This window comes from Lates calcarifer, linkage group LG11 (genome assembly GCF_001640805.2).
Source record: "Lates calcarifer isolate ASB-BC8 linkage group LG11, TLL_Latcal_v3, whole genome shotgun sequence".
Taxonomy (NCBI): domain Eukaryota; kingdom Metazoa; phylum Chordata; class Actinopteri; family Centropomidae; genus Lates; species Lates calcarifer.
The window spans coordinates 4,389,281-4,461,369 of NC_066843.1; the positions used below are offsets into that span (position 1 = coordinate 4,389,281).

The 72,089-nt window shown below is 41.2% G+C and overlaps 1 protein-coding gene and 1 long non-coding RNA gene across 2 annotated transcripts; one reads left to right on the forward strand and one right to left on the reverse strand.

The window, feature by feature from the left end:
* Positions 1-3,062: 3,062 nt before the first annotated feature.
* LOC108872762 (uncharacterized) lies at positions 3,063-5,097 on the reverse strand. Its single transcript, XR_007814197.1, has 4 exons — positions 4,362-5,097; positions 4,114-4,230; positions 3,771-3,827; positions 3,063-3,591 (listed from the first exon to the last, which is right to left on the reverse strand). It is a non-coding gene; the product is annotated as an uncharacterized LOC108872762 (long non-coding RNA).
* A 1,720-nt stretch (positions 5,098-6,817) lies between these two features.
* Positions 6,818-21,992, forward strand: LOC108872761 (G protein-activated inward rectifier potassium channel 1). The gene is made up of 3 exons (XM_018660612.2): positions 6,818-7,623; positions 17,639-17,855; positions 20,899-21,992. Exons 1-3 carry the CDS (start codon positions 6,958-6,960, stop codon positions 21,561-21,563), a joined length of 1,548 nt encoding a protein of 515 aa, XP_018516128.1. The 5' UTR covers positions 6,818-6,957; the 3' UTR covers positions 21,564-21,992.
* The last annotated feature ends 50,097 nt before the right edge of the window (positions 21,993-72,089 follow it).

Below are 72,089 nucleotides of genomic sequence, written 5' to 3' on the forward strand. Positions count from 1 at the left end.
AAAAAACCCCTCATATTATTAATACTCCATATTATTAGTGGTACTCTTTATCTTATATTTAAGTCACTCATTTTAAGTTTGACTGCAGCTTTAAAAGTCTTTTTGGCAATCCTGAAAAACACGTAATCATTTATTTATGAAAAATATATACATTTTGTACAAGTCTTCATAATTATCCAGTGGGCTTTAGTTTCTGCATTTTATGTAATTCCTGTCTTTTATCTGCAAAATTATAGCCCATCTGTCTGGTGGAGAGGCAGAGAGCAACTGCAAAAATCTGAACAGACCTTTTGTGTTTTATTAAAACTCTGTGGGATTTTCAGCATTGGCAGAGGTGGAACAAGCACTCACATCCTTTGTTTTAGGTCCTTCATTAAGTGCTGCAGTGTGAAAAGAGAGACATATTCAGTGTCCTATATCATGTTTTAGGACAGCAGCACTTTCTTCTCACTGACTTGCTTTTGTTTAGTAATGGCTACAGGATTGTTACCTTGTCTTTTTGCTGTTTGTTCACTTTCAGCCTGTAATGTAGTGTCATTTCAGGGAGAGAAAGGAGCAGAAAAAAATTCCCCAAAATTCAAATTGCCAAGTTTGATTGTTTGCAGCACCAGAACAACAGAGCGAGTCGTCTCAGACCAGTCACTCAGATGATCGTGACAGATGTATTTAGGAGTGAAGCTCTTAGATCTGCTGGATGAATGGCTATGTATACATCTAAAAGCACATCACAGTCAGGCCTCACGCCCCCACTCCTAATTGCCTTTGCTAATGAACCAATTAATTCAGAAAGCAGGGCATAATTGAAATGCAGACAGTAGAGCAATGCAAAAAAAGGCCAGTGAGTGCATTTTTGATGTCCCTGCTCCTTTCATATATCCATGAAGACAACCCACACAGCTGACAGTGATATCTTTGAAATTGCTCTCATCTTTGGGGTGTTTAAATATGTATGATGATGGCTGCTTGATAAAGGGAATCTGGTAGAAAATCAGTGATTAGAATTTGAGAATATGGATTTAGTTAAAGGCAGGTAACTAAAGTTCATTATGGTACAGCTTCAAGCAGGAAACAGATATTAATCAAGATAAATTTCAGATTCACTGCTAACTCATGTAATTTAAGACTATATTTACAGCCGAATAACTGTAAATCAACTTGTTTTATTTGTTTTATTTATTAAACTTAATAAAGAAAAGCAGAAAACATCTGTCTCCTGAGCTAGAATAACAGAGTATTTGATGATTTAAGATCTCACTGCTCACAGAACATTGAAGAAATAGTGCAACATTTTGAGAAATATGACTTTTTGTTTTCTTGCCCTGTAGTGAGATGAGATCAGCGTGTTAGCTTAGCTTAGCATAAAGACTGGGAACAGGGGGAAACAGCTAGCACAACTGTGCAAAGGTAACAACATTTAATTTACATGTCAAATCTTTGTTTTTTTTAATCCTTTAAAACTGTAAAATGACTACAGAGGTTTTGTGCATCCTCTGGCCAAGAAATAGTGTGACACACAACCTCACATAAAACTGTAAATTGTGGTTTGTATGCTTTTGTTTTTGTACAGATACACAAACAAGTGTAATGGTAGAGTGGTATTGATCAGAAAGTAAATGAGAGTATCCTCCAAAGTGTCTGCACAGACAATTTTGATGGGGGTGGCGTCACTTTCTCAGCTTGAGCACAAACACACAAAAACACATCTAACACACATAAAGTAAGAGAGGACACCCTGTAAGTGTCATCCTCTGAATGTTGTATGACTATTTAAACTGACGCTCAGAAATGTCAATGTATGGCTCAACTTTCCATCAGTCTCTACTGTCAACTGAGTGTTAAGGTCGTAGACATTATGACTCCTGCACTTTACATTATGTCATCTGCCACTGACTCCGCTCTGAATGGAGTAATCTGTGCTCATTGTGGAGGGTACAGAGGGGTGAGCATGTCTGTACCTGCACACAGACCACTATGTCACTATGAAAGAAGTTGAACTGGAAAAACAGTCAGATATTCTATGTATCACATGACGGAGATCAATTCTAATTCCTCATTAATAATTCAGTCTGTGCAGCATGTCTTTGTCCCCCCCCCCCCCCACATCCACCCCAACCTCACACTCCTTAAATTTGGATATTAGTTGAGTTTCCTTCCTCGTCTAATAATGCAAGCCAAGAAAACTGTGAACAGTGGAGAGCCAAGGTTCGGTGATTGTCTGTGTTGTGCTGATTTGGTTTCCTCTCGCTGGGAAAGCCTGATGCCTACACATAACAGATGGCGATCCTGGCCGTCGACTCTCTAATCCTCAGTTGTTGGGAGGATCACAGCCATATATGAGTTCCCTCGATCAAGACAGGAGTCTTTCGATAGCTTTAGTTAGCTTGATAGTTAATGTTAGATACTATATATATGGAGGGGCTGAATTTGGACTGGCTGCACTAAGTTGCACAAAATTACTATAAAGAGATGGAAAATGACCACAGAGACACAAAAATGACACAAAATAAATGTGAAACTACCACTGAGATGCTAAACGACCAAAAAGACACAAAGAAATGTATAATCCCACAGAAACACAAAATAACTGAAAAGTTATTCAGCAGTTTCTTAACCCACCCCTGAGTATATGTTTAAAAACTGATTCAATGTAGTGTCATGAGGAAGTTCACACACTGGTGACCTTCCTTTGTGGTTGCAGTTTTACCAACAGATCAAACACAGTCTGTCTGCACATACACCTTCACCTACTAGATTGCGATGGAAAAATAAACCAGCCTTTTCTGTGTGGATTTGCATGTTTTCCCTGGTTTCCTCCCACAGTCCAAAAACATGGAGTTTATGTTAATTGGTGACTCTAAATTGCCTGTAGGTGTGAATGTGAGTGTGAATGGTTGTTTTCTATATGTGTTGGCCCTGCGATGGACTGGTGATCTGTCCAGGGTTTACCCTGCCTCTTGCCCAATGACAGGCTCACTGGGATAGGCTGCAGCCCCCTGTTAGATAATGAATGAATGAATAAATAAAACACAATTACACCACCAGCAGCCTGGAATATTGTCGAAAGGTAAAAATTTTATTACCTCACAGTCGTTTCTCAATAAAAACAGCAAAACAGTAGCTGCTTTTAGTAACTGCTTCTACATTCAATAAACTGGACACAGTTTTGGTAACAGATACCACATCCAGTAGGCCCGACATCGAGAGCAACACATATGTATTGGTAATAGATAAAACATCCAGTAGGCCCAATATCAAGAACAATACATAGATTTTGGTAACAGATACCGCATCCAGTAGGCCCAACATCAAGAGCAACACATATGTATTGGTAATAGATTAAACATCCAGTAGGCCTGACATCGAGTACAACACATAGGTTTTGGTAACAGATACCACACCCTATAGGCCCAATATTGAGAACAATACATAGGTTTTGGTAACTGATACGGCATCCAGTAAGCCTGGCATGGAGCTCAGATAAGAAGATTTGAAGAAGAGTGTATTCAGTTAAAAAGTTTTCATTCTGGGCGTCCTCAGCAGTGGTAGCTCCAAGGTTGGTGTTTCCAACCAAGGTGTCTTCAGCAGTGGTACCTAGGTTAACATAAGATGTACTTTTATTGGTCCATCTTAGAAGAAATTCAGTTCATTTAAAATCAAAGTCAGAAATTTCCATAAATGCCTACACATCAGAAGTAATGAAAAAATAAAACTAGATAAAATAGCAATAACAGATGTGTGTTGTGTAATGTTCATGTGTACTATACATGTACCTTCAACAGGGGTGGTGTTTCCACACTGAGTGTCTTCAGTGGTGGTACCTCCTATATCTAAGGAACAGAAAACAGAGTTGTCAGTTAATAATGTGGCTGCAAGCAAAGCCCCAAAAGACCCCTCACACTCTGCACACAACCTGTTCCACCTCCTGCCTCTGGTAGGTGCTGCGTTAGCTTAGCTTAGTGTAAAACTTTGGAAACAGCCATTGCGAGTTTGCTAGGCAATGTGTGGAGACTTAAAAAAATTACTGCACACTGCTAAGAAACTCATAAAATAGGAATAGTAGCTATGATTAAAACCATCTGTGATGTGCAATGTTCCTGTGTAGTATACATGTACCTCTAGTGATGGTGTTTCCAGCCGGAGCCTCTGGAGCATTAGGGGTGGTGTTTCGAATCTGGGCACCTTCAGCCAGTGGTACCTAGGTTAACATAAGATGTACCTTTATTGATCCATCTTAGAGGAAAATCAATTTATTAAAATCAAATTCAGAAATATCCATAAATGCCTATAAGTAAGGAAAAATAAAATAAGATAATAGCAATGATAGTTGTGTTGTGAAATGTTCATGTGTACTAAAAATATACCTCTAGGAGCGGTGCTTCCAGCCGAAGCCTCTCCAGCATTAGGGGCGGTGCTTCCAGCCGGGGCGGTGCTTCCAGCCAGGGCGGTGTTCCGGCTGGAGCGTCTCCAGCATTAGGGGCGGTGCTTCCAGCCGGGGCGGTGCTTCCAGCCGGGGCGGTGTTTCCGGCTGGAGCCTCTCCAGCATTGTGGTTCACATCTGAGTGATTATACAAGGAAGTTTGAGTTCTTTCTCTTGAGGAAAATACAAGTGCTGTGGCTAGTCATGTTAGCGAGTGACTAGCAATTTGGGAAAATGTCACCCTACTTTCTAGATTGAACTTAAACTTCTACAGAGCCTAGAATTTTGCCATCAAACACATTGTTATCATATTTGTTACTGACACACAATGGAAATGATTTTGCTGCTGTGGACCTTTATCAGTGCTGACGTGCAATTTTTAATTACCCGAAACAGAAAAACCACAAAAGTTATGAACTACCACTACTTTCTGTATAATCGGTCAAAGAGCTAAACTACACATACATGTGACAAGAGCTGTTTAACTCATCTCCTTTCAACTTAAGTTTTTTAAACAAATAACTGTCATTTCTCTCTTCTCTTGGATTTACACAGTGCTCTCCCATCGATCAAAAAGAACAAAAAGAAAATGTGTAATAGACATTTTTCTCTTCCTGAATTTAGTTAGTAGCTACTTTAATTCTATCTGTATACATAGGATAGCACAAGAACTACTCACCAAGTGATGGCATGTCTCTTAAGTCCATCGTTGTTATGTGCCGTGGCCGTGCCTCCGCCACGTTCTTATATCCCTTCCTGTTCGAGCAAATTCTAGACTCGTCAGGTTTCGAGTATAATCGAGAAACATCATGGCATACGCCCAGTCAGATGACATTTCCAGAATGCAGTGAGGTTGTACTATCATTGGCATTACTTGTGAACTTGCTGATCCTGTTTTAAGCCACTGACTATCCACTCACCAAAGTTAAGTCTATGTGAGTTTTTAAAATTGTGTTCACAGTTACATTATATATCTGTTGCTTAATTAAATTTTTAGTCTGTTGCTTCCACAGTGGCCAGCACTCTTCAAAACCAAGACCCAAAATAAGTTTATTACAGTATGTATTGATGAAGTGCTTAAAATACCTTAAAAGAGTTTATCGTAGGAGCACTTCATCAGTAAATGATGCACTGGACTGATTTTGGATCTTGGTTTTTAAGAGTGTGGACCTCTGTCATATCAGAAACTCAACACAAATTAAAAGACTGGAAAAAAAAACACTTGAGACACTTGGGGGTCAGCTGAATGAGATCAGTCAAAGGCGTCTTTATGCAACCTGTGTGACTGAAACTGTAATTATGCATTACCCAATAATAGCAGTACTTACATATAATAGGTCCTGCGTTCTGTCTGTTCAAATCGAGGTCAACAGAGATCCAAGGGCGAACCGTCCATTTTACAACCGTCCTCTGGGAGAATACTCATCCTTCCTCCACTGTAGTAGCCATCCAATGTTTAAATCAATAAGAAGGCTTCACTGGAAAGAGGAGAAGCACAGATTTAATGTCTGACTTAAAAGGGACAAAGCCTCAAGACACTGAGTAGTAAATTTAACCTAGTTAAAGTCCTGAAAATGATACGATTTCTGGAAAATATTTAAAATACTAACGAGTACTTTATATTCTTCTGTCATTATTAATTTACTGGACATTATTACCTCAATTTAATAAGCTCTCAGTTTGATGCAGGTTAACAGACGCACAAAGACTCAAAGCTTATATAAAATTCAATTAGGCACCAGTGTCCCTCATGTTGCCCCCATTAAAGCAGGTATTAGACCAAGTGTGCACATGGGTTGTCCATCCAGTAGATGGCACAGTCTAACTTGAAAGCACAAAGATCCTCATCACTTACAGGATCTGTGTGTGACTCTGCTGTTAATCAGCCACAATGTAAAGGCAATGTAAGCACTTCTGGGAAATGAATGAATGAATACATTAATCAGCTACTTAATTAATATATCAATTAAGCCCCACACTGATTTAATTCACCAAATGAACCACACTGTGGAGTCAGATTGCCAACATAATCCACCCCCCCCCACCCCCTCTCTCTTTCCACACAAGCGCAGTCTTGTGTAACTCTCCCCTCCTCTCTCCCTGCCCCCTTCTCCTCACATCTCTCCCTCCTCTCGCACACATACTCACAATTCCCTCCTCATCCTTTACAGCCCACCAGAAGCTGTGAATGGTAGACAGCTCCTCGTATTTCGCTGCGCTGGTGAGCATCACACCGGTCAGAGCGAGTGGAGGCTGAGCAGAGCAGAGCGCACTGCTACGGTCACCGATCCTCTGGTGTCATGTAAAATAACTGGAAGAAGAACAGTGGATACTTTTTAAATTAAAGGATAACAACTGTGCTGTAAAAGTAGCGACACACACGTGTTTTCTTTCTTTTTTTATTCCTTGGATTTTTGTGCGCGCTAAAGTGGCCATGGCGCATTTTACGCACTGCAGGTAACCAGTGTTCTGGAGCTCAAACAAACAAGAAACATGGATTAAAATTTGAGTAAGTTCGCCTTTACTTCAGGAGAGCTCAAATGGCGGCACTTCGCAGAAAATTTGGCGAAGACTACCAGGTGGTAAACACAAACAGGGCCACCACTTTCTCTGCTCCGGTCAAGAAGAAACGCCAGCGCTTCGTGGACAAGAACGGTCGCTGCAACGTGCAGCACGGGAACCTGGGCGGAGAGACCAGCAGGTACCTCTCTGACCTCTTCACCACTTTGGTCGACCTGAAGTGGCGATGGAACCTGCTCATCTTCATCCTAACTTACACCATCGCCTGGCTGGTCATGGCATCTATGTGGTGGATCATAGCGTACATCAGGGGAGACTTAAACCACGGCCACGACTCGTCCTACACCCCCTGCGTGGCCAATGTTTACAACTTCCCCTCAGCTTTTCTGTTTTTCATCGAGACTGAGGCCACTATCGGCTACGGCTACCGGTACATTACCGAGAAGTGCCCCGAGGGCATCATCCTCTTCCTGTTCCAGTCGCTGCTCGGCTCCATAGTGGACGCTTTTCTCATCGGCTGCATGTTCATAAAAATGTCTCAACCTAAGAAACGCGCGGAGACGCTCATGTTCAGTCAGGACGCGGTGATTTCTCAGAGAGACGGCAAACTGTGCCTCATGTTCCGCGTGGGCAACCTGCGGAACAGCCACATGGTGTCCGCTCAGATCAGGTGCAAACTCATAAAGGTAAGCTCACATCTGGTGTCAATAACGCCCTGAAAACTGACTGCTGTAGGAGCTGAGTTAAAGTTAAGATAAATCACACCTTCTTTCACCATAAAGCACTGAAATAAAACAGTTACATTAAAGTAAACAAGCTGTAAAATGAACTTAATTTAAGTTAAGAGTCCCTGCTGCTGCTGCATTGGGCAGCACCATCTTATCTCAGCAGCACGGAGCACTTTCTTTGAAGTGTTACATATTGTAGGCCTATGCAAATAGTATTAGCTTAGGGAAAGTAAAAAAAGCAGCCATCTCTTTTTCTGCACAATGACTGCGCTCTTGACTGACAGTCTGCATCTCTTAAGAATCTTTTTTTCCATTTACTTTCTGTCTGATCTGAGTCCATGTGGAACAGAAACAGCTGCACACTGCATATTAATAATTAAAATTAACCTTCTTTCTCATTCAAAGTGTAATTGTGAGTGGGTCCCACTATACAACATATGCCTTGTTAAACAGAACAGGCTTAAGGTAGTATTACCATAATCCTTCAGCTGCAGGATGGTGAGGCTGAGTGGCAGCCAGGTGCATCCCAAACCACTGAGATAACAGAGCAGAGGGGGTTTCCTTTGTGAGGGCAGTCAACACTGTGTCCAGCAGCGGCTTCTTCTTTTCAGTCGACGACACCTGGACAGATGGGTGTGCATCAGTAAGTGAATGTGACAGAGATGCCCCCCACCCCCCAAGAGGGAAGTTAGGCTCAGTGAATCAGTGGTGAGAGGGAGCTTCACACACTACCACAGATCAGTGGAGTCAGTAAAACAGCACCCATGGGAGAGAGCACGGAGGCATAAAAGGTATTTACATCAACCATGAAGAAATGCAGCATTTTGCTTCTTTTTCATATGGTTTGTTATTTTCTTTCTCTTCCCTGAGATATAAAATGTGTAACAAAGCATCAATACGTCTGCAACGAAACCCCAGAGCATTAAAACCAGCCTGTATCCACTGGTTGTAATATTGTGGGCTTGGAAGCTCCTCACCAACTGTGCCACGTTGGTTATCCACTAATGAAGAGCTCAGCAGATTTTTTTTGGGGAGGAGGGGATATAGCTAATGAACCTCGCACTCTGAAAAACAAGCCAACAATGCAGAAAATTACAACAAACAGTAGCAGGGTCGACTGGCTCCTCTTTTAATTATCATAATAGAGCTCCTTTCAGCCACATCCATGTTCAGTGTGCAAAATGGGCCATAAAGAAGACAAACAGCATTAGTGAGGTGCTTGGAGCTTGTTTATGTCTGTGTTCTCCTCTGCACAGCCACATCGAGCACAGCGTTGGTCAGCTTAATGATGCATGCAGGCAGGCAGAGAGGGAGAGGAAGGCAGGCAGGGAGGGAGGACTGAGCTATTCCACAGTTACAAGCAGTGGAGGAAGTGAACAGCCCAATAGGCATAAAGTAAAACCACAGGTCTACGCTGATTTCCCAAGTCTCTCCTGCAAAACTCAGCATCGCAATCAGACTCTCTTCATCTGTGCAGCACACCTGTGATGCAGTGTATCACCACACTGGAACTCGTGGTAATAAATAGTCCATTTTAAGTGTCTTAAAACTGAAAGACTGATTTTTTTTATAGCAGAACTAGAACAGAAATAATCAGGATTTGTGTTACTCTCAACAAAAGAAGACAAGCAGGTCTGTAAAGGAAACGAGAACAGATGAGCGTCGCAAAATAACTGAAGCTTTTTTTTTTTACACTGTAGAGCCACAGTCTTTTTACCTTTCCTCCTGGACTGCAAGAAATACAATCAGTATAAATTCCAAGACCTTTCTGCCAACCCCACATCACTATTACACTCCCTCTCTCTGTGAAATACAATAAATACAGCATCCACTGTGTGCTCCTTAGTGTTTTTTTATTTTGCTCCAGGGCTTTGTGGTCTAACCTTATTCTTTCGCTTCAAAGACTCCCTTACTGAGACTGAGTTTTTGCAGCAGCTCTGCCAGAGTACAGAACAAAATAACAAAAACTAAAAATAAGTGACTCATCATGCATGAACAAAAGCATTGTTTAAGCTGAACATACCTTCAGATCTAACACATACAATGTTTAGAAGAACCTTGAATAAAAGGAATAAAAAAACCCACAGTAGTCATATTTTAGCCTGGATGCTTTCAGTGCAGTCCCTGTGTAGAGATGTTGGTGGTGCTGTTGAACTGCAGCCCTCTCTAAGTCATGCCTCATATAAAATACTCAGTGTGTGTGTGAGAGAGACAGTTTGAGAAAAGGTTTTTGTGATGACTTGTTCATCAAGCTGCATCTATAACAGAGTAAATGAACAACTCTCTCACATAAAATTGAACCAGAACTTTTCTTTTATAAATCAAAACAGTTTCTCTGACACCACCTCGAACTATGAGAATTTATTTTCAAGTATTCTCTGAAACTTTTGCTGGTTTTTATGATTTAAACTCCAAGCTGTCTGCATTTTAAGATTTGGTCCCTGTCCTTTAATGGGACTTTACAGAGCACTCACTTTTGCAGATATGAGTACAGAGGGTCTGAATGAGTGCCTAAAGAACGATTAAGGTGGACTAAACCCCATTCACTATAAGCTAAGCATTTAGCATGTACAGTGTTACCCCATATGGAGTCAAAGTAAAGTAGTTTCTTGCCTCTCAAGAACCTGAGGCTTGCGGACACGTTCACGTCTGGTTTTTCTTATTCAGCTTGTTAAAGTTAAATCATAAAGACTCAGTACGTACTGTGACGATCAGCTTTCTCTCCGCTCTGTCTGAAGCACTTTTCTGTCAGAGGGTAAAGAGAGTTGGAGCAGAAAACAAGTGTGATTGGTTGTCTTCATGTTGTTGCTCCAACACGTCGAGGGATATTTACTTAAAGCTGAACTTTAGTCAACTTACTCTTGTTTTACTATTTTTTGTTTTGCATTAGCTCACCAATCCAACTCCATATCAACTAAGTACTGAAATACTGAATCCGACATGAGGAAGGTGAAGGTGTGACCATCCACCAGGCACCTCTGACAGAGCACACTGGCCACTTTAGTCTCAGTCCCATTCTTGTGGTTGGGGATGTTGCGGACACAAAATTGCTCTTAGTGCAGTACAGTGTGAGATAAAAGTACCAGCCTCTCTCCTGGTGCAATAAACGAACTCACTGACCTTTGGTTAGAAGTGGGCCTCTGGCCATCCGCCAATGCCCAGATACAGAATTTTGGTTTTCCCTTTTTCTCTAGTGATGCCAATGAAGTGTGTTTTTTTTAGCCACTCAGCTCTGTTCTGGGGTCAGTTGGTCTGCAGGAGGAGGAGGAAGCTGGAGACATCTTCTGCTTGACTGTAGTGACAGAAAAAAGAAGGCATGCCATCCATATCTGCTCCAAAGAGCAATGTTATCAAAATAATCTTTGTCAGTAATGGCAGTGAAAGAAATTCCATCTTTTCTGGCACCTTACAGAAAACAGTGCCAAACAACCAAGACTGTCTGATGGGTCCTGGGTCCTGTAGCAACATGCCTCAGTGAGAATTGGCAGATGTAATATGGCTGGTGTGAATCAGAGAAGGTGACAAAGCTACTAGTGGTGCATAATTGAATCCTTGGATGAAGCCACAGCTCTCATTTCACCCAGTCTAAGTTGCAACATCATTATGTGTCCTTACAAAAAAGTGGACTTAGATACACGCAATCATCCAAGAAGATGAGACTTCAACCAAAAGAGTTCCTTTAGATGACAAGGCCTGTTTGAAAGTGAACCACTTGTTGGCGCTGCTGTGTTTGGACAGTGCACCAGAGCTCTGCTGAGCTGTCGTGGATGATTACCGGATGACAGCAGACAGCAGAAAGAAGGGAGCGACAGACCAATGGGAGCTGTCACCCAGAGTCCCACCATAAGCAGTTGAAGTGCAGCTTTGCGGGGCATCCATGACAGCCTCACGGGGCATCCTGGTGGAACATCCTAGCTGAAAATATATGACTCTGGTATTACTGGGAGGGTGGGAGGAGGGTGACAGAGAGAGAGAGAGAGAGAGAGAAAGAGAGAGTGTGAAGGAATTGATTGAAAGTGATGGAAAGTGGTGAAAGAGCTGGAGAGAGGCTCAGAGTGGAGACATAAAAAGAATTACAATTATTATTAACAGATTTTTCTTTCTTTCTTTAATATTTTCATTGTGTGAGCAGAGCCTTCTATTTCAGAGATATACAAGTGAGAGAAATCCTCTAGGCCGTATATCTCCTCAGAGGATTGCAGGGTGGACTACACATACTAGTCGCGAGAACTAGAATTGATTTCCATTTCTTTTCTAATAAGAATAGCGATGCAATTATACTATCAGGGTGTAGGAGGGTGGAGAAAGGCCTTGAAGACCCGCAGTCACTGATTAGTAAGCCCCTGAGTCAGAGGAAGAAAACTCTGGACTGCTCATGCTTTCCTTTGTATCCTATTTTTGAATAATTCAGGTGTATGGGATGTTCAAAAATGCACAGGCACACACACACACACACACACACACACACACACAGAAACTTTGAAATTTTCTGACCTTGGTTTCTCTTACTACAGTTTCTTTCTCAGGTGTGTTTTATTTGTAATTTCTGAGCCAGCAGAATGAAGTCAGGAATTCACAAGCACTAAGATACAGCATTATTATTCTTGAATGAACACTATATCTTCAGGCTTCTGACAATAATAATGTATGAGCCTTGTTACAGTATCTTCCACACGCGAGTAGAAATCAGAGGCAGCACAGTCACAACAAAACACATTTTTGGCCAAGAACATTATGACACCATTTCTGCCCACTCCCGCCAAAGTCACTACATGTCACACTGAGAATTACAACACTTTCCAAGCGAAAAAAACAAAACCAGAGCATCAGCACATCCCCGGACTTAGTATTTGCGAAGAACATCTAATGCTATTTTTATCCTGGTTTGCTGGCACCAACGTGTTTTTTTAATATCTAATTTTGACCTAGTCAGTGTGATTTCACATGCCTCCTCACCACAAGTCCACCCAAATCTTGTAGATTTTGGTGGATGAGCTTGTAGTTCATCTGAGTTCACGTCGCATCACAAACCAACAACTACATCAGCACTCAGTAGAGCACATATCTGTCTGTCTAGCTCTGATAATACAGAAATAAAAGCAAAAAGGAAGCAGCCTGATAACATGAACATGACTTATTTGTCGTATATCTTAATTCTCCTCAGTTTTAAGTTATACGACCATAAGTAATGTCTGATAGGCTGTAAAAAATGTATAAAATGAGCAAAAATGTATGTTGTTTGTTATGCTGTAGTCTTAAACCATGCTGAATTAACAGATCATCGTGATCGGTTGTCCAATATCAACCTAAAGTCGATCAAAAATGTGTATTTGCTGGACCATCTGGTGTCATCTTTGTCACTTTAGTGAGCGGGAACAATGAACAATAATTGGTCAAAGTGAATTGGGGTGGGCTGTGATGCAGACAGTTTTCCTCGCGGCAGAGAACAGCTGTTCCATTAGTGCATATAAACCTGAGAAAAACAGCTATCAGCCATTTCTTCATGTGCTTGCCCACATCGTTCTCTCAGTTATTAAATGTGTTAAAAGTACAAGAAACAACAACAAAAACAGCCAAATTAAAAGTAACTTAGAAAAGTGTTTTGTGCTTTTTAGTCTGGTTAAATCAGACTCATTTGGTGTGATTCATGTGGGCAGGTGCAGCCAAAACAACCGCACCGAGACCCCTGAGAGGATGTGGTCTCGGTTTGTTCCCGTTCGAAACTCTGAAGCGGTTTGTCTGTGGTGGAAACGTGATCCAATCTTGATCTGACCCAAACTACCAGGTGTACCCTGCAAGTTTGAGCTAAACGACTGTAGCGGCTGGTGTAGAAATAGTTGCCGCTGCACCATGTTAAAAACGTCCAGAACCCAGGACCTTCTCCCTGTATTTGATTTCTTGTTCCTGCCCCCCCAGAGTGATCAGTGAACTGAGCTTTTCAGAAATGTTGTGCAGAGCAGATAAATTTGGAAATACAGACGCAGCAGAAGCAGAAAACACAGTCAGCCTGGTCAGTCACATTTGGGAGCTGTGAGGAAGGCAACTTTCTGTCGCCTCTGAACCTCTTCATGACAACTCATTTTGAAAGCCTGCACAGCTGATTAAACAGCACATGTTCTGTCTTTAAGCTGTTCTAAAATAGTGAACTGCAGCAGCACAGAAAGGGAAAAAAGCGTAGGTGAATGTGGAGCAAATGAGAGGACACAACAGAGGTTTAACCAGTCTGTTCCTTTCCTGCTCCTTACCAGATGTTGACTGTGCAGCGTTGCATCACCAAACTGCGTATGAATAACACGCCAGTTTCCTTAAGTCAGTTTGTGTGTTATCACCACACAGTTTTTGCTTTTTGCGAGTCATTTCATGCCACGTCATTTCTCTACTGACTAACCCCTAACCCTGACTGTAACCTTCAACCAACACAGTGTTAAATGACATGAGAAAAGCATAAAATGTGTCGACACGACAAGTGAAATGTCCTTGAAAATCGCGTGTTATTTATACGCCATCCTATGAGAACACGTAGGACTGTGATGCACAATTAAAAAAATAAAATAAAATCAACTTGAAAACACTATCTCGGACACAGTTTTTTCATCTCAACAGCAGATTCAGCCAATTCACTGTGGATGTGGTGTTAGACCCAAGTACATGTTTACATTTTCCCAGTTTAGGACACTGGGAGAAAACAGTGAGCAGTTCATCTCATCCAGTCAAGGCTGGATTGGGTGAAATGAACTTGCCCAGCCATTCTAAATGTACTGAGTAGGGCAGACAGTATTTAAAAGCCTGCATGATTCAGTTGTCAGTCGACCTGGTTGCATACAAGCACCTCCAACACCCCCCCCCACCCCCCGCTCCTTTCTAGCTACTGATTGATGAAGGCCTGGCAGAGCGTGGAGTTGAGTGGGAAGATCAGGCCACTTTAGGTGTAATCAATTTTATTTATCACCTGTCTTCATCCATGAGCATCATTCACACCACGGGAACACGACTTTTGTGAGCATGAAACAAACCCACTTTGCCTTTCTAATGATAATGAGCAGCTGACATGTTGACTGGGGTCGGTGAATATTTAGACGTGATGGGTAGAATTTTGAACAGAAACAAGTCCACGTGTGCTCATCCAGCGACTCTGCTGCACCATCTCACCAAAAGGCATCATAGAAAATGAATAAAAACAGCCCCGTCTGGATTCGTCAGAGCTCAGGGGCAGAAATCTGTTTATTTGTTGGAACAAGAATGTCAGATTTACACTAGACAAGCTCAGCTATCTCTGAATCTTTGTGCACGAAGAAGAAGCGTAGGAGAGTGCCGACGGGGCCTGTGTAAGGAGCTTTGCCTGTCAATGTTTGCATACAGTCATCCATCTTTTTAATCTTAAACGACAAAGACAGAAAGTGAAAAGTAGAATTTCCCTAAGCTAGCATGAGATAACCCGCACGGTGGAACGATGCCAAGCCGTATTCAGCGGCCCGTAAACACCTGACAAGTGAACAATGCCCCCTCCCTCCGACATGAAAGTCGTTCTCCAACATAAATCCAGAAGAGCATCTCATTGATATTCACAGGAGATAGAAATAGAATGCAATGTTTTCTGGCAATGCAAAGCCTGTTTACTCACACTTCATTCACTGTTTGCGTCTCGGAGGGATAAACTATAGGGCAATGTCACCAGGAGGTCAGGATGAGATTAGGCTATGACTGGAAGCGGCAGTACAGGAGAGGTCTGGTTGAGAGAGAAAACAGAAGTAAGACCCACTGAAACCCAATTTATTCTGACTTTTTCCAATTTATTCTGAAATCATTTGCACGTGTTGTTATCCCTGATTTCCCCAAACTATTTAATAAAATAGCCAGCACCACTGTTAAAATCCCCTGTAAGTATGATGCCCAAAGCGTGCTACCGGCATTCTTTTGTGAAACGGGAGCATAAGGACACTCCGACACTGGTTCAAAACAGTTCTCAAAGTTGTTTTAATCTCATTACAGTCAATTTTCTGCTCAATAACATAAACTGTCTGGTCATGACTTAGCAACCGTAACTAGGGCACTGCAGATCTGTCAAGCTTTGGCTTTTTGTGCACAGACCTGGCAACCCTGAACCAGCCCTACTCAGAAATACAAGAACAATGCAGTTTCTTTATTTGCTCATCTTCTGCATTGATCTGAACTGATGAGGATGATGTTTGTCAGGAAAGTGAAGATTTAGCATCAATCTTTAGGCATGATATCATATGTTATCACCAAGAGTCTCTTTAACAAAATGAGTCAGCCGGAGCAGGAAACAGTAAAAACTCTGCTGGGGACAGAGGAGATGAGAAGCCTGCTTCTGCCTGCAATCAAGGATCTATTGTTTCAAAAATTACTACGGATTTTGATCAGTAAATCTGCAACTATTAATCTCTGTCAACAGTAAATGTGCCATGCAAGAACGGAAAGGCGTAGCAACAGTCAATTGCTAGGAAATACCAAAAATTATGTAACTATTGTAAGTTACAGTCAAAGATTATCAGTTTGTCCGTTTTATTTTCACCATATTTTGGAGCGGAACAAACACATCTACATGACACTGACTCAGTAATAAAAAGGCTGAGAGAGGAAACTGTCTTGGTAGGAATAATGTGTTGATTATTTTGGTTATATTCTTCATTTTACAACAAGAACAGAAGATCCAGAAATGGAAGAAAGGGTTTTAGAGAAGGGGGTGGGACTGTGTGTGTAAATCTGTGTGGGAGATCATTATGAAGCTGTGTGGTGGAGGAATAGTGTGTGTTTTGTGTGTGTGGGTGGCTGGTGGCTGACGCATCCCAATTATTAGTTGGAGGTGAAACAATGTAGAAAAAGAGAAAAGGGAATAAAAAATTTAGCATGGAATATTAAGGATTACAAGGGAAAATCAACTTTGCAGTGATCTTTTGTTTTTCAGAAGTTGATTGGGTTAAAAAGTATAGAGTTTTTGTCTCTGTTTTAAGTAAAGAGGATGATACTGTACATTAAAAACATAAAATGCGTGACTCTACCCGTTTTTTTTTTTTTTTTTTTCCTTTTTATCTCAAATGTGATGATTTGCAAAGATAATCTTAACCTTTGAAGGTCAAGATAAGCCTCTTTTTAAGCTTTGTTGGCCATTCCTTCAAGTTTTTATATGGAAATATTCTACATTATTAATAACTCAAAGCTGTTTAAAAGAGCTGCAGGCCTCTTTTCTGAGAGCAGGATGTAAGAAACTGTGCAGGAAAGGGTAAAACAGACCACTGAGTGAGGGAAGAGAAAAGGTGAACAGATTGATTAGACAGAATGAGACAGGAAAGGAGAAAATACACCAGGACCTTGGTTGCTGTGCTCCAACGTCATCTGGGCAATTAAATGCTTCCGCACCAGTTAACGCTCTGTGGGTAAGTCCTGTCCAAACACGGCTGTCTCAAACGTCCGCCTGCAAGTTCTTGTACAAATCAATGTGAAGTGCCAAGTCTGTAGACACTGCACCAATGGATGTTGAAGTAAGGGAAGAAATAGATGGAGAGAGAAAACATCCTCCATCATGTCTTCAGGAGGTTATATGTACTTTTTTTTTTTTTTAAATCACACCATCACATTTTAGACGTGTTGGAAAGCAATTTAGTGCATTTTACAACTTGAGTATTTCCATTTTCTGCTATTCTGTACTTTAAAAACATTCCTTATAAAACATATTTCCAACTGTTCCACCAACCAGTTCCACTAAAGAGACATTTCCCCTCTAAACTGAAACTGAAAGTTGCTATAAAACTCTATATCTGTAGTTTTCACATGGTCATTTGTAAAAATTTGAGTTGAAAGACTTTAATACTTCTTCCATTACTGGACTGAAGATGTGCTCGCTTTCATTAAACAAAAGGAGGACAAATGGCATGCATCTAATCCTTTCTTTCCTGTCTCTTCTTCACTTTCTGTCTCTGTCCATTTCTCTCCCTTGCCGTCGACTGTCTTTCAGTCTCGTCAGACGCCCGAGGGTGAGTTCCTGCCTCTGGACCAGTGTGAGTTGGATGTTGGTTTTGGGACAGGTGCAGACCAGCTCTTCCTGGTGTCCCCTCTCACCATCTGCCATGAAATCAATCCCAAGAGTCCCTTTTTCGACCTTTCCCAGCGCTCTCTCATGAACGAACAGTTTGAGATTGTCGTCATCCTCGAGGGCATCGTGGAGACCACTGGTGAGGAATATTTTCCCACTAAATTCTATCAAGCTCTGTTCGCTTTCCACTGTTTCTTTTCTTCCCTCCTCTCACTCCCAATCTAAATGTAAATCCCTATATTAATATCAACCCACATAACATTTCTTTCTAATAGATACTCATAATCTAGACTGTGAGATCTCATTTCCCCACCTTCCCAGTTTTGCATATTTGAAGAATGCAGGGGGAAAAAAGTGAGAATAAGAACAACACATGAGAATGACAACCTGATTGAATTATGAGGGATATTTTATTACTCCAGAATCGGTTTATGCTCACTCTATGCATAATAAAAGCCTGTGGTCATAGATGCCTGTGTCACTTTGATGAATGAGTGGGGGTTTTAGTAGAAGTTCCACTCCATTTTTCAGATGACAGCTGAGAGCAGAGGTAATTTTGAGCCTGTGAGACATTGGTATACAGCCACCACTGTCAACTACAGGCAGCCATGCTGGAGTACTCTCAGCGACAACACTGCTCTCTCTGTTGCATATTTAACAGAATGATTCTTCCCCAAAGTCCAATACAAATAAATCCATCTCCTTCTTTTCTTTTCAGCTCCACTTCTATCCATCCCTGATAACCCGCACTTTGCCTCTGCTGTAGGGGAAACCACAGAGCTGAATAGGCTTAGAGCAGGAGGGAGGGATCAGCAGGGAAGCGTAGAGGCAGGCAGGCAACACGGTCTGTGCTCTGTTGATAATACCATTAAATCAGGGTGCAGCCAGAAGTTTAGTGTCGCAGTGCTGTGGCACTCAGAGCTGAGGGGTAGAGGATGGAAGCTCTGGCAGTGTCACCTTCAATTGGCCACAATATCCCGTCATCTTCACACTAACGCACATCCCATTAGCATGAACTCATTCAGAGCTATCCCCTCACATCCAGCCATTGCTGACACAACAGTTCAGCTTGTTGATTGCCTCCCCAACTCATTATGTCTCAACCAGATTTGACAGATTACCACTCAGTCAAACTGATACTTGGCAGCTTTAGTTCACATCTTAGAGGCAGTATTAGTTTTAGTATTTTCTAATAACGGTTGGAGAAGGCACTAAAAACCTACCAAAACCCAATCTGAATGGGTACCGGCATTGACTTGGTCCTAAAGAGACCTAATCCAAAATGCAGTCACAGTTCACACTCCCATTCTTAACCAGAATTCACAGCAAGTGTGCTTAGATCCACTTGGATAGACCCAATTAGACTTGGGTCTTGGTTCCTAGGAACACTGAGGACCTCTATAAACAGAGGATTCCCTGGTTCAAACCTTTATAAACCATTGGATAATCAGAATGACTGTGATGCTGGCTGCTCTGACATGGCATTTCCATTGGTAGGTTACACTTTCGCTAATATGCAGATGACACACACCTCTATTTATGTGTTTGTGTTATGATTTAAATTCTTGCTCAGTAACAATGGTCAGATTTAAATAGAGTCTCACAGAAAAGGCAAAGCATCATAACGCACTCTCTTAACAGTGTCAGTGAAGGCTACTGCCAGGAATTTTACATAAAGTCTTCCTCAGGGACTGCTCGCTGTCTGCCAAGTGTTTGCATAGCAGTGCTGAGGGATTTTATTTTTATGCAAGATTCACTAAACATTAACCAGCTGGTTGAATACCCATATTACGCCTGAATGATGAAACAAAACTGGCATGCCTGTCAGACTCTAAACACACAAGCTTCCACTGCCCTGGTATTACTGCTGTCTTATGTACCTACAGTCAGCAGAAATACAGTCATTCTCAAAGTAGGAAAAGAGAATACAGCTAGGAAATTATCCTGGACTCACCCTCATTATTAAAGCCTTTGGGCTAATTAAGAATAAAATGACTTTGTGCAGACGTAGGACTGTTGAAGGTTCTGTGGATGAAGATGAGTAGTGAGCCTGGAATAGCATCAAGCTATGACATAACACTGCACATATCATCCCTCAGAGGGATGGGATCAGACTCCTACTCTACAGCTAACTGTAGTGTTTAGTGTGTAGTGTTTAACAGAAAAGCTCAGGTTGAAGCAGAGCCACTGGATCAGAAAAAATATGGACTAAGTGCTTATTGATCGCGAGAGACCTCCAGCAAGCATCCAAATGTCAAGAAAATTATTTTACAAGGGCTGAGGTCAAATAGAAAAAAAGAAGTGTGTTTAGGATGCTTGCAAGCTGTTCTAATCCTGTATACAGCAGACACACAGGCACCAGTATCTATGCTTCTCAATATGTCATTCTTAAATTATGAACAAATACCAACACTAATAAACATTTGCTATAAGTGCATGACATCAGTGAGTCAATAGATAATTGTCTTTGAGATGAAAGGAGATTGAATGCTGTACAATTCGCAATCAACACCACAAGTTACAATAAAGACATGTAAAGACAGGACCCATGGCTCCTGCCATTGATGTATTGATGTGGGAATGGTGCTGGGCGACTGCTAATTATGTTGATTAAACTGCCAATTATCACAACCAACACAACACACTCAGAACAAGCGTCACCCACCTTTCATGTTTATTAACAGCACAAAATGTGAGAATCAGTCACCACTTCACAGAAACAGAAACTGCTTTCAACTCTAGGAATGAATATTTGAAGACTAGATGAGACTTCACTTTTTGTAATAGCATGTAAAGATGTCCTTTATCTCATGTCTTCTACTTATTAGTTATTCTATTACAGTACATTAGAGATGCCATGCTTGGAATATGCAAAGCCATAAAGTAGTAATAATAGTCAGCCATAATAGCTGCTTTTAAGAATTATGGCCTGCGAATTTACAGATGAAACAGTATTTAAATCTCCAGTATGTGACTAAATTGAACTAGATGGTAGATTGCACAGGAAGTAGCATGAAGCGGTGTTTCCACAAGCAATAAAGAGGCATGGAGCGGAAAAGGAGATAATAGGAGGGAATGCTGCCCTTTCGCTTTTGTCCTTATCAGCCAATAATTGTTTTGTTGGAGCTAAACCCCCATTTAATGACAGCTATTAAACCTGCTACCCTGTCACTCTCTTGCAGGTATGACATGCCAGGCGCGGACGTCATACACTGAGGATGAGGTTTTATGGGGCCATCGCTTTCTGCCGGTGATGTCCCTGGAAGAGGGTTTTTTCAGGGTAGACTACTCTCAGTTCCACAGCACGTTTGAGGTACCGACACCACCGTACAGTGTCAAGGAGTATGAGGAGAAGAATTCACTGCCCTCACCTCTATCTACCCCCACACCCGCACTGACTGAGAGCCACGGCGCCCGGCGTGACCGGGTGTTTTCCGTGGATTGCATCAACACTTCAGAGGAAAGGGGCCGTCAGGGAGGGACTGGGGGTCGACTGCCGAGCAAGCTGCAGAGGATGAGTTCATCCGGGAAGGAGGACCTGCAGAGGAAGGTGCTTCTGCTCAGCTCGCAGCACTCTGAAAAGGCATGCAGCACAGGAGACCTGCCCCTGAAGCTGCAGCGCCTCAGCTCCTCGCCGGGACCCGAGGCGGAGAATCGACTGCAACTCAAGTCCCTCAAGGTGGGCTTCGAACCCATGACTCAGTCTACTGGAGACCTGTACCAGCACAGCCTACCACCCACACTGTCTCCCGCTCCGGTCCCCATGCACAGCCCTCTGCTCTCAGCTGGAGGGAGGCCGGAGGACAACCTGCCACCGAAGCTGCGGAAGATGAACGCCGACCGCTGAAACCCAGACAGTCCCTGACCACAACAACAACAACAACAGACTCCCACTGACCTCCGACCACAGACAGACAGGAGGAGACGTGCATGGAAACAGATTCAGAGATGTACTTTACCTTGAGCGGCATTAAAAGGAAAAAACAGACGGTCAAATGACAATTTATTGATTTGTTTTTTCTTGAGACACAACCTTTACTGGAATTACTGTGATTTTGTGTTTCATAGCAGAGGCATTCATGCAGGCTTTGTTACACACAAAACAACAAGAAAACACCAACTTCATGCTTAACGCGAACTTAATCATTCTGCAAGAGTTGTGCATGTATACACTAAATCCATTGTTTAATGTATGCACCACTACAATTACTAGTCAATCTTAGTTTTATCTAAATATAAATTATATTAAGCTGATAATAAATATGTTTGATCCTTCTCCACTTTGTGTTTTTATTGTTGTTCCACCAAAAAATAAAAAAGTCAGTGTTTAGTTTACAAACTCATTATGATGTTAAAGCAACAGTTGTGCCAGATGTCAATAAGTAATCCAAACAGTGCAATGCAATGCAGTTTTAATAGCTTGTTGTTAATGTCCTAATTTTGACCCCTTGGCAAACGACACTTAATGCAGGAACAATCCCATAATTTGTCAGTGCATATAAGAGAGAGAGAGGATAATGAGCTATGCTGCTGCTGAGAGGGAAAATATGAAGCGTGTTTATTGGAGAATGGAGGCTGATTAGAGTCAATCTATCGTTCCAGAAATGCTTGTCCAAACAGGACAGAACAATGTTTTTAACGGAGATTAGAGCAACAGGAAGCAGAGAACACAAGGCTAAACTAAATCCAGGTACAACCACGCCACCCTCCACAAAGAGCCACTTCAGAGTCAGTGCATTTCAAGTGTGACACCTTAAGTCACCACTACAGTAGCACAAAGACAAGGAAATCAATGGAGGGGGGAGATTCTCGCTGCTTCAGCTGCGCACTCTGCAGAGACCCTCCCCCATTATGATTCTGCAGCTTTGACCACCCACTCAGTTTACACTCACTCTTTTCCTCAATTTAGCCGCACACTGAGCATTGTGCATGTTTGTACACTCACTTGCTACACACATGGTTTGTTACTGTTCGCATGCTATGTATGATTGGCCAAATTACACAACAATGAATAGAAATTAGTTCATTATAATACAGAGAACATCGGATGAAACACAGACAGTTAATGATGGAAGTGAATATGATGATTTAGTTGAAAGCACAAACATTCATTAGTGATTCAAAATCATCAATAAAGTTGAAGTGGTCAGGGTTATTCTCTGATTCAGGCTATTTCATGTTCATACTCTGCTCATGTGCTGTCTGGGCATGTTTTTCTTCCTCTGTCAACTGTCAACCACCCACTGTGCAGTAATTGTGCTGTAATGAAACCGAGAGGTAGCAGCTCAAAACAATCAATCTAATTATCTACTTTCAGTGTGGTGAAATATCCCAAAAATGGTCAGCTGCACCAGCTTCAGAATAAAACAATCAAAGTTTACATTAGAAAAATCCTGATGTATAGATAAAGTTCCAGAGTGTGCTGTAGAATCAGAATCAGAATCAGACTTTATTGCCAATTAAGTTTGCACATACAAGGAATTTGTCTTGGTATATTGGTGGTAAAGGACAGTTATAGTAAAAGAAAAGAGTGAAGAGCAAGAAGAAGAACTATATTTACAAGGAACATAAATATACATAATTAAGAAGTAAAGTGTAAAGTATAAAGTGTAGAGTGCAAAAAATGTGGCAGTGATTGTCCGGATGTGTGTTAATGTAACGCATAGATGTACGATGTGATGTAGTGCCTCCTGTGCAGCAAAGCTATCCAAGCATCTGCCGTTACTAGCTTAAAATGTTCACAGTAATCATGGTGATAATTCTGACAATCAAACTAAACTGCCTTCACTTCATTAATTCAGCCAGACATTGTTCATGTAAGCAAATTTCTGCAGTAACATATAGGTTCAACAGATGTCATTTTCAGGCGATGTAGCGGTTGCAGGGAGCATTTAATGTTTGAATGTTTGAATGTTTGATGTCGCTTTTCAATGATCCTTCATCTGGATCATAAAACATAGACCCAACGACTAAAAGACCAAGTGTCAGTTTAAGGCCTGAAAAGTTTCCTTTGTGTCTAACAAAGGGTAGAACTTCCCTCTCGTTTGCTCTCAGAAATTGGCACTATATCAGGTTTTGTTGGCAAAAAGTTGGCAAAACTCTCAAGCCTCTTTCACTGGACTGGTTCAACTGCCAAACTAACCACGATTTATGGTTACTTACTTTACTCACCGAGAAAATACTATTTGCCTAATGCCACTCAATAGGCTGATCTGTCAGAGCCACGGGCCGCCATCTGAGACCAGTGCTAGAAACCTTCCCACAGTGGTGCTGACAACTACACCGCCTCCTCTGCTCCCTTAAATAAAGTCATGATGGACCTCGGTGACACCGTTTTCATCAGTTTTAGAGAGTCAGCTCCTGTCTGAGGTGTTTTCTGAGGGTTTCAGCCTCTGCTGTAATGACCCTGACACCGATGTCTCCACAGGTTAAAAATACCTGGAACATGAATACTTAATAACAAGACAAGGCATGGAGAGGCTCATTAGGAACCCATCTCTCTGACGTCCCTGTGCTGTCCTCCAACTCAAATCTGCCTCTGACATGTTAATATCAGCTCAGCAATGGAGGCTGAAAAAGATCTAAACGACAAAGAACATCAGTCTCATTTTTCACCCCCCCCCAAAAAAAAAAAAAAAAAGATAAAGCAAAGTTCATTAATTTCCCATCAGACAGATTAGGGGATGTTTTGATGTATAGCGGATTCATTTACAAACCACAGCGAGCCCTGTCTTGGTGCTGTGTTGCACCAACTGCGAGTGAATGCCTAATTAGGCCACTTGTGGCGTCTAAAAGGGAAATGTGCCTGACTGAACCACCTTATTGAGACACTGTACACACACATCCGTCTGCAGGCACACACACAACAAGCAGATGCAGCAGCTGTCAATCAAAAACACATCTTCCCACCACAGTCACCACGACAACATGGGAACCTCTTTGCCCTGAAGCAGTCGGGGTAAGAACAGAGCAGAGGTGTATATATATATATATGTGTGTGTGTGTGAGAGAGAGAGAGAGATTGTCAGTCCTCTCTTTTACCCACTCTAATTTAGCAGATTCAAACACTACATTTAAAATATGAGTGTGTGTATGGGCAGTGGTGTGTGCAGATGAGTTGTACAGCTGATCTAAACTGCAGATATCAAGCCTCTCATCTGCAGGACTGTGATTTATTCCTCCTTCCGCCGTGGAGAGTAACCCTGTGGGAATCGAGAAAAAGAAAGATAGCAAATAACATCGGCAGCGCTCATCTTTCTGCGTAGCATTTTAATTTCAACTTGTCTGCTTTACAATGGCGGTAACCGCTGTTGACATGCTTTGGAAATAATGAATGGTTGACTGCATTGATTTTTCCATGCATATATTACCATAATACTTGCCCGTGGGCCATGTGTGGAGAATGTGTAAATATTGGTTCTTTAAAGCTGGCGTCTGTGACTGGACTGAAGTGCTGGAATGAATAGCTCATCTCGGGGAACAAGCGCAGTCTGAGAAATCCTCCGGGGATGTCCCTCTCTTTGCTACTCCTAACGTAACCTGGCTAAAGATCGAAGGGGGGCGATCAATACCTGTCTCACTGCCGCGACCTGACCCGTGACCTGCGATGCAATTCGATGGTTGGAGGCTTGGATAATCACTCGACTCCGGACAGCTGCGTCAGGAGGGATTGGAGGATGGAGGTCCATCTACAGCTCAGGGAGAAGTTTGGCGCAAACCGAGAACAGTGACCTCATGTAGCCTCACAAGAAATCAATGGATTGTGAGGTCTATTCATCACAGCGGCACACACGAGAGACACTCGGACGCACAGAAATGTACTATTTCCTTCAGAAGACACCCATGATGCCTCAGTGTTTTATTTGAATGATTGCCTCAGCTGTGCTTTGGACACGTCTTGGTCAGCCATGTCACCTCAGATTGGCATGTATCTGTGTTATACTGTATCTATTTAGAATCACTGGTCTTCTGGTGTGCAATGATCAAAGAGAGGAGATTCAGCATCAGTCAGTTAAGCTACCTACAAGGCATCATGGCTGCAAAGTATGATATTTAGACTCATTTGTTTTCAGCTGTACATCTGTCAGCTTCAGAGGCTGTGCTGCTTGTTGTGTCCAATATCTTTGTACAAATACAACCTGAGACAACACAAGCAGAATCCAAATATAATGGGAAGAAGGGCTACGGACCATAGCAGAAATCAATGGTGCTATCACCTGGAATATTTTTACAGTATTTATGTATGTAAAATCACACAGAAATATAAGTGGCACCCTCTCCTGTATGGATTAAGATACAGTGGATATTACTACCCAGTTCTCTGCACAAACTACAAATGTTAACCATGCTGTATTTCTTTAAGTGTCTCTGAGGATTTTTCACGGGAAAGACTAAACTCCTCCCCCACCCCCCACCCCCCTGGGGATTTTGGTGTCATGCCCACATCTTGAAAAGCAGGTCATGTGTGATGTGCTCAGAACCAGAAAGACTTTCTGTACACATCCATCACAAAAGAAGCAGCTGTAAAACTAAGATTTTTTATGAGGATCATGATCCAAAAAATTACTAATTTTATGAATTATTCGTCAGAATAGTCAAAAATTAAATAGACTATGTTCCAGTACAGCATGGTCATTGAGAAGACTCTGAAAGTTCACTAGTAGTTTAGAGAGAAAATACGGTATGAAATGAAGAAAATTAAATGAAATGAAAGCAAGTAGATTCAAACAGATATGCCAACTCTTCCCGGATTATATCGCAGCAATAAGAGGGTCCATGTGACAACTCGACATCTGTTATTCTCAGTTCAACATTTTAACTACACACTTTTTTAAACATAATTTCTTTTATGGACAAAGAACACAGAACCTGTGAAGAAGAGTCAGTGTTTTCTCTTTTTTCTTTTCTGGTTTTGATAAAATACTTTCTTTGGTGTCTATGCTACTTACAATGAATTGGCAACCATCTCATCTGTTGTTAAATCTATCCGTAAAAAAACATGCTGAACCAAGGTTGTGTAAAGCAACAGATAGAAAAGCTTGTACCAAATGGCAGTGGGCTGAATTACTATTGGGTTGTATTAATTGGTAATAGATATCATCAAAAATGAGATTTATTTATACAGCACTGTCTTGTAATTAAAGGACAATTGAAAGACTCATAGAATTAACATGCAAGTATGCATGAGTTGAAGATGTTTTAACTTGAGTGAAAATGTTGCACTTATCCCTGGGCTTAATGACTACAATTCATGACAATAAGTGGAAAAGAAGAAAGGGAGTTTAAAAAACAGAAAGACACTTGAGTTCCTATTAAGTGTTAAGCTGAAATGTAGTGCATGGATTTACTCCTGCCGTGAGTAAACCTCAAACAGCCATTTAAACTTGAGGGGTCCAGAATTTTGGTCCTCATGAAGCTGTTGGACCTGACAAGTATAGGGAGCTGCTGGTTTTCTAAAGCCAAAAACACAGCAAAACAGGCTCCCATTCACACACTTACACACTAGGCATGGGCCAGTTAGTGTTTTTTAAGGTATAACTATGGTTTGAAAAAGGCAAGGTTTCAAACCATTGATATTTTCCATCATACTGTTGACTTGTCAAAGACAACTTCTTTTTGGTCTAACTGTGATATTTTTGTTCAAGGTTATCATGCCTCAATGTGATAGATACTGTCTATTTGACAGAACGCACAAACCTACTGTGATGCCTGACAGAATGCACTACCATACTGTGATACCTGACAGAATGCACTACCATACTGTGATACCTGACAGAATGCACTACTCTATTGTGATACCTGAGAGGATGCACTGTCCTATTATGATAGGTATTCTCTACCTGACAGAATGTGCTACCCTGTTGTGACTAGGCATGGGTCGAGTACCAGTTTCAAGGTAAACTGTCATTTGAAAAAATCAGGATTTCAAACCACTAATATTTTCCATCACACTGTTCCTGCGATATACCAACCAATCCCACAGGACTAAATGAGTAATAATGAGACTTGACTTTACAACAACAGATGTGTGTGTGTAAGAGTGTATGTGCTTTTGGCTGTGTGTTTAGTGTGTGTCCATTCGTCGTCAAAGCATCAAATGGACACACACACACACACACCTCCTTCCAACAGTAAACCCATCCACTTTTACACCATCATTACATTGCACTGAACATTTCCTCCTCTCTCTGACTCTCATAAATGAAAACCTGGGGTCTCAAACCTGTAAACATGAGTAATGGCTTTTCCTCCATGCACCACTTATCTATTTACTGCTTTTTTCACCTCCTTTTATCTATTTATTTCTTTTTGGCTCCGTTCTCCTCTTTTTTTTCTTTCTTTCTTTTTTTTTTTTTTTACGGCTGTGTTCTCCTGGTTACATTGTGCCTGATAAGCACTTTTCCCTCCCCTGGACAAATCGTTTGTCTGACGCTACCTCTTCTGTGAAATTGTACTTGTCACATGCAGGCGTGCACTTTAACGAAATATGATCGCACAAATTCAAACGCACGCACACATTTCGACATCAGAGCCTCGACGGCACAGAGAGTGAACCCCCCCACCCCGTCCTTTGTCTCCCACTTTTCAATTCCTCACTTCACAGCCTTCAGCAAAAGCAAGAGAACTTTTTCTGAGACATTATTTGAAATCCATCTTCAGAGCCTTTTACTTTTTAATCACACTCTTTCACAGGACTTTTAATCATACTCTTCCTGCAATGTACTGTACTGTACAGACTGTGTGTGTGTGTATGTGTGTGTGTGTGGGGTAAATGAAGAGAGAAGTGTGACAGTGATGTGGGCAGTGAGTGAAAGCCAAGAGAATAAAAAGAGACCCCATCATTACACGCAGCCGTTCTGTCGTTCCATTAGAAAGAGCAAAATGACCCTTATCGCCCTGTCTTCCCCGCAGAGACATAATTGGGTTTTCAGGGGAAAATTTCTTAGGACCTAAATTGCATTTGTTCTGTCTCCTCCCAGCGCTGCCCCTGCTCAGCCCACCCCTGCAGCGAGTAGTCCGCGAGGGCTCCGTGGTGAAACAATAATTCCTGTTGTCACACACTAATGGTCATTGCTGCATAACTGCATCGCCGCATGGAGAATAATAACATTAATTCTGCGGTGATGGGTGCCGTCAACTTATATACGAGGCCAATTTCTCGGGGTGTAAGTGGGATGAGGTGCTGGAATTATTAAGAAAGAAACCCAAAGACCCATTGGTCATTTGGACTGTCTGATTGCCTCTTGTCCTCTGGTAATTCCTGACATGCAGGTGTGGTTAATCACTTCAATTAAAATAACTGAAGGATTTATTCACACAATGAGCAAGGTGACTATGAGAATTAAACTGGGAGGCAAAAATGAGCTACGGGCCCCTATTGATACATTAGGGTTGCATTATTTATACATATAATTTATGACATTGAAATAAATTGTGATATAAATCAAGCTGTGTCATCACATTTAAGCCGAGGAGTGATATTTCCATAAAGCAGTCTTGATTATTGATTTGCAACATTGCTATCAATGACCTAACACAAACAAAGCTGAGCCTTTACAATACATTGTCCCACTTGTGGAGCACTTTGGCTACTTGAGGTGTTTTTTTTCTCCGTTGGACTCATGCAACCTTGACAAAATTATTACATTATTTGAAAGGTTTAAGTCTCCTGATTCTACCTGTGGAACATATTTTAGGGTTCATTGCAACAGCTGTTGACTGTAGACGTATGGCTATGCCTCCAAAGAGTTTTCCACACAAAAGCTACAACTGCAGTCTTTTTCTACCAAACAAAAACTTACATTTCTACAAGGCTAATAATCATTAGCAAAACAGTATTACAAGCTTCTGCTGCAGCTTCCCATTTTAGCTGCTGCAGAACATCACTTTTGTGGTTAAAATGGCAAACATTGCCAATGGTACATCATATCAACGATCACTAATTAATGTTATTTCTGTCAGTAACATGATGACAAGCCATAATTAAACTTGGCTGTTGTCAGATTTTGTTGGCTGGTTGTGAGTATATGTCAAAGATATTTTGTGAGGGAAGACTCAAAACCCAAAAATGAACTCAGTGCTTCTTTACTTCCAACAAATATCAACAGCTGTATATTTATTGTATTCACCTGCCATCAATGGTAAAATCTGGTGGATAAAATAATAGAGAACTCTGTTAATGTAATGCAATGCAAGTCAACAGCACCACAAACTCAAAAATGATCATATAGATCCACTGGAAGCCCAGGGGGGCCTTAGGTAGCTGCTAACTTTGCTTGGTTGGTAATCCAGCCCTGACTGCGAGGTCACATTGTCGTGTCTGATTTAAGTCACTGCACAGACAGAGATCACCTCTATTCATTAGTAACCAGGATGTATGGTCAACAAGGTGTTTAAACCAAGATAAAGACCAAATCTAAATAAGTCCACTGGTGATAAGGAGGCTCACTTAGCTCCTGTTCAATAAATCTGTCCTCACACACACACACACACACACACACACACTTCTCCTGAATCCTTAATCATCCTAACAGACCCTCTCGCCCCTGAAATCATGGCGTACGGAGCGGATTCGAGATCACCACGCCTGATGTTCAGCCTCTTCCCGCTGTCTACTTGGCTTTGATATGTAAAACGTGTCCCCTGTCTGCCTGCCTGACTGACCCACTAAACACCGGGTGCACAGCTTGCTCCTAATCTCCATCACACCACGTCTGTTTTAAAAGCGGCCAAACACAGCGGTCCCCCTCCTCACAAAAGAGGAATGCACACTCTGTTTGAACATCTGGCTGTCTGTCAGCCCTGCCAGCTCGCCTGTTAAAGAGCACCCAGACATTTCCAGATATTTCACACCGGTGGTTTAATTAAATCACACCGGTCTCCTCAAAGTGGTCTCTGCAGCATAAAAACCACAGGTTCTCCACTTGGTGTTTTGGTAAACATGTTTGGTTTCAGCGGGTTATGCAGAGACCGCAGAGAGTGACGGTATTGTTACTCAAACAGAGCAGTCTCCTGAGCTCACATTCAACTTTAGACTGTGCTCCCTCCTAAAAAACAAAGCCATTGGTCATCTGTGCAAGCAGCTTAGCGCTATCTATAGTTACGTTTTATTGTTAGGCCTCCAGCGGTCGTAGTAATTATTATGGCAGCAAATGAGGAAGTCAGGTGGTGTGGTATAAACAGCAACACAGAGGTCAGGGTGGATAGGACCATTTGAAATTGATAGTCATTGTTGTTTCTTTTAACCATGAATGTTCCACAACCACAACTGCATGTTTATTACTGTAACCATGACAACGAAGGTCATCTAACTTAATGAACTATTTATTAAGGAGCTATATGTAAGTTTTTGCTGTTGCTACATAGCCAATGTTAGCATGACGATCAGTTCACTTACCAAGAGCTTCAGCCATTGTTGCATCTACAAAACCAGAGGTTAGCGTGAATCCTCTTCTTCTTCATCCACTCATGTTGAACTTGGTATGACAGTGGTATTACAAAATGGGATGGGCTAGGGCTAGCTGGTTAGCATGCTAACTTGAATAGAAGAAAAAAAAGTGATAGAAACAGAAGCAAAAGAAGTCAACATTGTCATTTCTTTTCACCACTGACAGCTCTTGGTGAGTAAAGGAATGAAGTTTGATGCTGAACTCACAGCGTTTCTTCTACACTGGTAAATAAACAGCTGTTAATGCTAATGTTGGCTATATAGCAAAACTATAGCAAAAACTTACATATAGTACCTTTAAACTCATCTTGCCCTAACAGCTTTAACAGACTGCTCACACTATTTAAAGTTACATACATATAAACAAGTAATATACATAACTGTAGATGGTTTCAGTTACTGTAGCCATTAAAATAATCCCATTACAACTGAAGGTCCAATATGGAGTCTAAAGGAGGTTGGGTGTTAAACAGTTAATTGCTGAATAGGACAGACTTTACTGACAGTGAAATGTCAAGAAATACCTTTAATGCTCTTTGGAAGCTGAAGCTTATGGAGACTTGGAATCAAACTGAAATACCTCAGACTTGGAGTTGCATTTTGTGATTTAGTTACATCTCTGGAAAGCACTGGCATCTTTTCAGACTTGCCTCATCATGACTCAGCTTTTAGTCCACTGATCTGAAACAGAAGCCTGCCAACCATTCAGATCAGAGTCACGGGGCTTTAAACGACAGACAGAAACCCAGAAAGGGGACAGCTGCTAGACAAGAGCTGAACCACTGTCTGTGTGTCGTAACCTGTCCTTTCACAGACACAATATAATGCAGTAAGTTTGACACTACTGACAAAATATGCCAGCGGCATGTCAGTACAACATGTCAGCCAGCACGGTGACACACAGCGTGATGTCAGGTACTCTAATTATCCTCCTCTCATACCTCATGACTTCCTGGCACCGACGCCATCTGCATTGTAATAAACTGCTGAGAGATGACAGAAAAAATACAGCACATCATACTGTGTATTGTTCTCTCTACATGTGCTCCTTTTACATCTTTGCCTCTTAACTCTGCTTTCATCTCAGCACCATGTTTGACACGGGGGGGGTGGGAAACAATGTTCTCTGTAAGCAAGGTACAGATCACTGGAGGGAGATTTGCGCTCTTACTTTCCAAATCATTTGGAATCATTTAATCATTTACTATACACATTTACTTTTATCACTTTTGTCCCATTGAGATAAAAAAAAAAAATCTCTTTTACAAGAGAGACCTTGCTGAGTACGTCATTTTTACAGTTAGGGTGTGACCTCTGGGCAGCGCTACTTCTTTTACAGTGACTCACTATTACAAAGTGGTACGATGAGATGGGGCTAGCTGGTTAGCGTGTTGCTTTCCACCCCTGGAGATGGCTCTTGGCGAGTAAAGGAATGAAGTTTGATGGTGAACTTGCAATGTTTCTTCTAGACTGGTGAGTAAACGGTTGTTAATGCTAATGCTAGCTGTGTAAAAGAATTAGTTTTATACTGAACTTTGTACTAAACCTCAGAACACTGAATGATTGGTGAGTAACAACTAGATTTCTGGCGGTAAACAATGCCACAAATCCCATGAGAAACCGTTGCATGCTGTTATACCAGAACAAACAATGGACAGCAAACAGCAGCTTGCACTATTTATATGCAATAGATTTCAATCAACAGTTTCCCGCAAGGGATTAATAAAGGTTTCTGATTCTGAATATACACTGAAAATGCCAAAAAAGTTGGAAAAAAGTGCAAAGTTTGGGTGAAATCCACCATTTCAAATATCCAATCTTAAATAAATCTTCATGGAAACGACTGACAACTCTTGGCAAGAAAGTATTTCCCAAAAACTCCATTAACACGCACGCTGTTTAACTCCTGAGGCACATAATAAGGTATCTTTGCATATTAATCAAAGGAGACAAACTTTTTAAAAACGAGCTTCGGGGCAAACGAGATTCAAAGACAAAGATGCAAAGGTTTGCCTTGACATTCATGGTTGATTGTCGAGAAAATAAACACTGTTAGTGGACAAAACACTTCCTGATTGAATCCTCATGCTGCCCAAAGCAAAACAAGAAAACAAAGACAGAAAGGGTAAAAGTGAATGCCGAGTCACTTTAATCTTTCTAGAGCTGTATTCCAACTTTCCTTCAATTTTAAAGGAAAAAGGACATAACAACCTTGGAAGCATGATGGTGGGGTTCGACCTGCTCAGCCCAGAAATGTTGTCTTTTGATTATTTTCATGTTTTATACAGACAAGAAAACATTTGCTGCCTGACATGCAGACAGATGGCTCTCCAGATGATTCATTTTTGTCTGCCAGACATGGCCGACGTTTACCAGCAGGGACACAAACAGACATTTACGCAAGTGCACCCTCACATGCACCAACACACCTGTCCTGATACATATAATGAGCCCCTGGAAGAATAGGTATTCATACTGTGTGCAATACAAGCCACAGAATGAAGCAAACTTTCTTTCAGTTTCTCAAAGCAGTTGATTACAGATAATATAAAGAAAAAAACAAGAATGCTACCAGTCGAACTGAGTTCTCTGATGAGACAGGAGCACAACAAAAGCAGAACACTGAGCCACAGTATGTGCTGAGAAAGCTGATTTTCTCCCTTTCGGGTAAACTCTGTGTTCCTGTCAAAATAATGGGAACAGCACAGACAGTGATGTGACAGAAAATGTGGTGAAAGCGTGAATAGAGGCTGTGTAATGGCCTGCCCTGAGGATATTATGTTTACATGATCACTGCGTTCATCTAAAACTGCTTTTATACACCTTTGTTTGCTCTGAGTGCAAGATAAAGCTGTTTTATGTTCATCTGTAATTTCTCTTAATCGTTTTGAGCGTTTAAAGATCAATTGTCCTCATGTTTGTCACAGTAGTTTGATTGTGGAGTTGAATCAAATCATTTAGTGACCACTTTCATCGTGTAAATGGAAACATTGTGGAGAAAGTGAGCCCCATCAGAATTAATAAGCATCTCTGTAAGAAGCTTGAGAGCAGTCAGAATGGATTTACGTATATTAGCGTTAATCTTTGCCTCTGACGAGTTGACAGAGTCTAATTCATGATAAATAATAATGACTGAATATGACTGCTGTCAGCTTACATTTGTGGAGGTTAATTGTCGCTGGTGCATTTTCTTTGCCATCGCTTTAGAGATGATCATGTAAAAGGCTAAGCTGTGATGCAAACACAAGCTGAAGTTGAAATAGAGGTTAATTACTTTGGTTTATTGGTCATTATTCGACATGTTGACAAGGGTGCACACAATTAGTAAAAACGAGTAAAACAAATTTGTAGAGATGAAACTGCAGATAATTAAAAGTAAAGTTTAATATTGAGAACCTGAGTTTCAAATAAGACCCATTTATACCCATTTAACAAGCCCATTTAGCTGATGAGTTTTCCACTTAGTTTTTTCACGTCTGAAACAGACCACCTTTGCTCATGTAATAAAAAACAAAAACTTATATACAATAAAAGATTCACCTCCAGGGAATATTTTATACAAATTCATCTTAACAAAAGATGCATCGGGATCTGGTGGTTATACATTCTTTATACATTCTTAATTTACCTCTATACATTTAAGTTTGAGTTTGAACAAATCTACAAGTTTTAGAGCAACTTCAGAGCAAAAAATAATACTGTTTTCAGCAGCCATATTATCCACTCTAAAGAAAACAGACGTGTGGCAGATATGCTCTTTAAACACCCTCTCTGTTTCCTGCTCATCCCCACTGAGTTTGGCAAGTGCACACCTGAAGATACTCTGAGCTGATTGGAGTGCACGTTTCTCTGGGTCCAAGGGTGTTGACAGTAGACAAGAAACTATGCATTTTCTATTCTATCTCAGGAAGGCACCAGTGTGAATATCTCTGTCTCATTAGTGAGTAAAGTGGCTTTTTCCATTTCTTTTGCACTGATAGATGTGTGTCCAAAGGAAGGCAAAAAAATGAACTGGTCCAATTTGTTTCCATCAGGGTAGATTTGTAGCATCAGAACAAGGGCAGCTTTAATCAAACCTATTTAGCAAAGTGAGACTCAAACTTTGTCTCAGATAACAAGCTCTATCGGCATCTTTTTACTGTATAAGCCAGAGCCTGATTAAAGTAAACAAACTATTCATTTATTGCCTCTTTTCTGAGAATGTATTTTGGCAGGATCCTTCCTTTGGGAGCAGAGAGCCAAATGCAGCGTTTGAGTCGCTGACAAGGCGTCTCGCTGCAAACAGGAATCAGTTTCCAAATGATCCTGACAGGTCTGTGTGGAGAGAGACTAAACCACAGGTCTGCTGCATTTAGCCCTGTCAAACACAGTTAACACACTGTGTGCAGACACATTCCCCTGGTGTTAACTGCATCAGAAATTATTTGCTTATCATTTCAGAAGTGGTAGCTGCTTGGACACTACAGTATAAAGACTAATTAAGCGGATATATTGTCTTAAGTTCTACTTGTCTGTGTATTTTTTCTCATAACATCCAACTACTGTTTCGCAAAATCCATACCAGAGTGTATTGTTATGTATATCAAAGCATTGTATGCCCATTTATTCACTAGAGAACAAAAGGATACACTACTAATTAATCATGTGTCTCTTACTTGGGACACAGTTCAATATGCATGTGCTAACTCTTCAAGTCATGCAAAATTCATGGCTTAAGCATTCATTAAAGTTTGACAGATACAAATGGGGGTATATGAGGCTCTGAGGCACCTCTCACTATTTGAACCATATTAAGAGACAGCGATAAGGAAGAAGAAAGGGAAAGCAGAGGCATGAATTTGTAGGAGTTGGCGGTGGAGCAGGCGGAGATGTAAAAGCTGCTTTTTATTAAACGTAGACACAGCTTATTATTGGCAGCCTACCTCACATATGCCTACAGAATACAGGAGTTGTTAGAAGCTTTCTTTTGTAGTTGACTTTTTTTAACCTTATGAACAAGGAGCAGTGATCTTACATCTTTTATGATGTTTTTTTTCTTTTGGCAACAGCAAGGCCAGCCCTATTAACACAAATGTCTGCCACTGACAGAGTGCTGGCGTGTCCCGATTGGCCGTTGCTCTTTCAAAATGAATTGCTGCAAAGAGTTTCTATAACATCATCTGAGAGGGCGTTTACAGGCAACTTATTGACAACGCTGCCACTTTACAACTTAGAACTTTCCAACTAACATTTTACAACTTATTGTAAACTTTATTCCCAGATTTACGAACTTTTAAAGACACCTTTAGTGACTTTTGGAAAAAAGCACAGAGCAACTTTTTAGACAAACCTTTGCCATTTTCCCTTGAACACAGTTGCCAGTATTGCCCATGAGGTCTGGCTTTCCCAAAGACCTGAATGAGCTTCTAACTTTGTTTCGGAGTCATCATTTTACAAGTAAATACAGCCAAAATCACAGCACTAACTCTGTCTTTTAGTTATGTGTCTAGTGATCTTGTCAGACATTGTCATGGCTGTGAAATCAGGATTTTGCAGAGCAGCAGCTTGGTAAATTGCATGGAAGTGGCTAGTTAACATGCAACAGAAAGAGAAAAACATGTTAATGAGAACAGCTTTATTGTACGAAAATTACTAAATAATAATATATGTGAGTGAAGCTAACAGATAAAAAGCTGATGCTGAAATGGACACTAATGAGAGACATTTACAAAATCCTTTTCTCTGTCCCTGTGGGAAATTTGCATTGGACTCCATGGTACCACATCCTTAACAAAAGCAACAATTACAGCACTCACTGTACCACACAGACACAGCAAACAGATGACAACAACAGGATCGAGGATCACTCACCTCCAATCAGCTCCACTTATGGAGGAGGATGAAGAGGACGTGTTTTTAGCCTGAGAATCAGGGCCTTGCGCCATTGGCAGCAGAGAAAAGTGATGCTAAGGATGTTGTTACAAACTCAAACCAAGCAGAGGTAGACCTGAAGCTTTTAGGAGATCAAAGGAGTTGGCCCCAAAGTCTGTGATCAAATTTTATTAGATGTAATTTTACACACACCCCAGAGTGGGGGATGATTGGTCCTACACTTTGGTTTTTCACTGAAATAACTTTAAAAAGCCGGTGTACGCTACCTGATCCAGGGATGAAATTACACTGTGGTTTTCGGGAGGGTTTCTTTTCTTGCACCTCTGGGGACAACAACAAAATATTATTCCACAATCAGATCAGACCTCCAGGTTTAGAGGCAATGCATCTGTCATGGAGAGGAGAGAAACTGCCTCTAATGCCAAATATTACAAGGAAAAATAAAGAGTTCACTACTCAGTGAAAGATTTAGGCCTGTATCTAGTTTCCTAACAAATTTGTTTCATAATTAATTTGTCATTGCGTGGACAAATCGCTATGAGAGGGTGTTGATGTGATGAGAGGGAGGCTGCTGATCTGAACTGCTGTCAGGAGATACTCCAAAAGCTGATCATAGAGAATCCAATAAACACACAATAATTAAGCGTAGACACAAAAGAACACACAAAAGCAGCCCATAAGCCATGATAAATAAAAACACACTCTGCAGATGTCCTAATCAGTCATGTTACTGACAGCAGAGAATCAGCCACACTGATTACAGCAGAGCTGCCACACAGGTTTAAAACTACAGATGACAACACACCACTACTTTTATCATTTATTGTCACTCAAGTAATGTTAATGTTATTTATCAGTTTTTCAAGCTAATTTATTGTCCAGCAGGTGAACACAGTGGAGCATTTAGCAGCTAAAGAGCCAGATATTTCCCTCTGTAGATGGTGGAGACCAAAAACAGAGCTAAAAGAGAGTCAGTATTGGACAAACCTCCAACCTCCTCCATGTGGCCAGAGACATGACTCCAAATGAATGATAATGGTGCTCTGTGTCTGTCAAACGTGTTGGTAGACAATTTTAAAAGGTTGATAATATGTTAGTGTTGTGTTTGCAGCTTGTTTCCACTGCTGATAGGCAACAAAAGCCAGTTACTGTATTTTTTAAAGGTTCAGTTTTGTTAACAATATGCAAACAGACAAAAAATAAAAGAACTGAAAAGTAATTCAGACATTCATGGCTAGAAAGCTCATGTTTTCCCACTTGATTGTAAAGGTAGCTGAAAAGAAGAAGCAAAAACTGATCGTTTTCCAAGGCAAAAGAAGGTAGACCAAAGATTAAACACAGCTATGGATTGAAGCCTTTTAGAAGAAAATACACTGTAATATCTGTGTGCTTACAGAAACAGGTCACAACCTCCACCACAAACGAGTGCTGGTGACCTTATTTAACATAATAAGAATCAGAAATGCAAGATTATGCAGTCACAGATAACGAAAGTAATGTTTCAAGAAAGCAGGAAGGTAGGTCTCTACCTAGAATCCAAGCTTTGGAGACTTTATCTTTGTGATTTGTTCTGACATACATCTCCTCTGGTAATTCATACAAGTCTGAGCACAAAACCAAACAAGAGGTTGTCAGAATATTGCATCTTGGTTGTCAATATAGATTTCTTAGAGAGAGACGAGAGGCTGAGAGAAAGACAGAGATAGAGAGGCCCCTCAGGCAGAGAGCAGGGAAATAGCTGTAATGTTATCAAAAGCTTGTCATATTTGCACAGGTTCTTTCTCTTGTGGCAGTGTGTGGCGATGGTTGTCAATACAGAGAGAGTGAGAGAAAGCAGCAGAGAAAAGAGACAAGACACAGACGTAGACTGACTGACTTGTGGTTTTGAATCTTACAGCAGTACAGCCCATGACTGTAGTATTTTCCACTGGAAATTCACACCGAATCAGAAAACAAAACTCATCACAACACGCCTGTCAAGCAGATGATATCGACTTATGACAGATGTATCAAAAAATTAAATATTTATAAGTGTATGTGTGGGCATATCCATTCTTGCTTTATTTTACCAAGGTTTCATGTATATTTTATTCATGAAAATAAGGGATGGGCTCCTACAATTTCTATTTTGGATCTGGTTCCAAGCTGGTAAAGCCAATAAATCCCATATCAAATCTTTCATTCATGTCTTCTGTTTAGTTGGTGTTTGCCTCTCTCTCTGACACTGAACAACAAACATGGCTGATTGAAGTCAACAAAAGAACTCCAATACGTAACATGTGGGCATGACAAAGAGGGAACGATAAATCCTTTTTTAAAAATATCTACAACCCAACATGTATATGGTGTTTTTGATAACTTGTGACCTGCAGCAGTGCAACAAGTTTGCCTTCAGGTAACATTAAGTGCAAATCATCAGGGATTTATTTAACTGATATTGAAGAATGACATAGTAGAATTAATATTATTAAGCTGCAGGAAAATGAGTGAGGGTAGTGTTAATGGATGTCACAGAGCTCTATAACCTCTCAGCACAGCAGGATGCCCATGGTTTAGATTTGTTAGTTTATTGTCTATTAGTGTTAGTGTCATGCTTGTGTGGTAATTGGTCAAAATGCTGGATTCTTATGTATCAAGTTACATCTTTGTTACACAAAACAGAATTTGTTACTGTGCTCAGTGAAATGAAAACATGTCTTGTCCATCAAACACACTGCTTAAATTGATAAGCAGATTCAAAACAGGATTCAGATTCAAGAAAATGCATCAAACATGGAACACTAAATGAGGGAAATACAATTAAAAAGAGAGATGCCAAGAACCAAAATGTAATTAAATCTACAGTACAAGGTGCGATCAAAAAGTTCCAAGACTGTTCCTGTTGGGAACAAAAGGGGCGCAGTACAGTAATGTGAATGCAGGTTCTGATGCGTCTGAGGGAGGAGATTCGTCACTCACCGCCCGCTCTACTTGCCTGATTTTGCTCCCTGCAACTTTTTCCTCTCCCTCAAAATGAAATTCAAGCTGAAGGGCCACCATTTTGACACAGTGAAGGAGATCCAGCGCGAGTCACAAATAGTGCTTGATGTGTTTACAGGACTTCCACTGAGCGTGGCAGGAGCGCTGGGAGCAGTGTATCACTGCACAACGCGACTACTTTGAAGGGGATGGCTGCCAAATTTAAATCAGGTATGGTTTTTGCCTGTTATAGGCACAGTCTCAAAACTTTTTGATCGTACCTCGTATGCTCTGGGGTGCAGGGTTTAGTGCTCATTGCAATTCTTTCAACTTTCAGAAAGTTTCCAAAAAAGTTTGAGCTTCTCTCAGTAGAAACTGTGTTAGAAATCAGAAGATCTCCAGATTTAAAAGGAAAAAATACCCATTATCTACCATAGTACAGCTTCTTCACGTTATCCCTCCACAACCTGTTTCTCTCACTTTTGTGCACACACATGGTACATCTGTGCATTTTAAGACACTGTGCTCATTTCACCAGACTTCAGTCGAGTCAGGACTGACTGATGTAAGCTTGTATTTGGGTCAGTGGGAAGCAGTGCCTGGTCTGATCTGATCTGATCTGGGTCTGTTTATCAGCCCCACTGTCTTGTGTGTACCCAGGAGAAGCTGGAGTCCTTTCACATCTCCAGTTCCTGAACTGGAGCAGAGCGAACTGTGAAGCATCGCAGTCACATACACACAGAGTCAGCCAGTGTCCTGTGGGTTGCCCATCACTCATGGGCTCTGTCCCAAATACTGAAAAGACATTTCACCCTATAACTTACAGTAGCCACTGGATTAAAAATCCTTCACAGTCATTTAGTTTTAAAAGTTGGTCTTACTTCTAGGTTGCAAATAAGTTTTTTAGTTACTAAATTTCGAATTCTAGTTTGACTGATTTTTACTAAAAGTCTTTTCTGGTTTCTTTTTTTGCTTCAGTTTCCAATAATAATTTTCTCCAAGAACCATTTCATGACTGGGGGATGGTGTTCTCTTGACAAATACCCAGAGAAGATGTTCAGCACATGAACAAACAAATCTTCAAACCTTCAGATCCTCGAGCTGAACTCAGTGTACCGCTGTATTTTCACTGTCTGAATCTGCAGCCTTTTGGATTAAAGTTCTTCTTTCTCACACAATTGTCAGTGGTGATATAAAGTTATTTCCATGTCAAAAGCTCATTCAAAGACACAAAGGCCACAGATAGAACCACGAGAGACAGGAAGCTGCTGGGCTATTAACCTTAGAAACAGTGCTTAAAGGCCTGGTTTTGTACTAACTTTGAACAAACCATCAATCGATTGAACTGGCTTTTACTCCACTGAAGACAGCCAGTGGAACTGACTTGAACTGAACTGAGCAAAATGATTTAATTCCCACCTTTATCCATTCTTAATATGCCATTTATAAAAAATAATAACGTGAGGTCTGTTTTACTGTTGTGAATCTACACATACTTTTATGTATCAGTCAACTGGTTTTCCCAATCTCTGATTTTGAGAATTAAAGTAAGTAATAGCTTCTTTTTGTTTGTATTTTGTGGCTTTAATGTGATGTTACAGAGTTATTGTAGAGTTAAAGCCTAAACAAAGAACTTTATGTAATTAGCTGGCCTGACAGCTTTTTGCTTGTTTTTTCTCAAACCTGCTAACAGCAAAGTGGTTTTGACAATGGCAAATTAGAAGCTGTTTCTCTCACTTGTTTCCTTTCTTTTCTAAGGGAACTCTCCTCTTTGTTCCTTTGTCTGTATGCTCTCTTTGTTAATGCAATCACGGCTTTGCACGCTGTAGATAAGTAACGCAGCAAAACAGTGAAAACAGAGCTCTGAACCAGTGAGTTTCTGAGCTGATGTTCCCTCTTGGTGCTCTAAACATCCCTGACTCTCACACAGAAGAGCACGTACACACATTCACGTGTTAATTACATGCATACACACAGCACACACTCACTCCCTGCTTATTCCTGTTTATCACAGATCCCCTGGACATTAATTCCAATGATGCCTGACAAGCAACAGGCAACCAAAGCAGCTAAATAAGCAGGGATATAAATAAATCCCACACATCTGCTTCAATCAGTCACTTCCTGTCTGCGAGAGACAGCCACTAATGGACAGAGTTAATGTAGCCAGTTATCCTTGATGTGTCTGTGTAGGAGTCAGTGATGCCCCCGTCCTCTGCTCAGTGTCTACTCGGCTCTCTTCCTGTCAGACTCTCGAGCCTCCAGACAACCTGGTACATGCTGTCCTAGCCTGCCATTGGCTGCCACAAAGTGACACAGTCTGACCTTACGGCTAATAATAACAGAGAGGCCATCGCCCTTCTAAACTCTGCTGACTGTCGGTGAAGGAGAAGAGATGTTGACTGATATGATGGTGAGACAACAGGACCAGACACTGCAAATTGATATTTTTAAGTTGACTGACACAACAATTGCATAGGTCTATGTGTGAATGTGCTGTATACAGGTGATTATAAACTCTTTCCAAGGCATTAGTAGATGTGTCTTTGTTCTTTCAGAGCTTCTCCAGAATCAGACTCTTTAATACCAACTGCCCTTTCATGCAGGTAAGGGTAGAAAACTGTTTCAACCTCAAGCCACTTATGGTTTTTATGCAACATATGCAAGGATTTATTATCAGTAATAACTTTCAGCAGTCTGTGTGAAAGTTAGTGTGAGGTTAGAGTTAAAATTCTTCTTATTTAACATCAAACACAATCTTTTCCTGATCTTGATCAAGTGGTTTTAGTTGAAGAGCCAAACCATACTAGTTGCTCCATGTAGATTTTGTAGTAATAAACAACTGAAAAGCACCAGCAGAGTCTGACCTCTCAAGAAAAGAAACAAGAGCATCAGATGTTTAAGCAAATGTCCACTAAATGTTCCCTAAACTTTGACAAAGTAACTACGTTAAGTCAAACCACAACATTTCTCCAATCAAGTCTTTTGGGCCTTCAACTAATAAAACCTTAACCATAATGATGTCAGATCAGAAAACAACTTTTGCAACAGAAATCTGTGGCATCACGTCATTCTGGTGGGCAATTACAAGCTATGTACAGTATTTTGACTTGAAGGACTTGCTGAGCAGCTAAATACATTCTTGTCTCAAACTATGAGGAAAAAATGTTTTTATGACTATCCAGGCATGTGTTTTGGTAAAAGAAAATAGCTGCATAAGAGAAAAGGGTGAAGCTGGGAAAAAAGCCACCTCTTTTGCTCACAGGGTCAACGTTAGCCTTTATTTTAGGGGGACAAGTTGAGAGAGTGCACATCCAAAAAAAGCCTGAAGCTGGATCCGAAACCTGAAAGCAGAAGTCAGGAAATATATCTGCAAACAGTACTGATAAATGTTATTTAATAAAGCTACAGATATGGTTGTAGTGATGCCTGATGATATCGTACAAGATTAAATATCATATAATATAATATCAGATAAAACCTGTTGACATACTTGCAGACATTTATTATGTGAGATAAGCAGAGCGGCACTGCAGGACAGAAATATAGAATGAAAGTGTCCCATCAGACAAATCCTGGTTAAATAAAGATTTCAAAAAGGGCACTCTGGCACATCACTGCATTAATATAATTCATGGAAATTAAGGCTGATTTTCCTGCAGTTGGAAGTATAATTTTTGCTTTTTGTGGTACTTTTAGCACACACATCACTGTGATGTGGAGAGGAGCCGTATTTTCACTAGATATTGTATCACATGTCACAGATAAGAATAACTCAGTGTCAAAACCCCAGATAGTCAAAGGAAATGTTTGGCATTTTGAGGAATACGCCAAGCTGCTGCCACTCTCAGTATCTGTAAGGTAAATATGTAGCTGCAGCTAAAAGTTGGTCATATTAGCATCAACACTGGAAACAGGTGAAAACAGCTGCTCCGGCTCTGTCAAAAGATCATAAAATCTACCTACTAACAGCTCTTAAATTCTCTGATTAACACATTATTTCTTGTTTATTTTATACAAAAACTTAAGTGTAAAAACAACCACTTTCCATCTTAAAAGAACCAGTAATTTCCTGGAGTCCCTGCTGTTTGCGTGGTAACTGCTCAGAGCCAAGAAATATATCAGCATGTAACCAGCACAAAAGGGCAAATTTGTGGGGGTGTATCATTTTTGTACTTTGGTTCTGGACAGCAAAAATTTATATTCAACGAGAGTTTCAACAATTAGATGCCACTGATGTGAACCATGTTAATTAAGCGTAGGTCCACATGAAAATAGGAGATAGAATAGATCCAATTATTTAATGTGTGATTGTAATTTATTTCCAAATTTGACTTTATGTGGTTGTAAAAAATGCTGCATGCTCAGGAATGAGGCGCAGATATAACTCCATGACAAGTTTGATATGTGCTGTATATATGGCTCTGCTGACAAGTCTGTTTGCGATTGTACAAATCGGACCCACAACACACATGTTCATTAAATTAGCCAAATGTGTCTCTGACCTCGCCTGGACATGATGGATAATCACATCTTCAACGCTTCTTGGTGATTTTATGCCTGAACTTTAGGTGCTGTATGAGATTTGTGTGATTATAATCCAATCATTGGGGATGGGTATTAACGCCAGGTGGTGTCACGGCACATTGTCCACTGTCAGAGCAGGACAGCCGGAGGAATCGGTGTAGTCGTATGGTGGGAAAGTCTGTCCACCCTTAACTTCTCTGACAACTGCTATCTTAGCACCCTCTGCTTCCCTGAGCGTCACACTCCCACAGTGCGATCAGCTGTCGACACTCCTGCCAGTGACAGCTTTGTAATATGTGTGAGGACTCTTAAAAGCAATCTCTCTCTCCCCTGACGCCTTCAAGAGCCAACCAATAGCAGGACCACCGTCAGAAGCATGAGATAGTTTCCCTATCTCAGAGCGCTGACCAGAGCCCTCCTGCTCTCTCCTGAAACCAGGACGATAAGGAGGTTTCACTAATCGCACACACACAGCCGCACGGAGGAATCATTTCACCAGATGTCATTTCAACACTGTGTTTGCAAAGTAGGGATGCTTGTTTACAGTCTGGTTCAGGTTGCAATTTTAATGAAACATAGGCTTGATGACAAAATATTATGTTTTTAAATTGCTCAATGCCAATTTTGTCTCAACAGCAGTTGTCTCAGACTATTGTTACATGCATCTTTGTGTCATTTTTGACATGTTCTTTGTCAGAACTTTGACACAAATAGCAGGTTTCCAATTTTCCAAACACTGAAATACATTTTAGCACCAACATGTGGTAATGCAGTTGTATTGTTTAATATGTTTACAGGCATAATGACAGTTTGTTTACCAAAACGCTGCTGTTTTAGTCCTCCTAACAAGTCAAATTATAAGACATGTGAAAGCTAAAAATTGTTATTCAAAGAGGCATTTTACAGTCTTTGCAGATACTTGATAGAAGCGAGGTGCTGCAAATAAATTCAATTTAGAGAGAATAATATCAAAGCTTTTTCTGTGTGGTTTCCCACATCCACAAATGCCTCTTCAATCATGAGATTCTACTGCCTTAATAGAAAAAGTCAATTCACATTAGCTCCTGCGAACCACTCAGGTGTTTCTTCATTATAAGGAAATAATGAAGAGGCCATTTTTGATCTATATTCTCAGTGAACTGAAAATACCTACTGCATTAGTTTGAATCAAACAGTGGTGGAAGAAGCATTCAGGGGGTAAAACTACCAACACAGTAATGTAAAAATACTCCATTACAAGCACAAGTCCTGTGTGAAAAATCCCACACAAGGGTAAGTGCATACAGTAAATATTAGTAATAGAAATGTAGTTTAAGTAAACACTGCAAACTGCTTTTTGTAAGATGTCAGAAACCAAAAAGGTTGGAAACTAATGTGTAAAATCTTGATCTTAAAAGTAACTAGTTACTTTCCACCACTGGAATCGAAGCCTGTTTGACAGGAGCATTAAAGCTTCTCTGCTTTATTTAATGTTTCACCATACTCTAAATAAAAGGGGTCATTTTCTACCTTTCTCTGCTGTCTCTCTCTGTCTTTCTCTTTTTTTTGCGATGACATCCAAATTGACTGGAAAGTCCTGTCATCACATCAACCGCAGCTTTGCACCAAACCCACAGATGATCCCCAAAGAAAACTACTTTGAAGGGACGACGGGGACCCTGGTGAGAAATGGTCTGTCTTTCCAATTCACAGCTCCCAGTGACGTGAAGAAAAGTAAATGGAAAGACAAGCGGAGCACCTCCACAATCACCCTCGAGTGCCAGCATGTGTATATAAATGTGTGTACTGTATGTGGGTGTTTGCACATGCAACCTGTGTGAACACTTTTCTACTCATCTCCGTGTTGGAGGACACGTTGGATCGGTGTTATTGGTGCACTTAACGTTCCTCCCCGGACAACGGCCCATGCAGCACTCAGTGGGGTGTCAGGACTTCACACATTTGGAAAGTAGCAAACACAGTGTGAAGGAGGTGACAGTGAGGCAGATGAGCTAATGCGATGTGCTGCTGCCGCAGGAACAAGAGCTTTAGGACATGAGCCCCTCTCCGCAGACAGAACACAGGCTGGTTCGCCACATCTGGCCACACGAAACACGCTTTAATTAGAAGCAAAAGGTCAGCTTAGCACATTTTAGCCTGTCAGCACCGCCCCAGGTGACCGCTGGCCGTGATATTACGAGCATGCCAAGTTGCCCAGAGGTGCCCACTCAGGCCAGTGCTCCCTCAGGCTTATTGGGTCTAAAATGGTTTCTTCAGAGGTGCGGCACAGTTGAAATTCAAAGGCGATCTCCTGGCCATCTGAACACGTCGAAACTTGATGCAGAGCAGCTGAGGTGATGATGGAGCTCGGTTGTAAAGCATATTAAGTGTGACAGAGGTCTTTAAATGCCACTCTCTTACTACAGGGATGTAACAAAAAGCTAATGTGTGTGTGTTTATGTCAGAAAAATATCTGTATTTGGATAAATACTGCAAGTGGACAGGGAGTTTAAATTGCTTAACTACACGATACACAAAATACTGAATTAAAATCCCTGTATAGAGTGATATATGTTGTTAGACACATTTCAGGATTTTATTACGTCTGTACACAAGCATAATGTGGAAACTGGAAGCCTCCAGTACACATACACTGAGAAAGGACTTTTTCAGTGTCCAGTAGTTCAACTTTTTAATCAAAAATGATTTGCAGATTAGATTTTTCAAATGAGGGAGAATGAGTAGATGTGATTTTAATGTTTAACAAGGTCAGAAAACCACATCAGACACAAAGTTTTATTCAAAGCAGACATATCTGCAAGGATCTTAAAACATATCTGCAGTGATCTTAATCTTTATCTTTAATCTTAATTTGTTTTTAAACACTATCTTCACAATGGTCCAGGTGGAAATTAATCATAGAAATAGATCAGAATGTTTTAACAGAACTGCACTGAGACATGTTGCATGTTTTTTCTGGAGGTTGTGTTTCTAATGGGAATAAATCCAGATGAAAGTAAAGCTGGTTTGAAGTATCTACTTAAAGAAATGAGAGAGCTTTTGATACAAATTTGAAAAGCTGTCGTGGCCATTTTAGTTGCACTCTGGGACAGTCCCAAACTGTCAAGTTAGTGTATATTCAGAGAGCATTATGTGTTCATATCCAAAACCTCCGAGACCTCTGGCAGACAGATTAGTCTACAAACTGTACCCACACTCCATAAATCCATTAGCTGTCTTCTCTACCCACTATCTTCACTCACTCTGCCTCCATGTTTCATGTCTCCAAACAGCAAGACGGTCAAGCCGCCCTCCTCGCCCAGAGATAATGAAATGTAGGAAAGTATTGCATCCTGGCCCGTCCTAACATGGCACTCTGCCGTGCCATCTGAACGCGAGCCAGGAGCTGCAGGAAAAGGATGTGGGGCACAAAATCAATTTCCTTTGTCGCCTCACCAGGACCGGCTGCTCCCCTGGACCAAATAAAATTTAATCCTGCCATGACTCCTCAATTAAAGAAAACTCTAAAAAAGTATATTACTCTCTGTGACTTCTCTCTATCCTTTTCAAAAGGAGATTAGCCACGGAAATGACTTCTTGACAATAACAGAAATGTTATTAAAAAAGAGAGAAGAGACGATTCAGGACAGGACAGATTCTTTGCTCTGCTGCCAGTGGGTGAGCTTCTCGTCAGTAACAGACAGAGAGTGGAAGCTCACAAGATAGTTAAGTGTGTGTGGTTACAGACTTAATCTCATTAAATAATAATAGCAGGTTGTCTGCCAGCGAGGTGCATTTTAAAACATCTGTCTGCAACAAAAGAATCGCTGCAGACAACATAATTAAATAGCCACAGGCAAAGTACTGTATATATAATAAAAGAGGAAGGTGCTTCAATAAACAAAATATATGAGGAGAAAATGAGACAAATTTATTCTTTGTAAACTGTCTCCCTCCAAGATGCAGAATACATATTTTCAAGGGGAAGCAAGTGCATGCCGTTCCCCTGGGAATGACAGCAGAGATGAAAAATGAAGTTGAGTGAGGAGTGAGGAGAAGGTGTAAATGAAAACTTGTCAGTCACGTATAAGCCCCCTCTGGATTCTCCTGCAACTATAGATGACTTCGCTCGACCCCTGACCCCTCTTCGGAGGCTCAAACATGTGGCTGAGCTCCGCGGGATGATGAGAGCGGGGAGGGGAAGATGACAGCTCTCAGATGCATTTTGCTGTCACACAAAGAGCGTGAGGAGGAAAATGGACAGAAATGAGAGGGGACAGCAGAGGGTGACGACCTCTGAAGTGTAAAAGAGGAAAAACAAGTGAAAGGGAGGAATATTTTAAGAGGTGAAAGGAGGACAGCAACAGCAATCAGGAAAATAGCCATTATGTAACAAGCAGGCTGTGCTGGTTTCTTATTCATAGATTCATGGTCCTGCTTCATATGAAGTGATGTGCTGACAGAGGACAAAGATCACCAGTCCAGTAATGGAGGACAGGGACTGCTGTAACATTTAAAAAGCATGTGCATGAACTTACATGTGAGTAAGGAGCACACAAGATAATTCTACCATATATTTCATGTAAGTTAGTTTAGTATCACACGTTGTTTGTGACACAAACTCACATATGGAGCGTTTAAAATAGATGATAAAACTGGTTAAAATATGAACTAGAGAGGAAAAAAATCATATCAAGTGTTATTTCTTTTTCTTTTCCGTTTAATCGCACATTTTACACAAATTTCTATCGATTTTTTCTCCATGAGAACATTATTGTTCTGAAAAGATAATACTGTGGGCTATGACGGATGAAAGCGACAAATGACTAGGCATGCACAATGTGTGCAATACAGTCAATTTTTAAACAAACCCAATGTAAATATCATCAATCAACAACTAATGAGGGAAAAAAGCAATTGAGAAGATTAAAGAGAACAACAGCAACATGGCTGTGGTAGGATAATACCCAGTAACAATGGAAGTAGGCCTGTATATGATATTCAGATAAGCTTAGCTATAAAGGACATTCACAAGTGACTGACAGTGAAGTAATGCAAACCTGTGCTGGGATGAAATACACTTAAAGTTGGAAGCCAAACACGCCGTTTAAGGGCCTCAACAAGTCCTTTAAACTGCAGCATCACTGGACTCAGGGAATCTGTTGTCAGGGCCACTTGCTGCCGACCAAACGTTATATGAGCTACGAGTAAAAACTTCACCAACCCACAAACTGCAGTTGTATTTGCACAGGGGCCTGTCAAACAACTCTATCATGTTTACATGGAGCTCTACGTTCCATGTAAACATCAACAAAAATTTGCATATGATCAAATCAGGAGTCAAAACCAGAATATTAATGTGCATGTAAATGTAATCAAGCAAACTGTGAGAGGTGTTTTAACAGTTCTAAAGTCAAACAAAACCCTTTTTTTTTCTCACAGCGTCTCATCACGACACTTAGTTTCATAAAGACGGCGCCTTTTTCTGAGCAATGAGAAAGTTTCCCTGGTTTCAGGCTTTACTGGAACTGATCTTAATCAGGTGTTTGGACTTGATAGGAGTTTTCTTGTTTTCTTCTCACAGGCCCAGTTTTTTACACTCGTCATGCTGCTGTCAGGAATGATATTCTGTTTTTTTTTTTTGCTGTTCTGCAGATATACGGACCTCTGAGGCACACTGTGAATGAGTAATCCCCTTCTTGACCTTACACACCTCCCACTGTTTGAACAGCACCCCCTCCTCCCTTCACTCCCTCTCCCCTCCTCACAGCCTCTGGTAAATGTTGGCATTAGCATTTTGGCATTTCCACTGTTTGTGCTTTTTGCATGTGTGATTCGTGTTGTGCTTCAGCTCAAGTGTGCAGCCAGGCTCTGCATTACTGTAGCACTGTGAGACATTTTTCACAGTTTTATTCCATAAAAAAAAAAGAAAACACTAATACTGTCATGAGTTCAGAAGAACCCTGTCCTGAGCAGGAGAAGAGGAGCAAGAGGGCAGAAATCTTAGACGTCAAGAACATTCCTCAGTAGATATTCTCAACATGCTGCCTGCCCTTTTCAGTGGGTCAAAAGCTCACTTTTCACTGATCTCATTACAGACAGTGGCATTTCATTAGCCAGGATCTATCATAAAGCACCATTATCTCCCCATCTGATGGAGTCTGCTCTTCACAGCCTCCCAGGCCTGCTATAAATGATAGCTAATCTAATCCTGGAGCTCTGTGAGTCCCATGTGAGGAGAGGAAAAAAAAGAGGAGGATGGAGGAAGAATTGAAGGCAAAGAAGAGAACTTTAAAGGTAAAACACGACAGAGCAGGAGACAGAAAGAAGGGTTTAACTTATTCCTCTCTGTTTGTCTTAACTGCTGCGTCATGGGAGCCTGCAGGAATCAAACTTGATAAATCTGCAAGTATGAAATATTCAATATTTCAATAAATCCGCTTTTTGCCTTAATTATGCTACGCTGTAGTGTGAATGATAAATGAGAGACTGGCTGGTATATTCCCACCCTCAAGACTCTTTCATCCTAAACTACAAAGTATTCAATTCACCGAGCCAAAGACACGTCCTCTGCCGCCTATGCAGCGCTCTCCAGGGAGCGCTCCATGACGGCGGTGTAGGTGTGTTTGACCTCTCAACCTCTCTGTGTGTGTGGGAGGCATGTGAACAGTCAAGCTAGCAGCGGTAATTAACTCAATTACAGTGAACTGTGCTATAGCATTATGTTATAGGCTTTAATTAACAGCGGAAAAGTGACCCAGCCCTGCTAATTTATGGGTCCTTGAAATAATAGAGGCTTGATGTATTGATATCACAGCTGTATGTTTTTCAGCACGCTGGCGTCACTGCGAGCTTTCTGCTTGTGATTCACAGTTCAAGAACCTTAGAAAAAATGAAGAGAGAGAGAGGAAAAAAAACAAGACATGCATGACTTCATCTGCTTTTCAGTGAGGACTTATTTTTGGGCGATTTGTGTGAAATTCTGCCAAAGACGCCGTCGCTCGGTCGTCGTATACGCTGTCACAGACGGGCTGAAGTGGTTCTCAGCTGCCGGCTGTCAGCAGAATGACAGCCAATCTATGAAAGCCTTTGAAGTATAAAGCACCAGAGCTCTGTTATGTTCAATTACATTAAAATGTTTCTGTTGATATGGACACTGCCTAGTGTTACCAATTCAATATTGACCAAATTGGAGGAGAAAAAGGCTCGAGAGCTCTACAGTCAATAACTGATTAATCAGGAGGTCCTTATAGGAAGCTATAGAGAAAATTCAGCGGCGGTCAAAGAGAATTATAAGCGCACAGAGCTCAGAAGGCAGAGCTAGAGGGATCAGTTGGATATCAGTCAGTGTTGCCGACTGCTGCATCATATACAGGTAAAGATCCGACCTCATTTATTAGTAATGGCCGTGCTATCAGCTCTATGAGGCTGTGATGTTCAGAGGACGGTGCCAGAGTAAATGTCTTTGGAAACTTATATCAAAGGGGTTTATCATGTTGTGAGCATGAAGGTGCTGAGACTTTCTTCCTCCCATTCCACTATCTTTATGCACCTGGTCCATTTGTGCCAGAGCGAGAGTGCAAACTTTACTTGTAAATATCTGTATTTACTGCTAGTTAACTAAAAACAAATCTTTACTTCTGCATTTCATTTGTCTCCTACTTTGTCTTCACGCATCCACAACAAAGCAGCGTTTCACGTCTTGTACTTGTCGAGACATTTCACTTTGAACCACAAATCTCAACCTGAGAGGGACGCAAGAGGAAAAGTCAGGGGACCACCAAAGTTTTTAGGATTTGTCATCTGAGAACTTCAAATATCCGTACAAAATTTCATGGCAGCGCGTCCAATAGCATGTGAGATATCTCAGTCTGGACCAAACTGGTGGATGGACCACCCAACGTTTCCATCTATAGACCTACGACACTAAAAAATCATAAGTATTAGTTTCAGTGGAAGATTTCTGTGTAACAACATGAACCAAAACACAAGTTTCTGAGCACCTTTGTCATTATGTCTTGTTTATTATTTATCTAAAAAGAAAATTAGCTTAAAATGTCACATGCTGGAAGGTTAACAGGTAAAAATATTAGTCTTTAAAAGCAAATAAAACATGGGCATGAGTGAGTGTTTTTGTGTGTGTATATAAATGAGAGTGTATAAAACACGGAGAGGAAAAGGCTCTTTGTGCATCTCTCTCCTTAATAGAATAGATAATGAGCACTTAATAGGATTTTCCAGGCAGTACGTGGATACCCATAATGCCCATAATCCCAGTGCCCAAGAAGACTAAATACAGTTAACCATTGACGTGGCAGTTATTTCACGGTCTCCTTCCACCCACTCGCCACCACCAGCACCATCTCCTGTTTAATAGGAGACCTGGATATTAATCCCTCACCGATATTAGCTTCATCTAGAGTATCAGGAAAGAGAACACAATGTGATTAACAGAGCAGAGTTGGCTCACATGAATAAAGCCCTGCTGAATCCCCGTTCACTGCTTTCTCTAATCTCCTGTGTCTCTATAAAGATATCTTTTCATACCTTTTCCTGGTAACACTGAGTACATGATACCTCACTGTGGATCATGTTGATCTCATAATAATGACTTGGGTTAAATAAGAAATTGGTGGCATCGACTGGAAATGAGTGGTGGCTAAAATGTTAAGACTCTCAGTACACTGCATATACAGTGTGATTGGTTTATGGTCAGTGAAGCCAATCAGCGAGTGAGTTAACCGATATAAAACTTTGCAGAGTCCAGCTTCCTTTGGACAGAGTGCTCATTAATGTCTGTTTGGGAGACATTTTGGAGTTACTACTCAACTCTGTGTTTGTCACTTCCTGTTAGCTGACAATTAGAGGCTGAAGAGTAAATCTGGAGGTGCCAATAAGTGGGGATTCACTTCACGTCATTTAAAATGATGAGATGGGAACATTTTTACAGGAAACACTTGCCTATACCCATGGGTATTGCTGCTAATATTACAACCAGTTTGACAGTGCTTAAATATATAAAAAATATATATATATATACAGCTGTTCCTGGTCTCTCTCTCTCCCTCTAAGGCCTGTTTGTGGTGATTCATTGAATTGAACAGTACAGCTTTCAGTTAGACCGCCAAGTCTGTTTCTTCCCTACAGGATAAGGTTACAGGGTTACTACACCTACCACTGGTGTAGCCAAAGCCTCACTTTATTTGAAAGGGGAAATTTTACACATCTAAGTCTTCAGGAAGTACTACTGCATGTGTGAAATGTCTTTTGTGACTCCAAAGAGAAAGAAAGAAGCTCATCAGATCTTTGTAGCCTGGGTTAGTGATGAGCAATCAGCCACTATGAGCATGACACTGAATCTCCGACTGAACTGACTGTCGCTGAGATGGTTCTGCTGTGTTGATTTTGATCTTACAAACCACTGATATCACCCACAACTTCCAGATTCAGCACCCTGGACATAGTGATCATAGCGAATATAACTCATTCCTCTGAGCCACTGATCTCTGTTGTTGTCTAAAAACACAAAAATGAGCCACACTGTCACACTGTTGTGACAAACTCCTTCATTACAATGAACACGGTCACCATAGTTTGTTTTGAGCCAGGCTCACTTACACTATCTGTACTGTAGATACCAGATGTGGATTAATATGCAGCTGAAAATAGTCCCCAGCAAAAGCACGATTAACCCCAGTCTGAAAACTACAGTGCTCGGCGGTTTTAGGAAAACTAAAGAGACTTTTTAAAATTAGTTTTTATGCATGAAAATACATATTTTTGTCCTGTTTCTTAAGATTTACATCTTCAGAACGAGACAAGGACTGACTGAACGTACTGCTTGTTTTGGCATCTTCACAAGACGTTATGAATAATGATATTCTTTGGGGACAAATTTGGGGGTTTTATAACGCGAGTCTTGTTTTTACAGGTTTTGCATCATTCCTGTTGATTACATCTTCTGCTTGCCAACTTAATTGCTGAGATCTTGGGATGCAGCCAATAGGGCACCTACTGCTTCCAAATAATTAGGTTTACAAAATACAGATGACGTGTGAATTGGTTAACAACCTGTCTGATCATCTGAACTCTTGCAGTGCTTGGCCCAGTGGACATGAACATGACACTTATCTACAGCAGACTTCATCAAGAAAAAGCTATGAGTAAATTCCTGCCTGACACTGTGGCAGTGGAGTCACCTACAAGTTTAAATGACTGGCCAACAGTTAAGAGGGCGCGCTGGCGTCCACAGACAGACACGGCCACGGGACTCTAGCTCCCTGAAAATAACAGTGTCATAACAAATAAGAATAATGGCCGAATCTGTGAAAATAAGAGTCAGACTGTGGAAAAAACACACATATTTTAAGTTTTAGGAGTCTTGACTGTAATTCCCTGTAATGATGAAACACCCACACTACAGTCTGTTTGTAAGGATTGCATCACACTTAAGTTAGTTCAGAGTCTGCTGCACAAAAGGACATCAAATGTAGTCTGATGGTTATAAGGGTAAGACCTAACTTCTCCTGTCAGTGTGCTTCAAAGAGACACAGCCGCAGCCACAAACAGTAAAAAACAAGGAACAAAAACACATCCTCCTCAGTGAAGTCTGAATTCCTGCACTTGTCTGAGCTCAGCTCCACTCTGCTTTATAGAGCTTCCCCTGTCTTACATTCAGCGAGCCCTCGTCACAGCTCTCTTGTTATCCCTGATTGGCAATTAGAGACGCCTGATGCTTCCTTGCTTCCAGCAAGAGCAGAGAGAAGATGACAGACGTGATTTTGTGATTAGGTCTCATCCTTCAACCCCCAGTTTACAGATGCAGGCAGGGCTGTTGTGTATCTAACCTCATCGCTGCCATATTAGCTTCTGCAGCTGAGGAGAGCCCAGCCACAGGTGAAGCTAATGATGGAAAACACTCTCCCCACCGGGATCGTGATTAGTTGAGGGCCTGGGCGGCGTTGTTATTTATCGGGGACATAATGAATAAAACATAAACTGTCAAACGGCGGTAATGAGAGACGGGAGTCTGCTTTTACAGAAACACAGAGCAGAAGGGAAATGGGAGGGCAGGAGTGGACAAAACATGTAAAAGAGTTGCATAAAGTCAGATAAAATGTGAAAACAAATACATGTTTGCTCTGTAAATATGAATTCAAATGTGTTCTGATGTCGTCAGTGATATATAGCAACCGAAAGCCATGAAAATTGAAATTTTGATGTCAGTTTCTAGGCTTGTGCGATGTAATTATGTAAACAATAAAGATTTATACAGTTATAAGGAGTGGGAATATTACACAACAGAAAAACGGTGTAGTTTTTTTTTTAGTAGGTGGTTTACTGAGCTTTCACACCCGGGTGCCAAACGTCCCCTAGCAGGACATCAAACTGTCCCAAAAAACATCCTAAAACATGTCCAGAACTGGCAGAGCTTCACCTCCTGTATATTCACAGGCGAGCATTTTGTATTTCTGTGTTGTCACACTCCCCCACAAAGGTTTAACACATTCAGAAATACTAAGGAGTGAGCTATCATGCAATAAACTTAAAGGAAAAATGTCAGATGTTTGACAAAATTATATAATGTCACAGTATATACCATCAAATCACCCTCCCCTACATCAAGATATGTTCTGCTGCTGCAATATAAAATTACATCTACCATGATAAGAGATTATATCCATATATTTCACCTCTAGCAGTAAAAAAAAAAACCAACTCTGTAAAGTTGACGAGGTTGCACACTCTGCCACCGTCTATTCATTGGCATGTTGGGGTACAGCAGCAGTGAATCACGCAGGATGATCCACAGTGAGCAGTGTAATTTATCACCGAATGTGTCAGTGGGCAGAACAGAAGAGGCCCCACTGATAAATGGAGGTGAGGAGGAAACGGCACAATGAAGATTAGAGATATGAAGAGAGAAAGAAGCCACTCTGTGTCCTTGACCCCTGAGGAAATGTAGCAGTCCGGTGCCAACTCACCCTCTCTGTATTCATGGGAAATGTGAGCTATGGGCTGCTACTACTCCATAAAATGCACAGTTGTGAGCTCTCATGCTTTGCCAGTCTAATCGTTTGACCTCGTTTGGGTTGCGTGTCGGCGCACACGCATACACACACACTGAAAGGCAAATAAATAATGAAGTCCATTCTGTTCTGCTACGCTGCCATATGGAGCTTGGCAATATACCGTAGAGGAGTGGAGAACATCCCCGAGGACAGAGCAGCACAACTCTCTGGGAAATGAGCCTAGAGTGCAATGTTTTCCAACCACTTCACTTCACAGTCTCACCAGTGTTATCAAGTAAAGCTCCTATGGACTCTTCTTTTATCGCTCTGCTGGGCTTGATGTACAAACAACAACAGCAGTTCAGCCTCCGACTATCACAATATCCATCCACTAGACTTTACACTACACAGCTACATGCATCACTGCACACAACATACACACAAAGCTGAGGTACACATCCTGCACCTTTTCTTTTTTTATCTTTAATGCACATGAAGCACAGGAGGATTACACTTGCAATCACATATACCTGAATACAAGCTCTGCCACTGTCACTTCTCCAATGTAAACACATTTAGATGGGTCGTTTTGTTAGGCTGCAGAGGGGAAACTAGTTTGGTTGACCATGCACTCAAGCGAGCAGATGACAGACTGTATGAAAGACATACTATCATACTAATACACAAGTTGCTACACGGCCTGTTCACCTACACCATATTTGGAGTTGTGTTAGTGTTCAAGTCTAATATTTTAGAGTAGTAATATTTTTAGTAGTGTACAGTGGAGAGGTGTGTGCTGCAGTCAAACACGACGCTATGAGAGCAGAGAGACTGGACTGAAAAAGTAGAGTTGTGTGCCAGACAGCTGAAACCCACTACTCAGACCCTTTCACATTGCCCCAGCCTCCTAATCCCTCTCTTCTATCCTGGGTGGTTTCCTTCTCCTAGATGTGTCAGTGATGTGTTTGGTTTGTGTTTGGCGGCACCTGGAAATTGCTCGACATCGTCCCAAATCATCATTCTTCATTAATGTTGACAACCTATAATTTTGTCATCCTGATTCAGATTTTTCTTGTAGGTTTGGTCATCACTCCTATCAGTTATGATTACATTATACTCATCAAAGTAAATACTGAGATCTGGGAAAATGGCACCACAGCTAAAAATACATATAATGGGACAAGAAATGTGTAAATGATGAGACAGGTTGTAAATAAAAACTCAGGTAAGACAAACCCTTTCATAAGGGTGCAATGACCAACCACATTCTGTTTTCTGTCTGTTTTTATCCTTTGAGGAGCTTGATTGTAAGCCTGTAAAGTCATGTTGTGCTCATCACCATGGCACTGAATCACAGTGAATGACCAGCCTGTCAAAAACAGAAGAGTGAGAGCGAGCGGCGGCGAGAGAGAGAGGCGGGCCAGCGATACACTCACATGTAGAGATATGGCGAACGTGGAGCGGAGATGAAAAAGTGATGTTGAGATTGAAATTGAAATAGGTGTGAGTGTGAGCGTCATCAGAGCAGAACAGGGGTGTGAAGAGTGGGCGCAAACTAAAGATACGGATGCAGATAGAAGGTGAGAATGAACTGGGGCCAGATGGAGGGCAACAACAGGCAATTGAGATCCCTGGACTGGATGGACGGATGTGTGAACAGGCGTTGGACAGATGATTAGCAGATGTCACCGTGCGGTCTCAGCCCTCTGATGACATTTATCTGAATGAGACCGTTAAAAGGCCTGTCACGTCGACACATCCATTTAAGGCCCTGCTGCAACTGCAACGTTTAGTAATGTGATGATAAAAGATTCAGAGCTACAATATTTACTTCACTGTCACCATCTCGTGATAATAACAATCCAGTCTGAAATGAAGCTGACATTTTTATAATGACATTTTTATAATGTCAGCCTGATAATGTGATATGTTTCCTAGAACCTGCGTTTCTGTACAACTCAACAGCTACATAAATAAGTTTTCTAGGAAATGTGATCAGATTACATACTTTATTAACATAATCAGCATGTGCTGTTAATTTACGTGCAATAAAATGTTCACAGACAATGTATTTGTTTTCCGCTAAAATATTCGATCCATGTAATAATTATTATGTTTAGGCACTCACAGCACTTGATTAAGAGTGTGGAAAGTTCATAGTGACTTCAGACACAGTGTGTTTATTTACATTTAAAGAAAACCGTGATCTTTCCCAAACATAACAGCTGTTTACTTACCAAGAGCTTCAGCCATCGTTGCATTTACAAGACAACTACTTCTTCATCTTCTCATGTCGGACCGAGGATAGACTGGACACTACAGTGACTCACTATCGCAGAGTGGTATCACGAGATGTGCCGGGGCTAGCTGGTTAGCATGCTAACTTCATTAGAAGAACAGAAGTGATAGAAACAGAAGCAAAAATTTCCACCGCTGGAGAGAGCTCTTGGTGAGTAAAGGAGTGAAGTAGTGAAGTTTGATGCTGAACTTACAACGTTTCTTTCACACTGGTAAGTAAACAGCTGATAATACTAGCATTGGCTACGTAGCAACAGAAAAACTTACGTGTAGCACCTTTAACCAAAATGACTTTGTTGCCTGAACAGACAGGAATGTGGATGTGAGCTCCAGTCTCTGGTGTGACCTCGAGGTGACTCTGCAGCTATTAATAAACGCTTCATTCGTTCATTCATTCAAAAAATATGCCGCCTCTGAACGTAATCTAGCCAGCGATTATTTTTCCTACCAAACACATTTGCTGTTGAAGAGACAAAGTTGGTTTCTGGGAGCTGGCAAGAGGCTGGAGGAAGTATTGTGCATTACATTTAACCTATAACAATTACATTAAAGTCTGCTCACACTGAAATGAGAATCTGAATAATATATGTGTGAAAAATGCATCACTGATCCACTCTGAATACAGTTGAGCTTATTTCCCTGACATGACAGGAATCAAAAAACACTGTTCTGGCTAAAACTAACTGGAAACAAGATGTTGATCAGGCATTTAGTCCATTCCCAGGGCACATCTTCCCTAACACTCACAATAATGAGGCATGTGATGATGATGGTGATGTAGATCCCAGTGGGAGTTATAAGGAAATAAGCCAATAGGGGTCGGGAGGGGGGCAACACATAAACACACACAGAGAAACACTGTGAAATGATGCCAGCGTGAAACGGAAGCATGAGCAAGCGAGCAGAATGCGTAATGTTAGCATACACTCAATCAGGCTGTTTGCTAATTCCGCACACGCTCTGACATGATTTAATAAACCTGTTTATTGGTGAGAGCTGTTTCCTCATGTACGGGACACACATTAAGTAATTGTTACCTCAGTGTTGAGGTGGTAACAGAGGAGAAATATAAGGGACCGAGGATGGAACATTACCCAGCAGTTATTTACATTTTGACTGAGAGAGCTGTTAACATGCCTCTGCAAACATGGACACGCACACATAAATAAATGACACTCACAAATGGAAATTTACATGCTGGATGATGCTTTACTTTCCAGAATTTCCATTCTACTGATTTAATTTTTCATTTAAGTGGCCAATGGAGAAAGGACAAGAAAAAAATTAGTCTTGCTGAAAGACGGATTGATATTTAAAATCTCTTACACGGTGCTCAGCAGTGCACGGGCTCGCCTGCTTTCATGTACAGTTCACTGGTTAACATGGGAATAGGGCTTGACTAATTGAATTGCTGTGTTGTGTCCTGTAACAGATCTTAATCAGGCGAGAGCTTCAGCACACAGACAGCAGGGCTATACATCTCCAGGCCTGACATCTGATGGCTGGAAGAACAATTACAAACCAATGCACCAGACTGTGGCGCCGCTTTAGACGATTTTAAAAAAAAAAAAAGCTGGTAAAGAATAGCGCCGTTCTCTTTGCCCTCTTAGCTTTTTAAGATTTCTTGTTTCCTCCTCATTTGCAATCTAAATGTGCCAATCAGGGTTTGAGAAGTTATTCAGGCCCTCCATAATCAAGAAGAGGCTCCTTTCAAGAAAAATAAGAGTTAAGTGTTTATATTATCCTCAGGGACACTTCAGGGGAACTCTGAATAAAAATGCTGTTTAACACCAAGCATGCTAACAGTCACATCACAAGGAGTGTCGTGCTAAGCGCTAATGCGTGAGCATGCATGTGCAATATGCTGTATGTGTTTTGTGTGTGTATATATTCATGTGTACACATGTACTGATAAATGAGTGTGTGGATGCACGGCTCTGTCTGGAATAAATATTCAGATCCTGTCCTTGAGTAACCGCAACAATACCACAGAGTAAAAATACTCCATGAAGCCTGCAGAGAGGCTGTTATTAGACAGGTCTTTAATCCAATTTCATCAGCTTTAAAAGTAAACTGCATTGTATTTATGTAAGAATTCTCCCTCTGTTCTGATAAATTACTACATGTCATGTCACGTTTCTATCTTTGACAAAAACATCAATTTAAAATTGTCACTTCCTGCAGATGTTTCACATCAAGTCTGCCAGAAAAGGGAGGGAATTGTGCCCAGAATGGCCCCTTTCAAAGTGTTTTTTTTTTTTTTTTTTTTAGCTAATAATTCTATAACTGTAGCTGTTAAGTAATTCTAGTTAAGCACAAAATACTGTACTTTACTGGAGTAAAAGTATAAAGAAGCGTACAATGAAAGTACAAAAGTAAAGTGCAATCTTAAAGTCACCGATACAATGTTCAATAGTAACTTTGTCATCCAGTGTGGGAAATGCTGCAGCTTCCCCAGAATTCTTCTCAATTTTCTCAGGAACGTGGAAGACTAACCAGCAGACTCTGATGGATTTCTTTCAATCCTGGACTCCCTGCTGCTGATCCAGAGGAGGCACAGCAGCTGGAACACCATTACTCTGTTTTTATCACCAAACTCTTCACTCACTCCGGTCTCAGCCTGCTCTGAAAACAGCCTGTGCTATCTATCTATCTCTGGCTAGATTTAAAATTGCCTGGGCTATCTATCTTAGACTGGGGTGTAAATAGTATTCACCGCGCTGCTCCAGTGAGACAGAGTAAAATGGCCCTCGCTCGCCCATTGCAAAATCCCTGACAATAACAAAACACCCGCTGCGTTCACTGCACTGATGAGAGGAACGGGACCATTCAGCGCCGTGCATGAGTAGCCATGGCGCGGCGAAACCTGTATTTTTTTCACGGCAGACCTTTTTAAATGCAAACATCAAAATGCATCCTTTGTCCTGCTGAATCTCCATGTGAAATGTGAGATGTATTTGTTAAGGAGGTGGTGTCCCTAGCGATGGAGGGCTCCATATGTTCCACATTTGTTTACCCAGTCATTACAGGCCTCTCCATCGAGTGTGACTACACTGTTGTCTTAGCGGGAGCTGCACTGTAACACCGACACCACCTCCCTCCTCCTCCTCCTCCTCCTCCCCTTCTTCTTCTTCATCTCCATCGTCACGGGAACAGCAGCCACAGGGGAGAGCCGGTCCACAGGAAATTAGGAGTGTGACAAGATAAGACCCAGCATTCATCTGATACTGTTCCCTGGCAACCAGTAAGAGCAGCAGAGAGTGACAAAAAAAAAAGAACAATGTGTAGGAAAAGGTACGTGCTGATATGAGTGTAATGGACTCACTGACACATCAGTTTTACTCATTAAATTCACCTATAGAGTGAGAATGCTGCAAGACAAGCAGAACACTTACTTTCCTATAACTCATATGTAAGTAACACTATCTATCCATCTAGTTGCCTGCAGTCTAGACTGTCTGACTGCTGGCAAGTCGATATTTCACTATCACTCTTCGAAACACTGCCAGGAAGATGTGCGACTGTAGGCCTATCTCACATTGCGCTTTATGGGTTTCCACATCAGCATGCGCTGATAAAGTTTTATTAAGGCAGCTGTCCCAGCCAAGAGAGTCACAACAAGACTCAGTTTCAAGAAATCCCTCAAGTCTAATCTCACAGAGGATAATGAAAAAGTGTCAAAACATGTAAAGTGAAGCGAGTTCAGATGAGTCTGTTTCTGACGCAGGGGCATATTGTAAACAGGGCTGTGGTTACAAAGCGTTTTCGCTGCGGCTCCACAGACGTCAGCAGGTTTGATGTCGGGCATCGAATTGACAGGCAATTTCTGTGTCTGCCATCTTATCTCATTCAATCTAAATTGTCCCAATGTGATGAAGCGCGCTCATTCAAGCATCCCTGCAGATTAAAATGAAACGCATTTTCGGCCTTGGATTGTTCACTGATGGCAGAGCAGGAAAAATGTTTGCTTTCTTTCTCTTTATGATTTGGCTGCTTACATAAACTCCTGTCTTTGTTCACTGTGAGCTTTCGGCCCAGCTCAAGAGTACATCCTCCTGTCAGAAAGACTATCGAAGCCCATGCAGTGTGCATGCTTGTCATGCATGTCAGTGGCTAGAAAAAGTATGTTTGAATGATGTATTGAATATGGACAAGAACAATGTGATGCAGTGTTTCCCCTAGAATGACTGTCATGGGGGGGTTGTCCGATGGGGGGGTTGACGTCTGTCCATCTATGATACAAGCGACTTTTTACGGAGCATTTCCTGCACTTAACGGTGAGTTGTCCACCTGTCTGCAGAGACACACGTGAAACAGGATGTGGAGAGAGACGCAAACGTAAATTACCTTTTCATTTTTAATTTTTTTCTGTGCTTTTCTTGGGAAAAGATTGTGCTTGCTCATTACTGTAACTTCTGTGAAGATCTGACAACATTTTAAAGGGAGTATTTGGTAAGTTTTCTCTGCTGCTGAACATGCTTTTTTCCCTGGGAGCAGGTGGAGGTGATGGTTGCCAAGAATATCGCAGTCTGAGCAGCGTTACTTCTTCAGAGCAACATGGTCGCTACTGTGAGTCACTATCGGAAAGTCATGAGACAGGCCAGGGACTAGCTTGTTAGCATGCTAACTATAGAAGAAGAAAAGAAGCGACAGAACTAGAAGCAAAACTCTGCTGTTGCTTTCCAGCTCTTGGCGAGCAAAGGAATGAAGTTTGACGCTGGACTTGCAACGTTTCTTCTTGCCTGCTAAGTAAACATCTCCTAATTTTGGCCATAGCAAAACACATAAATAGCACAGGCACCTTCTACACACACATGCAAAATAGACTCATCTTTAAAAAGAAGGATTTTTACAATAAACAATACAAATAATGACATGTAGTCCTTAGCATCTGTTACACAGAGCAAAACACTACCCCATATCTGTGATGCTGTGGCTGCGTTTTCACGCATACCATTACTCATGATCTCATAGTTTGTCATTACATTGATGATAGTGAAATATATACGTATGTTTGAGATTGGTGGAGATGCCTGAGCCATCAATCTGCTCTCCAGTGCAGCTTCAGGATCAGCTTGATCCACGTGGTCACCCACACCATTACTGTAGAGGTCAGATCTCATCTCCACAGCTCTACTGACATCATTAGACATAATGCCCTCTCACATACCATTCATTGATTTACTGTCTCACCCTCAGAGAATTAAGAGCAGAACCGTTTAGTCGCTGTATGAGACAATTTTCAGTCAGTCAACTCAGGTTTGAACATGAGTGAGAGGCAGAATTGGGTCCTCCTCCTGCTGTTGCTGCTGTGGTTTGTTAAAATAGAGTCTGTGTGCCCAATGGGATTTTCATTCATGTGGAACTCCTGTGGCCACTAAAAGCAACCTGGGGGCCAATGCAAATTAGTCTCTCAGCCAGGCCGAGGTTTTAATGTGCCGCTGCATTTAGGGGAAGAGGCAGACGAGCAACCAAAACCAGATCACCAGCATGTGCAAAAATCTGCGCCAGGTGTCATTTTTAATTACGCCACGACAACAACAAGCCACTGGGGCTGAAAGGTGGTGAGATAAATCGCTCTGACGGCTGATTTTTCTAGTCAGTGGACACGCCGACATGAGAAAGCGAGCATCTGTTCACATACGTGGGATTCTATAAATGAGTCTATTTGTGGCCATATGTTTTTACATGTGCAGGCTGGATAAAGTAGGGCATGACAATAATTACAGCAAGCACGTATTCAGAACAATTAATGTTGGCACTCTTGGGAAAATCATGCAGCCACTTGTTCTCATCAATATCTCTATTAAAGCAGGTGAAAGAGGATAATCATCTTGCTGTTTCAAACTTTTTTCCGCCTCCTGACCTTTTAACAGAGGACTCAAAAATGTTTTTGACAATTAAATTGATCAGCCGCGAAGTCACAGCGGGAGACCCTCTTAGCGGAGACGGAGAGACAGACATTGGAGGTGCACTTAGGGAAAAGAACAGGAGTTACTGAAAATAGATCACAAACACTGACCTTCAGCGCTCCTCTCAGACAACAGAGCCTCACAGTTGGGCAACCAATAAGAATCATGTGACAAGCGATCTGACAGAGCCGCAATTTCAAAGAGACATTTAGATTTGGAGCATTTAGGAGAGTTGCTGCCAGTTTCTGCCGCCGCTCCAAGTTTAACAGCTTTTATATGCAATTCAGATTGCAACTAACACCAGCTATCATCCTTAAAAACAAAACAAATCTGAGCATGAAAAGGGCTGAGAGGAACTCATTCAGATTTTTCTACACAGCCACGCTGTCACAACAACAAAATTCAAAAGCAAAAGAAAAAACATGACTAAAGAGCAGTGAAAAAACACAGACTGTCTGACTGAAAGTAAGTTCATTTTAGTACATGCAATACTATTTTAGTCATATTTTAACATTAAAATAGGAAATGAATTAAATTAACTTCTAACCTCTTTAACTCCAGTTTAAGAAATTTAGTTTCAAACAGTCTTAAATATGTCAGGCTTTGTGTAAATGCGCTGTAGCAGCTTGAAAGGAAATCCATGAATAATTAAATGTTTAAAAGATCTCTCAAAATGGGAAAACTAGGGAGTTAAAACTTTAAATGAGCTAGTGAAAGATAAACGGAGTGAAAGAAATTAACTTTGAACTTAACTGCCTGGAGCTGAAAGGAAAAGGATAATATAATCTTTATTATATTTCTGTTTACACTTTTTTACATTTTACTGACAGTAATATTTATTTATGTATTAAGTAATACTTTTTGATTCATCTTTTAACTTTTACTATATTCAGTCAGTTTTTGGTCTCCATAGAATCTTGAAGTTTTAAAATATTGCAAAAATTAATCAACGGGAACTTGATTTTATGGAAGACTGCAGCCATTAAAAGGAAAAAGAAAAAAATACACCATCATAAAAGTGTTGGAACAAGCAGCTCCTGTATAAAAATGTGTTTGATAAATAAAATGTTCTGTTTTTATTTGAAGCAAAATAGGGGCAAATTTCAGGTGAAACTCGGGGATAAAATAACTGAAGATTGGAGGCTTCTTAAAGAGAAAAGATGCAACAAATGTACCAGCATCGTGTGGTACAAATAGACAGATAAAGGAAGCTTCAGAGATCTGCTGCATTTTATGGCCTTAACAAGGTACCATTACAGAGCTGATGGAAAAGAGATAAGTGTGTGTTTTTTGACATGACAATGAGGATGGCGACTGCCAGCCCAAGTTTCAGTTTCTTAAACCAAACATCTCGCGTTCAGCAGGGTGTCGGGCGCACCGCTGGGCGCTGCCACTACAACTCTATCATATAAAAGCTACGTGTCACTCCGCATCACGTATTCGATCTTCTTCTCCACATGAAGCCTCTCTCCGCCTGTCCGCACATCCTCTTTCTCTTTCTGCTTCCTCTGCCATTCCTTCAGTCATTTTAACATCCAGACCCTTTTCTTTTAGTGCCCTCAAGCAAGGCAGTGGGTCAATGATAGGGTGCTGACACTGAGAGTGTGTACACTGATAAACCAAAGTATTAGAAGTGGAACATGAACCTCTGAACAACAAAACAACTTAAAACGACAAATATAAACCTACAACCTACCATATACATCCTCTGGGAACCATGAATACCAGTGTAGCTGTTCATGTCAAGATATTTCAGTATTTCATGGGTGGACCCACCAACCAACAGACCAAAAGACTGACAGATGCTACACACATTATCTTACAACCAAGACTTTTCACAGACCTTGTTTTCCATGAATTAACAGGACTTTAGAGTTCACTAACTGACCAACCAGAGAAAAAATACATGCTGTTCTGTGGGCATTAAAACACCTCTTGAGAAGACATTACCTAAACGTATTCTTTCGCTGTCAAAAAACTGTCTTTTGAGGTTTTTTTTTTTGCTCTGTACTCAAAGAACTTTCTCGCCTCTCCCTCCTACTGCGGGCGCTTTGTGTTCAGGTGTGATATCAGTTAAACTTTTTTAAAGCTTTCATTACAGCTCTCCATCCGAAACACACTGCAGACGTTCCTTTTAAGTACTCTGACAAAGCCACGGGGAAAATATGAATCTATAGGGTTTGGTAGGACTTAGGTTTGGGCTTAAAGATGATGCTCAGACTCAGAATGACAGCACAGCAGCATCGCTCACTTCTCAGACGGGTCAAGGAGGGATCATGGAAGACGTCAATCAGGCATCACAGTGATTGGCACACAGTGCGTGAGAGGGAAAAGGTGGAAAATATCTGAAATCACGACTGGTCTGGGACTGGTCTAGATAAAAGACAGAGCTGTACATTAGCACTGGATGAAAATCGTGGGTTGCATAATCGTCCAGTGTAAACACAGTTCCCAGGGACGGTGGGTTGATTTATGCAAATGTACACAGGGAGAGGATACTGTATACATGTAGACATCCACATACTCCTTCCCAGCTTGCCCGCTCGCGCCAGCAGTCACGTGTCGCATGCTTCCATATGACCCCTGACCTCAACATTAGTATGTGAAAGTCAGTACATTTTGCATATCCACAGGCAGTCAGGCGGGCAGGCAGTCAGACAGGCTGTCAGCTCCCATCAGCTGCTGTTCATCTGTGATTCAGCAGCTGGATGTGGATCCAGGGAGGGGGGAGGTGGAAGAAGACGACGAGCCGGATGTTGGGTGCGTGCTGGGGTTGGCCCTCTGTCAGCCCCACTCATCTAAGAGCCCTGCCTGGGCTTCCCACCGGCCCCGGAGTCGCACAGCACGTCAGGGGCGGTGGTGACGGGATGGCAAGGAGACAGGAAGTCACAGGCGAACAGGTTAATGGAGGCCAAGATTTAGCAGCAGAGCTCCGTCACCTCCCCGCTGGACCCTGCTGACTTTTACAAATCACACAAAGTCGCTCACTCACTGCCTGAATCTGCACTGCTGTCATCATAACACCTTTTGAGGCTACAGTGAAGTGTGTACCTACGTGTGTGTAATTTACGTGGTTATAACTCCGGGCAGTGTGATTAAAGCCTTTACTCTGTCTCTCCTCTCCGTTTGACGAGGTTTCACTCTGGCATCTGAGTCACACTGGAGCTTCCTGGATTGACGCCAAAATAACATGAATGCAATGAATACACTAAGTTAATGGTCTGGCAAGAAAAAGGCTTCCTTCTTGTGGAGGAACCCATCGTGACCTCGTGTTATTCATGACATATTAATGTTTCTATCTTTCAGTTTCAGTAATTTCTGGTTGTCAGCTTGGTACTGATCACAGCTCTGCCGACCAGGTATGACCCATCACACAGACGGGAAAGAGGGCGACACGTACCTGTGGCAGTTTTCTGAGCCCACCAAAATGAAAGGTCTTAAATTCTATTTATACTGACAGCTACATGACTGCCAGGTACGGCTGCCTTTCTCCGTCCTTCTCTCTGCTTCTTGTTTTGTCTGCCAGTCAGTCTGTCTTGTTAGTTTCCTGCTTGTCAGCCATGTACGCCTTGGAAACCTTAGTAACCCCAGGAAACATGGTTTACAGCTTCCTCCTTTATTTTAGGTCAGTGAGTTTGGCAGGAGATTTTATGCCTATAATTTTACAAGAAGTAAATACAATATGCAGGTGATTCAAATACATCAAATGTTAGAAAATGTAAATATTGTATGCATCATATTCATTAACCGCTGCACTCTTGTACTGCACAGAAGACAAAGGGAGGCAGTCAGGGTTAATGGTAAATATACAGGACCAGAACTTGGACCTGGTGACTCAGATTCATGTCCTGCATCCAGCCTGTGATTAAGTTTAAGGTACACTTTAGTTAAAGGTAGTGAAAGGTTCTGATCTAGGTTCAATACTGAAAAAATAAACATGCCCTATGTTTGTTTGTTTGACCACCAGTGTCTTTTGAAACTTGTAAAAAATGATGGTTGATGGCAGCGTAGTTGCAATGTTGCATGAAGCAGGGGGCACACACAAGACAGTAAAATGTCCAATGAGCAAAGCAGCCAGTAGAAATTTCAGCATGTAAAACCACTTTCAAATGCTGTGACTGTCTTTTCCAATAAGTGCACAACAACCGTGTTCAATTTGAGACTGCCGTGTTGAAATTCACACACTACAGCAGTAAGTACACAGCGTACTAACAGAAGCATCTGAATTGAGACGCAGTCTGATGCAGCTGTACCGTACAGGTTCTTTCTTCAATCAATGTGAAAAACTGTTCCCAGTAACCACTACAACAGCCTCTGTGTCAAAGAAAAAATATGTTGGTGAGAAGAATACATCACTCAATACTGACTGGGTAAGGGGAAAAATAGGCTCTGCTCCCAAAGACAAAATGGCAGTTCAGTCTAATCATCAGGCCAGGAGCCTGATAATCACTTCAGTGATGCAAGAAAATAAAAACCAGTTAAATATGTAAAGTAGACCTTTAAATGATTTAGCCAGCTGTTTGTTCCAAATGTCGATAAAAACAAACAGATGAGCCAATAAAAGCTGATAATTATAACTGTATGAGGAGAACATTAAAGGAACTCATCTGCATACATCAGCGAGAACACACACTCTCATATCCAACCTGTGACGAATCTGTGCCTGTACGGTAACGTACACACACACACACAAAGCCTGTGGGATCATCTCTGAGCTGATAATCGAGGAGAACAGCGAACCCTAGCTCGCTGAGAAGCAAGAGGAGAGCTTAATGTTATCAGAGCAGCACTCATCAAAGTTCAGCTGCAGAGGGTTACATTGAAAGTTCAGCTTCTTTTCAGCCACAAGATATTTGCTCTTTGTTGTGCGCGAGGTGAAGTCTTTTTCAAGGGTCTGGAAAAGCCCAGGAGAAACGGGAGGAACTGACTTTTGTAAGCCGCATGCAAAAAGAGGTGGTGGAGCAAAAAACTTGACGTTAAGGATTATCCCTTTATATAATGTCTCAGTACCACACTACTAATCTGAATTTGAGAGAGAGGATATCCCCAGTAAGACTACAGTTTTCCCGTTTTGTTTCCCCTCTGTGTGTTTCACCAATGCTTGGATACACAACATGAGTTTGTAATGACAGGCCTACAAGCAGCCCACTGCTATGATAACACTACGTAAAATAATTGTTACTTTTCCCTGTTCCTGGGCAGAAAGTGATATTTCCATTGCTTATGTCTAAAGTAAGTGAGGAGACGTATTTTCTCTTCAACTTTGCTTTAATTTCATTAACCAGGTCACAAAAGGTCATTAAAGAATCTCAGTGGAAAGGAAAAAGAAGCTTGAGACAGCTTTGTCGCAGTGGTTCAGGGCTTCTTGGGCAAACACAAGGCTGAAAGTGAAGAACAATGGCAAAATGGGCTGCAGGATGTCCCTGAAAGTCCATGTATTTGATGTTCATTTGGATAAATTCAAGGAGAAGATGGGAGCATGGGAATGCTTCCACCAAGATATACTGGACTTTGAATGCCGCTACCAAGGAGCGTATAATGAAAACATAACAGGAGGCTACAGGGAAAGCAGTTTAATTTCTAAATTATCCAGGTCACAAAAGCAAAGTTTGAAGGGAGTATTGGACATTTTCTATACTTTTACAACATAAGCAATTAAGAAATAACACATACTATCCAGGAACACAGTTTGTGTTACGTAGTGTAATGGTTTAATACAAACATAGACCCAGGTACATGCACAGAAAACTGAAGTGTTACCTGGAAAATGCAGGTGACCTGATGCCATTTGCACAGTATAAAATCAGTGCCACATTAAGTGTTTCCATAAATGTGACCAATAATCTCTTGACTGCTGTGGTCAGCCGGTCTGAGAGGAGAGGGGACGCCTCTGTTGCCACGTATGTAACACTCATTCTTAACGGATGCGGTCTCGCTGATCTGCTCTCTCTCCTCCCTGCTGGTTTAATTATTGCAAGCCTGAGGATTATTTGTGTGGTCCTAGTGGAAAATTTACACTCGGCAGGGAGTTCAAACAGGACAAAGCCCTGACAGAGAATTCTCGAAATCAGTCTTGATGTTGAAGAGCCTGTTTCTGTGTGTTTGGCTTTCATCCTGGCTGCAGTGTAATGAACTTTTCTGATCACCCTGCACAGTGTGACTCACCAGCTAAAGTATAGAGGGGCTGATAAGTGTCCTCTCCAACAACATGACACGTCAAACGTCAGACTCTTTAGCTCAGACATTTTCTCTGCTTTCTTTCATCATCTGGAGCATTAAGCAGAGTTCATACGCGTGAAAATCCACAGCAGAGGAGAAAAAACTCCACGTGAAACGCCCATTAAACCATAACTCATCTCACACCACCAGGCCACATAAAAGAAATTCTAACTAATATTGACTTTAAGATTCAAACACTCAGCCCGTGGTACAGTCGCAGCTCCTCCAGGATTAGCATAAACATCAGTGAAGGCTCACATGTTTCATCTTCAGATTTCACTGAGATGATATTCAGCCCATCCAAGAAAACATGTTTATTCACAGACTGTAAAATGAAGTAGTGCTTAAAGTAACATGCCCAATGAGGGTGTTCATAAAGTACAATTTTTAATAAGATGCATTAATATTGTTCTGGCACCTAAGCTAAGTTTTGGGAAATGCTCTTATTTGCTTTCTTGTCTATGTCTGTACAGTAAATATAAATCTATAGCCTACAGCCTGCAGCTGGTTAGCTTAGCTTAGCATAAAGACTGAGAACAGGGGGAAACAGCTAGCCATGAGTCAGCCCAAAGCTGGCAAAATGCACCTGCCATCACCTTCAATGCTCACTAACTAACGTATCACATCTTGTTTGTTTAATTTGGACAAAAACCAAACTGTAAAAACGTCAATTTGCTGTTCCTATACATGTAGTAAAGAGCTAAGCTAAAATGACTCCTGGCCCCAGCTACAAACCTACCAAAAAGTCTAGGGAGTGATATCAATCCTCTCATCCCACTCTCAGAAAGAAAGCATATATCCAAAAATATTCTTTTGAAGCCTGAAATTCAGGTTTCTGTGTCTGAAATCTGACAGAGAACCTCGACTGGTTTGATGAGAAATAAATCATATCTGGGCCTGAAAAATAACACCTGATAGAAAAAGTCATAATACAAGTAGATTTACTGTAATGGCAGCCGTGCTGGAATTCAAGACAAAAATAAAAGACATAAATAATCCTTGTGGTGGCAACAGGCTCAACATACTAAATCTAAAAGTTTTCATTAGAATCTAAATAAGTTTGACAATAAAAAATATTTTAGAGTACAGAGACGTGAGGTGAAAACACCCACTCGTAACTTAAAACTTGATTTCACAGTTTTAGCATGGCG

Excerpts from the sequence above, each read along its gene's own strand:
- LOC108872761 (XM_018660612.2), top strand. The coding sequence starts at position 6,958 with ATGGCGGCACTTCGCAGAAAATTTGGCGAAGACTACCAGGTGGTAAAC. Across the intron at positions 7,624-17,638 it reads TCAGGTGCAAACTCATAAAG|TCTCGTCAGACGCCCGAGGG; the intron begins GTAAGCTCACAT and ends ACTGTCTTTCAG. Across the intron at positions 17,856-20,898 it reads GGGCATCGTGGAGACCACTG|GTATGACATGCCAGGCGCGG; the intron begins GTGAGGAATATT and ends ACTCTCTTGCAG.